This window comes from Melanaphis sacchari, unplaced genomic scaffold, assembly GCF_002803265.2.
Source record: "Melanaphis sacchari strain LSU unplaced genomic scaffold, SCAv2.0 Contig26_pilon_pilon, whole genome shotgun sequence".
Classification (NCBI taxonomy): Eukaryota; Metazoa; Arthropoda; class Insecta; order Hemiptera; family Aphididae; genus Melanaphis; species Melanaphis sacchari.
This window is the reverse complement of record NW_020271143.1, coordinates 2,202,605-2,269,867: the sequence shown is the minus strand read 5'-3', so window position 1 is coordinate 2,269,867 and position 67,263 is coordinate 2,202,605. Positions and strand designations below refer to the sequence as shown.

The 67,263-nt window shown below is 27.2% G+C and overlaps 3 protein-coding genes and 1 pseudogene across 4 annotated transcripts; 2 read left to right on the top strand and 2 right to left on the bottom strand.

Annotated features, from left to right (window-relative positions):
- Positions 1-3,075: 3,075 nt before the first annotated feature.
- LOC112595346 lies at positions 3,076-4,072 on the top strand (annotated as a pseudogene).
- Positions 4,073-11,661: 7,589 nt separating this feature from the next.
- LOC112595313 (zinc finger BED domain-containing protein 1-like) lies at positions 11,662-16,338 on the bottom strand. Its single transcript, XM_025340458.1, has 7 exons — positions 16,125-16,338; positions 15,225-15,342; positions 14,750-14,884; positions 12,860-13,686; positions 12,679-12,774; positions 11,983-12,233; positions 11,662-11,727 (listed from the first exon to the last, which is right to left on the bottom strand). Exons 1-7 carry the CDS (start codon positions 16,336-16,338, stop codon positions 11,662-11,664), a joined length of 1,707 nt encoding a protein of 568 aa, XP_025196243.1.
- A 2,616-nt stretch (positions 16,339-18,954) lies between these two features.
- Positions 18,955-20,516, top strand: LOC112595312. Its single transcript, XM_025340457.1, has 2 exons — positions 18,955-19,026; positions 19,191-20,516. The coding sequence occupies exons 1-2, from the start codon at positions 18,955-18,957 to the stop codon at positions 20,514-20,516; spliced, it is 1,398 nt and encodes a 465-aa protein (XP_025196242.1).
- Positions 20,517-28,395: 7,879 nt separating this feature from the next.
- LOC112595344 (annulin) lies at positions 28,396-55,138 on the bottom strand. Of its 2 annotated transcripts, none has more exons than XM_025340500.1 (14): positions 54,826-55,138; positions 43,568-43,798; positions 35,600-35,736; positions 35,370-35,499; positions 34,891-35,120; positions 34,593-34,767; positions 33,548-33,686; positions 33,180-33,449; positions 32,518-32,597; positions 31,712-31,856; positions 30,588-30,730; positions 29,668-29,837; positions 29,415-29,551; positions 28,396-28,664 (listed from the first exon to the last, which is right to left on the bottom strand). In XM_025340500.1, the coding sequence occupies exons 1-14, from the start codon at positions 54,941-54,943 to the stop codon at positions 28,529-28,531; spliced, it is 2,241 nt and encodes a 746-aa protein (XP_025196285.1). In that variant the 5' UTR covers positions 54,944-55,138; the 3' UTR covers positions 28,396-28,528. The 2 variants fall into 2 exon arrangements, with proteins under 2 accessions (XP_025196285.1, XP_025196287.1); XM_025340502.1 differs by lacking the exon at positions 54,826-55,138 and adding an exon at positions 49,398-49,655.
- Positions 55,139-67,263: the final 12,125 nt, after the last annotated feature.

The following is a 67,263-nucleotide window of genomic DNA, read 5'->3' as shown; positions in this document are numbered from 1 at the left end:
AAAAAAAATAGCCAATTCTAGTTGTTGATAATATAATGAATAGCCAATTAAATGTTATAATCATTTGACAACAGTCTATTTTGAATACAATTTAAAAATATAAATAATCTCTGGGCGTATTTTATATTGAATTATTACTAAGAGAATTTTTAACATTCTAGTATTTTTTTTTTTATAGAGAAGCCTAAACAAAAATTATATCACTATTATAACATGATAATTTAGTGTAAAAACCCAATTAACAAATAAGGTTTTAGTTAAGGTTCTTTCAAATTACATAACTTGGTATTAATACAAAATAATGTTTCTCAATCATTTTTATACTATTAAATAAACCTATTAATTTTAATTGCACATATCTAATGTTTAAGTAATTTATAAAAAAATATATTAATTTACTTTATTTGTGTAGAAATTATCATAAATAATGTACTAACAGATTTTCAACACATTGAAATTGATGGTAAATAATAACACTAAAATACTATTTTTATAATCAAATTTTGAAATGTATTATAATTTTTGACTTGGTCTATACTCTATGGAAATAACTTGGTATATTTTAAATCTCAAATTATAAAATAGAATGTATTAAATATATCATTAGTTAGAGATTCAAAGAAGTACACTATTCATATCCAATTATTCAATAAGATTTATTTATGATATCGATGAATTGCAATTATTGACTTATAAGATTTATAAAAAATTAAAATACGTTTAGACTAATAATATTTATTTATACGTTTTATACCTGTGGAATATATGATTATAACAATTGATTAGTAGTGAGTCTTAGTATTATAACAATATTATTATCACAGAACATATCTCTACATTAAACTTATTTATGAGGTTAATATTTAACTACACTTTGAGAGAATCACAAATATATGGCACATAAAAAGTATTTGATTGCCTAGTTTAGTATTCCATGACTAGAAAGTTCAATGTGTTATATTATTTAATTAATAATACCATTCAAAAGTAAAACTAAGATCTAAGTTATCATAACTTGATTCAGATTATAAACCAACTTAACCTTCATATTATGATATAATCTAATTAAAATAAAATAAAATAGCCTGTCTGGATTTATAAATCCAACAGTTGAAATAAAAGCTGAAAAATAACAGTAAAAAAAAAAAAAATAAATATTGATACTTAATAACAGAAAATTTAACTTGTAAGAGTATACCTTTAAATAATACAAGGCATAATCTACAAAATAATGTAAGACAATATTCATTTTCTTACCCCTTGTGAATAACTAAAAAATAGAAAAACGTTATGATATCAACAACCATCAAACTCAAATAACAATAATTAGAACAATGTACCAAATAAATTTCATAAAATAAATACTGTTATAATTTATGATAGCTGCCAAACAAATATATCATGTAGTGAAATTATAATTAACAATATTAATAAGTTATAATTAACATGATGATTATTTCTTGCTTAAAATAATTGTCTACAGTACCCAAGATATTGTTATCTTACAGCTCTCTCGATTGTTTTTTTATTTCATCATTCATATTTGCAGTCAAAGGTTATAACTATACAAATATAATTTTAGTTCTTTTAATGTATATGAAAATATACTCAAACTAAATGATTTTACTTTGAAACTTTAAGAGAATGTTTAACTAACATTAAATGTCTTTACTTAAGCTGCACGTGAAATTACATGATAAGGATTGTGATACACAGAAATATACTATACATTTGAGTTTAGATAAAAATGAATAATAATATGAAAGTCAATTTTTTTGAAGTCAAAATAATATTGTCTCAACTTCAAAGATTTTAATTTAGTATTTATACTAACTCAATAGATACCACAAAAATTGAAAATTAAATCAATTAAATAATTATTTCATATTCCACTTTCGAACTCACAATATCCACTGCCCAAGCGGACGCCATAATAAATAATTGAATTTTTAATATTCCGAGTCGTTTGATGTGCAAGATACAACTAAAATACCAGAAAGTTCCGGTCGGATTCCGTATGTAAGTCGTACCTACATGACTAGCCTAGTGCTCTCTGCACCTGCAGTCCAACCCGTTGAACACCGACATTTTTTTATATTATTATTAATTTATGTTGTAGTAACTGGATCAATTTGGTCGACGTCAATACAGGAGTAACAATGTGGTATACCAATAATAATTAGTAAGTTGATCATTATTATACAAAAATAATTTAGTCGCTAACGAATGTAAATCACTAATTCATCAACATTAGTGTGATGATGATTTGACAATTTTCCGCATCTATTTCGCGTGTCTGTTCGTTTCATGAAATCGTTAGAAATTTCATCTGGTTCACGAAATGGAACTACATTTTGTGTATCGCTCCATCGCGTAATTATACCTATACACAATGAACGAATTTTCAAAAACGGACACGGAAATTTAGTAGTACGGAAGTACCTACCTACCGACGGAACTTGTTTCGTAATCCGTACATCCGCGATCCACATAAACGAATCAAAATTTTAAGAATTGAAAATACTTGATTATAAGAAATAAGTACCTAAATAATATAATAATTATAGATAATATACATTATGATATATAGTTAACTACGAGTATTAAAATTTATATGGAAATTAATTATTTTTGTATCGACTGTATCGTATGTTTCGTTGTATGGATATATTTATATTTCGGAATAAGTTTTTTTACTACTTACTAAATTTCCGCGTCGACTCGGTGAAAAATTACCCATGCTGTGTAGTGTGTACTTAATACTTATAACTATCTAAATATGTTTTACATCGTTGTCAAATTAAACAATGCTATTGGATTTATCCTATCGTAAATTCCATTAAATTACACGTACCTTTAACATTTGGGCGCTTGAAATATAAAATACAGGTGTCTGGTCTATAATTTTATGCGACAATTGACCGTACATCGTACATCATTTACATCGCACATTGCCTTATACTAATATATATATATAAAGATAATGATACGTACGGTATTTATAAAATGTAAATCCATTTCACGAATCTTATCAAATTGCCATCAATCCATTTCACGCAATTGATAAGAACACGATACAGATGATAAATATTATATACATAAATCTTATAACCTTTTACATAGGTCTATGATTATATAATAATATTATTTCAGCGCGATGCCCTTTTTACAATACCATGCCATACTACCTGCAAAATCATTGGATAGCAGAGCTATGAACAGGACTATAGACTTTTCGTCTTCGAATCGAATAGATTATCTTAAGTTGAAACACAGGGAGTATTTTCAGGTACTAACTAAAATATTATAGATTTTTTACAAAATAGTCTAAATGTATTAATCTTAATTTTTTCCTATAGGTGGTTATTTTTTAATTTAAAAATATGTTTTAGGGCAATTGTATTGAAGAATGGGAATCCGATTTCGACACTGTTTTAGCCAATTTGGTTGAAACATAGGACACAACTTTCATACGTAAACAGGATATTACATCTGCATCTGCAAATCTTTTAAGGTACCTACTTGACTCATTCTAAATTAAAGTAAAACTAAATTTATTTTTATTTTAATAAAGTAAAAATTTATCATATTTAAAAATGTAATAAAGTGGTATGGGATATGATATTTACTTAATTTGTATTTAAATTTTTTCAAAATAATACATTGGGTGTACGTAGACTTAAAAAATCAAAAAATGTGGTTTAATTTTTAAAATCATTATTATTATCTATGTTAATAAATGATTGTCTTAATATTTTAATTATAAAATTATAAGTCTTTTATAGTATATAAACATCTAGGTATATATTATATATTAAAATAATTATATTATTTTACATTAATAGTCTCTTGTAATTGTAATTTTTTTTTTTTCTAGTGGTTATTTGATGATCGAAATAAATTTCTTTGATGGAATCTATTTATTAGCAACAACAAACATCGTAATGTTTTATGAAGAATGAAAATTTCAATTGACACACTAATCAGAAACAACTGATTCATTTTTATAATCTTCTCTAATTTAAAATTTATTAATTATAAACCAGTTTTTTTAATCATACTTTTTTTAAACCTAAATACATGCAGTTTTAAAGTTTAATTATTATGAACAAAAATTTAATATTATAATTTCTTAATAAATAAATACTTTTATATATTATTATTATTAGTAATATTTATTTTATAATGCTTTCTATGTAAATATTTAATTTATTTAAGACATGTACTCTATTTTATATAAATAGTAACTTCAACGGCTACTTGTGCATTAGGATGTGCCATTACTTAATGGAAGGCTACTGATGGATAATTCAATGTTTTTGATGAAAGGGTATTGCCTGACTGCTGGGTTATATCTCATGTTGAACAAAGTATTCATCATATTAAGATCAATATATTATTGTTACTTATCAACATACCAATATTAGAAAACATCAAGTATTCCTAATATATTTAAAAGACCAACCAAATTTTTCGATTTGAACTGTTAATATATTAAAAGCTGAATTATCCAGCTTCGCTCGTGTGTGGTTTGTGCTTTCTCAAAATTTCACTTAATTTTATCATGTGCTAAATAGTAATAATAGCGTCTCCATAAACACTAAATTGTTTGTGTTTGAGTACTTGTATGTGAGTTTATGAAGTTCTTGCTATGGGAAAATGCATAGATAACCTTATTAGTGTTGATAGCATATGACACCTGTACTATTGATAGAATTAAGGTAAAAAGAATATAGGTATTAACCTGATGTTGTTAAACAGAAAAGAACTATAAGACATAGAAATGACTTAAACGGCAGACATAATAATTTATACAAGTACCAATATTACAGTCAATGAATATATCTATAATGGCACATATCCAAAATAACGTGTACATTATCAACCAGCATCTTTGCAACATATACAACTTGAAACAAAGCCTAATGTATTATAAATTTAATAAAAATAAGAATATTAGATGCTTATATAAACTGTGCTAGTGTAGCTATAACCACTGACACAAATCCAAGAAATTTTTAAATTTTTGAGATTGTGTGACTTTGACAGTCTGATACTATCACACTAGCTACACGGCTAAATATCTATGTTATTGAATCATTGACGTAAGCATCGGTTGTGGATACCAAATGTTTCACCTTACATTTTAATCAAACAGTCAATTCAAACTCTTGGCCGTTCTACAGTGTTTGAATCAAAAAACGTTTTCAACACAGCACAAGCGGTTCCAAATCGAGTAAGGGGGCTACGTCTTAATATGACGCTAACAGCTATTTCCGTTTTTTGTTTCATATTTCGAAGTACATAGTCCCAAGTCAAATCGATTCGTCGGCGAACGAATTCGCAGTCATAGTGATTCGAGGACACAGTTTTTGGAGTAACGCCAATAACGGAGACACGCTGTAATGAGATTCAAACATTTATGCCGTTTGAAACCCAAACGTCTAAACGGCTATACAGACATACAGTGGACGATAAGTTGGTAAGTAGTACAACACGAAACAGACAACAGTGCAAAGGACCGACTCAAAAAATTGAACGGAAACGGAGTACGGTCGAATAGTGAATACTCGACGTCGTTTATCAGTGTACCGTTCTCTTATCGCGTTCACGAAATAATAATCATGATAACAGATAAGAATGTTTGTGGACCGTGACAAATGGTAATCGTTAAGCGAACGTGTACCGGTATCGGCGGTATCGTCGCCAAAAGAAATAATTTTTTTAAGACATTCAATTGTATAAACGTAATAATTGTATTTTTAAACGTAGTTATGTTGATCCTAGAAAAAATAATAATTATTTAACAAAAAAAAACCCAACTTCGGTAAAATACATATAAAAAAAAAATAAATAAAAATTTGAAATAGATAAAACTACCTACATATAATAAACTAAACAGAAAAAATTAATTCATAATTATTATTCTAAGTATTAATAAATTAACATTAAATTTTGTTGTAGTCGGGTGCCGTCGTTAGTTGAACAACAATGATGTGTTATACTTTAAATAACCCAACTAACATTACGTTGTATTCTATTAAAATAATGGGTATAGGTATTCGTTGATTTGAGAAATTGTTATAAGTTATTAAAAAATATGGTTTTGTATAATTGGTCGGCCATTTTATTTTATTTTCTTTCTGCATTATGGTGACGACGTTCTATTAATAAGTATGGTGATTGAGATTTTTCTTTGATAGCCCATATTTAAGTTTAGTAAGGCCGTTTCTTACTTTATTTATTAGTTATCATTTGTTACTATATCTGTATATATAAAGAGACTTGTCCTGGGTGATTCATCATCGCCTAGCCGGAACTGCTGAAGCTATGGATATGAAATTTTCAGTAAATGTACTTATTACTATGTATAGGCGCACTAAGAAAGAATTTTTCGAAATTCGCATTTTAAAGGATAAAAAGAGCATAAAATAGTTAATTTTTAATTATCGGTGGGTGAAGTTCGCGGTACGGCAGCCGTCGCCGACACCGCGCACTACCGCGCCACCGACATGCTTAATACCGAACCGAAAATAAACCGAACGACGAGCAGATAATATATAGATAAGTCTCGGATACTCAAAACTTTATGGATAACACATTATATTATTAATTTCGATTTTAAAATAACACGGTGTCATGTGTCATTTATGATTCTATTATAACTCTTGCCATAATCGACGACGCTCACAGGCTTTTCCAACAGGAGTAGTAGTGGGGGTAGGCAGTGCCGAAAATACTGTTTATAAAGAGGTATTGAGATGAACAAAATATGTCAATATAAATATTGATGGGTTTTTAATTTTATTAACACCATAATGTATATAATAATGTTACAATAATAATAAGAAGTAAAAATAGTAATAATAAGAATAATACTAATAATAGTAATAACATTGATTATAGAATTTCTATAATCAATGATAATAATAATTATAATAATACGTAAAACATTTTTTTCAATTATAGAAAGTTATAATTTTTTGGGTATATTTTATTTCAACATTTTGTCAATTAGAATTGTATTTTACAATTTGTCTTCAAAATATTAAAATAAAGTAATTTTTTGCCGACTTCTGATTTTTACAATATATGAGCAACCTAGGATCAACATATCTAAAAGCAGCCCGTAATAAATATAAAAACTGATAAAATAAAAGTTATAGTAGGTTACACAAAAAACTGTACACGGGAGAAGCCGGTTATTCAGCTTGTATATTATTATATATACGTTTTAATCGTAGTATTATTATTATTGTTCAACTAATAAGGCACCCGACTACAACACAATTTAATGTTAATTTATTAATACTTAGAATAGTCATGAATTAATTTTCTGTTTCGTTTATTATATGTAAGTAGTTTTATCTATTCCAAATGTTTTCATTTATTTTTTTTATATGTATTTTACCGAAGTTGGGTTTTTTTTGTTAAATAATTTTTTTTATTTTTGTTATTATTTTTGTAGACCCCTTAAACGAGCCAATTCATTTAATGAATTTTCATCGTGAGGATGTTTCAATAACTTACAAGGGTTTAAGTTACTTATAGCCAAACCATCTAAGGATCTTACTCGACTTATTGCCATGTAAGCCTGTCCTTTGGCAGTTTATCACCGAGATCTATGACGGCACGATCTAAGGTTGTTCCTTGTAATTTATGAATTGTTACAGCCCAGCATAATAGTAGCGGCAACATCTTTCTCTCTATTTTGCCAAAGCCCCTAAGTCCATCGTATTCCGTATATATAATATTTATTTATATAAACTCGTATACGGTATATAAATGAACTGGGTTTCCCTAATGGTTTTTATTTGTCGCTGTATCATAGCACCGGTGACCACGATCGTTATCTGTTAATAACGGGCGGAGCAAGACGTACGGGTAACCGGCGACGACGATCGTTATCTATTAATAACGGGTACGGCCGCGGCAGTCATATAAAAAAGAATTCCACCTCTCATGAGTCATGACTATAAAACCGAGCTAAGAACACTCTCGTAAGCTCACAGATTATTTTACTTTTTGTTTCATCAAAATCGATTCATTAGTTTGGGCGCTAGGTGGGAACATACATACATTACACCTAAACACATTACCCTACTTCTTCCGCAGTCGGGTAAAAAAACAAAATTAACAAATTAACTTAAGATATATGTTTAGCCACGAGGCTCCTACAATTCAGTGGTCGGCCTCGATGACTACACCACCGAAAGAATAAATATGATTAATCGTGGAGAATTGCCTAATGAGAGGTGACCACACAAAATATAAACATCCGAGCCGTACTTAACGTATTTAAGACAAAATATAATATTACAACACGTGAATTAAATTATCACCGACGACGAAGTGTTTACACAACAATAATTGATATTAGGATAAATGATGTTACAATTACAATCACTATCGTCGTGATGATAATATAATAATAATAATAATAATAATAATAATACTCGAACAAACACGATATAAAAAAAATCGTGGTACAATTTGCATAATAATATGATATATGTATAAAAAGATAACAGTATTTACGTGACTCCCGTTCCAATACAGATATTGCCGTTGGCAGGTGATCAATTGACGGCGACAGTCAGGCCACTGGTCGGCTGTTTCTTCTTCCTGTGCGCGACGGCACAACAACGGGCAACCAAAACAATGATAATAAATTGATAGCAAATGGCACTTACAATTTACACATGCCGGCCGATCGTTACACAACGGAAATCGCGATATAATATTATATTAATTCAGCGATGATCGGGACGACAATGCATCAGTACAAAACGAAGACCGCAAGACACAATGTATATATATTATATATATTTAGGTTTAACGGAGTGCGGAGACCGCGACAACGATATATATATATATGGCTCGGAACGCGAGACGGTTAAACGTTTTAAGTTACAAGCAAAAATGCAACACACAAAAAAAACCGAACTAGTAGGAGAAGGACGAGTCTAAAGCTAGCGCACACTTAGACAATTTACAAAATTCACAAGACGATCCGAGTCTGAGGCGGCAACGTGACGACAGCTTGTTACCTCAAAAGCGTCGCACGGAGGAGTGTCTTTTCTTCATGTCGGTGGCTCCGACATCACCAAAAATATGCTATCCGAAATTAGTGGCCATTGACAGTATATCACGTGAGGTAGGGCAATATCTTGTACATAATCTTTACGGATTTTATATTTCCGTAAAGATATTTGATTATGAGTGCCGTTGACCTACTAATCCGACATTACTATCGGGCAATCGATCTCAAAATAATATACGTATCATAAGGGCTATCGACTTCAGAGGAGAGGAGTCGCGATTAGGGCCATAAAATCTATTTTGAATTTATCGCACCCGATAACTTGCGCGAACAATGTAAATATAGTTGACAAGCTGAATAACCCGGCTTCGCCCGTGTACAGTTTTTTTTGTGTAACATACTATAACTTTTATTTTATCAGTTTTTATATTTATTACGGGCTGCTTTTAGATATGTTGTCATGTTGATCCTAGGCAGAGGCGGAACTAAGATTTTTTACACCCGGGGAAAATATTAAAATTACGCCCAATCATAGACCAGGACTAAAATATCTTTCCCTACGATTGTTTTCTAATAACTGGAATTCAAATTACAAACGTACTACATTCTTATTGACTTTTAAACACATATTAATGTTAACTAACACAGTTAAAAATATCGAGCTAGTTCTTACTCATAGAATCATGTTATTGCTTGTGTTACAATAATTAAACTAAATAAAAGTTATTCTGATTTTTACATTGCTATTTGCTAACTATTAAATTTATTAATAATAAACTTGTTTAATTCAATGAAAGAACCTTTTAATTTAAAAAATTGTTCATTCAAATAATTCTTACAAAAAAAAAAAAAAAAAATTAATGCTGTTAAAAAAAGATGTATGATTAATATATAAAAAATGAATTTATTATTGTCCATAGAATAGATTTTATAAGAAAAAAATATGTTGAAAATAATCAAATTTTAATTATTGACTGTTTTGTATAAAAATGCTTTTGTTGTTTTAGTTCTATACGCCTCAATTATAATAGACCTTTTGGTGAAATATAAAATCTCTTATTTTGATAAAGGTACACAATTAAGACCAATAAAAAATTAAATTAAATTAAACAATTTATAAAAGTAAAAATAAAAACAAAACATTGAAAACCAAATATTTTTTTTTAAAACATAAACAAATGTATAAACATCTTGGTAAATATTATAATGCATAATATTATACAATATTAACTTAATTTTTAATATACCTACAGATATACGTAATGTATCGTACGTTGTAGGCATAAGTAATTTTAATGTAAACACAGCATAAAATATCAATACATGCACCTAGTTTAACTCAGAATCTTAATAATTATAGAACCTATATACCAGTACATGTATACTTATACGAATTTATTCATAATCTTACCGTTAAATAGATGTCTAAATCTCTAGAGTCTAGATCGATGATCAAAATGACGAATCTGGATTATTAATATAATATTACAATATTAAAAAATATGCACAAAAACGACAACACAGTAAAATTACATAGGTACAAAATATAAATGAAAAATGACAGAATAATGCATTTATCACTGGAAATTAATTTTGTGTTATTTTTGTCAATGTCGTCGTTGTTCGTCGACGATAGTCGATAACGATCATACTTATTGTTTAAAATATATGTTTATATTTAATTTTTATTATTTGTCCGTCTCTATATGTAATATGTGCCGTCGATGTACGCCGATTGCGCAGCTATACGTGCTTCAATAAATAATAATTAATAATAGAATGATGATTATTTTACGCTGTGTATGATTTTATTTAATATTTTTTAGTGATGGGCACAACCGACTAGTTTTGACTATCGATAGTTTGAATAACTACCAAGTGATTTATCTATCGAATAGATATTATTATTCGTCGATTGTTATTAAAACCATCGAATGAATTACTCGATGGTTTTCATTCGTTAGTGGAAACCGACTAATTTTGACTACCGGTATTTTTAAACTATCGATAGTTTGAAAAACTACCGAGTGTTTTTTTTGATCGAATAGATATTTTAAATATTATTAAGCATTGTATATTTTGTATAGAATCGTATTATGACTTATGAGAAGAAAATTGAGGGTTAGTATATTTTAGGTAACTTTGTGATTGGTAAAATATGAGGATTTAATAATATTAACTGTTAATACACTTTCGCTATGTGTGATTTGTAATAGAAGGACAGTGGATAATATACTTAAACACTATAAAAGTATAAATTTTATCCAAACCAACTGGCTAGAGCTTTAACTAAAGAAAGGAAACAAAATATTTATTTTTTAAAATTTTTATTAATATGTAATCAAAATTTCATAGGATTCAAATATGCTACAACAATTAAAAATATCCGTCCAAGGACTAGGAGTCAGGATTAGGTATATTGCCACATTGGTACAAGTTGAAATGTATTATGCAGCAAGCAGGTTGTCATTGTCCATCCTATGTTTCATACTTACCTTATCTCAGCTATAAATATATATATGTATTAAATATCTAAAAATTGCAAATTTATGAGCCAAGATAATTACTTAAAACCTTGTTCCAGACATATTTTTAAAATAAATATTAAAACCAAGGACCTAATCTCTTATATGACCTTCCAGAGGTAAAATGTGTTGAATCTTCAAACCAGTTGAATATTGTTTCTGCAAAATAAATAAATAAATAAATGTCTATTTCAAACTATAACAAAATTAAATAAAATATATTTCTTCATTTTTAAATTATAAATCATATTCCTTTTTACCTTTTCAAATACTTTGTCACTAATTTCATATCACAATTTGTTGTATTAAAGATTAAACTTACATATTTTTGTTTAAAAATATTAATGAATCTAAATTTTTAGGCAATAACCTATTGCGCCGAGCGCTTAGTATTTGCCCTGCTTTTGAAAAAACCGAGGTTGCTGGAACAATGGAATACTTAAGCGCAATGTCACTCAGTGGAGCTAATACAACCTTGTGTTCATTCCAAAACTTAGCCACATTGCTCTTAAAATCTTGATGAGGCATACTTATGTACTGCCTCATTAAGGATGTAGCACTACTTGTTTTCGTTGTTTGTGATTGAACATTTGTCACTCTAGATTGCAAAAAACTCCACACATTATCGACTTCTTCATTTCCATCAACTTCTTGTGTAGCTTGTTCTGTAAATAAGTAGGTATAATATGATTACTTAGTATAAGTATTAAAAAATTTTAAAATTTAAAATTGCATTTTTTCTAAAAAAAGATTTAATCAAATTACATTTTAGACTTATAATATTTTTATTGAAATGTATTAAAGATGGAACACATTTGGTATATATTTTCATTTTATAAGCTATTTATTTTTCCATAAAGTTATACTAAAATAATATAAAATAATAATACTATCTAATTAGTAATTTTACCTTAAAGATTTTATAACAAATAATTTTAATTTAATATTTACCAGTGTTTGATACATTTTTAATCAAAGCAGCCGTTTCAGTAATCAAAACTGCCTCTGTATCGTTAGCATTCTGCTCCAATCCAAAGGCAACTTTCTGAAATCTTGGGTCTAACAATGTGGCTCTAGAAAAATGCGGTGTCAATCCTTGTTTTTCTATACTCTCAAAACGCTTAGCAGTTTTGTCTATCAGTCTCTGTTTTATAAAACTTCCCAGTAGCGTTGATGGATTTTTTGAACCTAATGACATTTGCAAACCTATAAATAATAAATAATAAATAATATTTAATATAAAATATAAATATTAAATTATACACAGAAAAATCAATTAATTAGTAATTACCTCGTATTAATGGAATAACTGTTGAGATAGTGGGATATTGTTCAGCAGAGAGCTCAACAGTTACTTTATCAAATGGCCTTAATAATGGTACAACATCATCAATTATACTCCATTCATCGGAACTTAGATGACATGGAGCATCTTTTAATGTTATCATAACAATAGTTAGAGGTTCTTTTAGTTTTATAAGTCTTTCCAACATGAAAAATGTGTTATTCCACCAAGTACGTATATCTTGGTTTAATTTTAGCACTGTTTCAAAACCAAGCTGCTGTTGTTTATTCATCAACATTCTGTTAGCAACTTCGCTTCTCTTAAAAAATCCAACAATGGCTCGACACTTCTTTAGTAGATTTTTTAAATCATTTTCATTTGCATTAGTACTTGGTCTAGTCTCTTCATTGTCAGACAACAGTAGAGACTGTTGAACAATTAAATTGAGTTTATGTGCAGTACAAGGCACATGACTTAAATTCATAAGCCTAACTGCAGCTTTAATATTCGGTCCGCCATCGGTTACCACAGCAAAAACTTTATTTAAAACATTCCATTTGTTCAATTCCTCTGTCATAAGGTCACAAATATTAACAGCAGTATGGCTGCATTCCAATTTTTTGGTGCATAGAACCAAAGCTTTTAACTGTGTTTGGATGAGAAAATGAACAGTCATAGTTATATACGAGTCGGTGTTTATTGACGTCCAAATATCAGTAGTGATCGCTACGTCTCTAGCATTATTAAGCATAGTTTCAACTTTATGTTGAACAGCCAAATACATTTTTGGAATTATTGTTCTTCCAAGTGTTTGTCTACTAGGAATTTCATATCTGAAATAAGTAAACAATAATTAAAAATAATAGGAAAATTGAAGTTTTTTTTATTATTTAATTATTATTTGGAGTCCAAGAGCTGGATCATATTGCGAAATCCTGAGTTTTCAACAATAGACAGTGGTTGTAGGTCTTCGGCTATCATTTTCACAATAGCTTCAATGCTTCATGGAATGCTGTCACTTGGCTTTCTGATGGTGTACCAAATCTTAAAAGAAATATAAATTGTGATATAGGCATCTATTGAGATAAAATGCTAGACTTAAGAATTCAAAAATTATGAACTCTGTACTACTATACTCGGACTCATCATATAAGAGTAACCTCAAGCGATAGGCTTGAGCACACTGCCAGGGGCATGGCTAAAACAAAGCAGGCATACAGGCAGTCGACAAAGTAGGTTGACAGACTGCTGCTCGACAAAAACTGGTCGCTGCCTGAAGTTACTTTTATATGAGAGTATGAGACAGAGTATAAAGATAAACCTTGAAAATGCTTAGTACATAAATACATGCTATCAATGAAATTAAAAATTTAAACATTATATGAAAAACTACTACAACAATTAAATGTAATAACTTGCAATAATATTAATTACAAACTTAAAATGTTAACCATTGAAAAAGGTTTATGAAAAAACTAAGATAGTAGTACTGTAGGCAACTAAAAGGAAAACATAATCTGCCTCTTTTTATATTTTATTTAACAAAAAAAACTATGTTGCATACGTCTACACATATCGCAGTGTGGCGGAGAACTGACTACGGCCGACGGGCGACGACAGTAAAACATATAATAATAATTATTGACAAATATATATAAATAGCAAAATATTACCCGTCGTCGGGTCGCCTCACACACACACGCCGTACACAATATAAAATTATATAATATAAAAGTGGATGTGGGGTCGCTCGGTCGTCAATGCGATAAGCCCGCGACGATTACCGACTAGCGTCCCACAGCCATGTATAGAAAATAATTAAATAATTAAATAATATAAATCATACAGTACATAGTAATAGTAATAATAAAGTTACTTCCTTTTATTTTGAAATACTTAGTGCTTATGATGCCGATAAGCCATACTCTAAGATTTTTGGTTTTTATAATAGTTTGGTACTTAATAGCAAACAAAAGAGAGTTTTCTCTTAACAAATAATTGCACTCCAAACCAGTTGGATAATAATCAAACCTGTAAACTAAAAAATTTAATTTAAGAATTGTAAATAATTGCCAAATAGTAAATACATAATATCCAATTGCTATAATTTGTACTACTCAGTACTCACTACTGACTGCTGGATAAGCCACATACATATAAAATATATCGTAATATATAATAGGTACAAGTATATAAATTATAAATATAAATAAATGCCAACATATACAATTAAATTAAATTGTAAAACATATACTGAAATCTAGTTTGTTTTAATAGTATAAAATTAACATATATACAAATTAATAGTGTTATTAACATGACATTCTGAAAATTTATTATTAGAAATTAATATTATAGTTTATAATCTTACCTGTCAGACAAAAATAATTGTTTGTGTTTTTTGCCACTTTCAACATAATTATTGGTCACAGTTACTGAACTACTATAAGGCGGAACACTTGCAGATTGTGAATGTTCCCCTGATATTCCTATTTAAAAAATAAAAATAAAAATTACAATATTATTTTAGTTAACTTGTTGCGTCCCTTATGTCAACGTCGATTCATATATCAACGTAGAAATAGAAATACTAATGTTTGCAAGTTAAAAGATTAAGTCTTTATTTAATACAATGAACTCGTACAAGAATACAATAATTATATAAGCACAAGATGGAATGAGTGGTGTTACGACCTGCCTCTGAAATACTGATAGACGAGACCGTGAGTGGTGTTACAACCTGCCTCTGAGCGTCTCGAATATCCCTAACCGTCTGCTGAGCTCTGGCCCCGGTCTCCCTTATATATGGTTAACCGTCAAGAGTGGTAACTGGGGAGGTGGCGACTTCCGATGACCTAAAGGAGCTCTCTAAATTAAATGTATTATTCAGTTGGGTGCCTTTCCTGCGATTTCATCGATTCTAAGAAATCCAAGACGTGTGATCAAGTCTTAATTGTTATATTAAATAGTTCAATGTTAACACTATCGTTTACTCATCTATTCTGAGAAGTCCAGGACGTGTGATCAAGTCTTAATTATTATATTAAATAACACGATGTGCAAGTGTTCGCCCTATCCGTTGGTGCTACACGGTTTGAATATATTATCCCATCGGTATACGCGTCACCTCTCCGTATAATATATGTGTTAAAATAACACGGTACGTAACAAACTAATGAGATTTTGAAGTAAATACTAAATTATTAATTACTAATTCCACTAGAATCTTTTACTTTCAGGATGTTTTAAAATCTAAATAGGTATCACTTACCAGGTCGATTTGAATCATCTTCGATCTGTTGTTGCAAATTACAGCGGTTTAACACAGTAAAATGTTTTCTTTTTAAATGGTCCAACAGATTAGTAGTTCCATTTGATCGTTTATAGGATTTTTTACAGTGCTTACAAATGGCCTCATCTGAGGTATTTGGGTCTCTAATAAAATGCTTCCAAGCGATTGAACTATTCGACTTTGGGATCGACATTTCAAAGATAACTTGACAAAAATAAAAAACTAAAAAACAAACCACGATAGTCGAATGACTCGAATCTCAAATGACAAATTGATGAGTATATCGAAATTAATCAAATCAAAATTATCATAATTATTGATAATATTTGGTAATTGATAAGCGCTGTTTTCAATCAATAGTTCAACATATTTTTTATTTTTTTTAGTTCGATTAGTTTTCAATATTTCGATAGTTAGATAGTTTTTCGATAGTCGATTGTTATTGGTCGTGCATTTTTAAACCAATAATATTCGATAGTTTTATAAAACAATCGAATAATTAGATAGTTAAAACTATCGAGTAGTTCGATAGTATTTACTCGGTTGTGCCTATCACTAAATTATTTTTCATTCTTTTAAATATGGCTATTATTATATCATAAACAAATTATGAGAAATAAAAATAGTTTTATAACTTCTAACAATAAACATTAAATAAAGGCCCACAAAAAATTACGCCCACCAAACATTTTACGTCTGGGGATCAATCCCCGGATTCCCCCCCACCCTTAGTTCCTCCACTGATCCTAGGTTGCTCATATATTGTAAAAATCAGAAGTCGGCAAAAAATTATTTTATTTTTATATTTCGAAAATAAATTATATGATACAATTCTAATCGATGAAATGTTGAAATAAAGTATAGGAACCCAAAAAATTATAACTCTGTAGTTGAAAAATATAAACATTAACATAAAAACAAAAACTGAGTTGCATAATATACGAAAACGAGTTATTTTTCAAAAATGATAAGTAAAACACCTTGTGTATGCGTAAACGCTAAAGGCGTTTCACGACTTCACAGCATGCCCCGAATACTACAATAAAAAGTAAAACACTTCACTAATAAGTGTACCTACGTGTTTATTTACTATAGTATAAATTTGAAAGTAAGTATACGTGAAACAGTTCGCCAGTCGTGAATTCGTCATACAAATGAAATAAAAACGCTACACGTGTATGGTGCAAGCGTACGACAGCATGCCTACCTCCACTACTACTGTAGGAAAAACCTGTGCGCGTTGTCGATTATGGAAAAATATAACAGAATCATTATTGACACATGCTACTGTGTTATTTTAAAATCGAAATTAATAATATAATGTGTTATCCATAAAGTTTTGAGTATCCGAGACTTATCTATATATCGGTTCGTCGTTCGGTTTATTTTTGGTTCGGTATTAAACAGGTCGGTGGCGCGGCGGTGGTGACACGGAAGGAGAAATTTGGGCGGCCACGTCTAACCACCGCGCGTCGACAGCTGCCGTACCGCAAACCTCACTCACCGATAATTAAAAATTAACTATTTTATGCTCTTTTTACCCTTTAAAATGCGAATTTCGAAAAATCCTTTCTTAATGCGCCTATACATAGTAATAAGTACATTTACTGAAAATTTCATATCCATAGATTCAGCAGTTCCGGCTAAGCGATGATGAAGTCTTTTTATATAAATAATCATTTATTTTATTTAAATAATAAATTTTTTTACCGATATTACAAGTAAAATTCCTTAGAAAAGAAATGACTGTTATTGTTATTATCGTACAATAGAAATCCATGATAATGAAATCATTGTATACACATAAAGCTAATATGACTTATTCCCTTGTCCTTGTAAATGTTAAACTGGCATTGCAGACGCCAACACTGAACATAGGATACTATAAAACGAGAACCCTTTAACAATACGTTCCTGGTATTGGAGACTCCGAATCGGGAGAACTCTTACATGTTTTTCAGTGTTTAAGAGGTATGATATGTTCAATAAACCCTGTAATTAACTAGCAGTTAATGTCAATCTGTATAATTTATGACAAATATAATATAAGTCAATGAAATGAATAACAAATACCAAAACTATGATAAACAAAAAAGGAATTATATTTTCATTAACCAAAAGTTAAGCCATCATTAAAAATATTCATTCAATAATTACAAAATGACCTCTACCATAACAAAATATAAACAAACATTATAAAAAGTAGAGTTATTTTAGATATTAATGCAAAGCTGAATAATTGCTTCAATAATAATATTTAATGATTAAAATTGTAATGAAATGAAGTAGATTATTAAAAAATATAAGCATTCAATTATATGTAAACTGGATTGTTGATACTAGAAACAAAAAAAATAACAAATCAACTTAGGATGTAAATATAGTTGATAATCATATATTTAATTTAAATAATTTATAGTTATTATCGTACAATAGAAATCCATGATAATGAAATCAATGTATATAGCTAATATGACTTATACCCTTGTCCTTGTGAACGTTAAACCACCAGCTCCGCCGCCACCACCGGATATATACCCTATTCAAAATAACCTTGTCCACTCGACCGACGAAAACTCGTCTGGTTCGCGCATGTCTATTGCCACGGTGGGCGCTGATGTTTGGCGTGCTGCCGCCGCCAAGGTGTATACGAAGTGAATAATAATATCGCACGTGTTCCCTGTTCACGATTTTACGGTACCACAAGTGGTGCAGACGTTCATTCCGCCCGTAACACATCCAAACACAGCGCACGCTCCGTAATTTATAATTTTTTTTTACCTATTATTTTGTGAAATATTCATTAAACATGGCAAGCAGTTCTATTGATGAAGATGCTCAATATGTCCCATCACCAGTTAAAAAACATAAAATGGGAAAAGTGAGTATTATATACAAATAATTTATATATAAATAAGTTATAACTTTTTTTTTTTAAATATCAAAAGTATTTAAATAAAATAGTATTTGATCTCAATTATAAAATATACATCTACCAAGACAGTATTTTTATTAAAACGTATTTTTAAATATTTTTTTTTTTAGCCTATAAATGAGGAAGTAAGAATCCGGATTGTAAATATGTATAAAACTATAGTAATGAACGATACTTGCACCTCCGTGAGACAAATTCGAAAACAAATATCGGAAACATTGGGTGTTGGCGAACGTTCAATCCAGACAATAATTAGAACGTACAAGGAGACAAATACAGTAGCTGCTCCAAAACAGACACGTAACAAAAAATCTTTTCGTGATCTTTTTGATGAATTTGATAAAAGCGCAGTACGCAGGCACGTGCATAGCATTTGGTTTCGTCGTGAAATTCCAACGGTCGATAAAATCCACCAAGCCGTATCAGCCGACAAAAGTTTGCCAGCAATATCGCGTACCAATTTATTTCATCTTTTGAAAGATTTAGATTTCCGGTACAGTAAACGCAGTAAGAACAGTGCTATGACTGAAAAAAATGAAATTGTTGTGTGGCGTAGAATGTATTTGGAATACCTTAAAAAATATCGAGAAGAAGGTCGACATATTTATTTCCTCGACGAAACATGGGTGAATGCTGGCGATTGTACATCGAAAACGTGGGTTGACATAACAGTACAATCTCACCGGGACGCATTCCAAAAAGGTCTATCGACAGGTGCTGTTAATCCCTCGGGTAAGGGCAAACGTCTCATTGTACTCCATATCGGCTCAGAAGATGGGTTTCTACCCGGAGGTTTATTGTGTTTCGAATCCAAAAAAAACACAAATGATTACCATGATGAAATGAACGGGGACATATTTCGTGAGTGGATGGAGGGCATTCTACCTCTACTACAACCGAATTCCGTAATCGTTATGGACAATGCATTCTACCATTCAGTCAAAATCGACAAAGCCCCAACATCCAATACCCGAAAGGCGGATATTATCAAGTGGTTGGAAGATAAAGGAGAAGTGATAAATCACTCAATGATCATCCCTCAACTTCTACTCTTTGTCAAATGTTTGAAGCCACTACATAATAAGTATGTTATTGACGAAATTGCAAAAGTCAATAATCATACAATATTACGACTCCCGCCATATCACTGTGAGCTAAACCCCATTGAGCTGGCTTGGTCATCAGTGAAAAACTATGTCCGTATGAATAATACCACTTACAAGCTTCCAGATGTAAAACAATTATTATTAGAGGGCATAAAACAAGTTGATGCAGAAATGTGGAAAAGTTTTATAAGCCACACCAAAAAGGAAGAAACAAAATTTTATGAAGTCGACAATATCATAGATGAGGTCTTGTCCGCGAAGAAATCAGATAATTTGTTGATGACTATCACCAGAAATACATCATCTGAAATGGATTCAGATAGTGAATAAATTTTTGTAAATATGACCTTAATTTTTGTAAATAACTGTACAATTGTATAAGTAATTTTTGTAAATGTGACTTTAATTTTTGTAAATAACTGTATAAATGTATAAGTAATTTTTGTAAATATGACTTTAATTTTTGTAAATAACTGTATAAATGTATAAGTAATTTTTGTAAATATGACCTTAATTTTTGTAAATAACTGTTTAAAAATAATAACTTTTTAATATTTTAAATATTAATTTTTTTAAATATGAAATTTGTATTTATTTTTTAGCTTTAATTCCCTACTAAAATTACATGTATTGATACCTATTTAGCTTTAATAGTATTTGTATACAATGTAGGCATTGTGTATAACAATAAGGTAAAAGTATAAGAAATAGTAAAGAAAAAACTATTGGTTATAACATTATAGGTAATAATTATTATGATCATATGTATACACGGCTGTGGCTATCGATAGCGACGCGTAAATACCAATACTGTGAAAAACAAAAAAAGAATTATATTTTATTAACCAAACGTTAAGCCATCATTAAAAATATTAATTCAATAATTAAAAAATATCCTTTATTGTAATAAAATATAAACATACAATAACAAATTACAGTTATTCGAGATATTATTGCAAAGCTAAATCTTTCTTTTATAAAAAGATGAATGATGAAATTAGGCAGGAAATCAAGTCGATTATTATAAAATATAAGCATACAATTATATATAGACTGGATTGTTGATACTAGAAACAAAAAAATTAACAAATTAACTTAAGATGTAAATATAGTTGATAATCATTTATTTTATTTAAATAATCAATTATTTTACCGATATTACAAGTAAAATTCTTTAGAAAGGTGATGACTGTTATTGTTATTATCGTACAATAGAAATCCATGATAATGAAATCATTGTATATAGTTAATATGACTTATACCCTTGTCCTTGTAAACGTTAAACTGCCAATGCGGACGCCACCACTGAATATAGGATACTATAAAACGAGAACCCTTGAACCATACGTTCCTGGTATTGTAGACTCCAAATAGATTGATTTCTTGAAAACTTAGCTAATATGACTTATACCCTAGTCCTTTGAGCCTAAAACCGCCAACGCCACCGTTACCACTGAATATAGTATAATATAAAACGAGAACCTTTTAACTATAAGTTCCTGGTATTGGAGACTCCGAATCGGGAGAACTCTTACACGTTTTTCAGTGTTTAAGAGGTATAATATGATCAATAAATTCCGTAATTGTCTTTCCGTTACTGTCAATCAGTATAATTTATGCCAAAAATAATAATTAAAGTCTGGGGAATGAATATCAAATACCAAAAATGTGATTAACAAAAAAAAAATTATATTTTCATTAACCAAACGTTAAGCTCTCATTAAAAACATTAATCCAATGATTACAAAATGAATTTTACTGTAAAAAAAATATAATCAAACATTAAAAAAATTAGATTATAATTATTGAGATATTAATGCAAAGCTAAATTTTCTTCTATAAAGAGATGAATGATTAGTATAGAATGAAATGAAATCGATTATTAAAAAATATAAGCATACAGTTATATTTGATCTGGATTGTTTCAATAGAAAAAAAAAATTAACAAATAAACTCAAGATGTAAATATAGTTTATATAATATATTTTACATTATCCTCTCATCCAAAATCATGATATTGCCCAACTATTATCATTTATTTTGTATTAATTATTTTTAATCGATTTCTTAACTATATTACAAGTAACATTATTTAAAAAAATAATTACCGTTATTGTTATTATCTTACAATAAAATCCATAATAATGAAATCAATGTTTATAGCTAATATGACTTATATTCTAGTCCTTGTGAACATAAAACCACCAACGCCGCCGCCACTACTGGATATAGTATATTATAAAACGAATACCCTTTAACCATACGTTCCTGGTATTGGTGATTTAGAATCGGGTAAACTCTTGAAATTTTAGCTATTATGTTTTATACCCTAGTCCTTTTGAACGTCAAACTGCCAGCGCCGCCGCCACCACTGGTTATAGTATATTATAAAACGACAACCCTTTAACCATACGTTCCTGGTGTTGGATACTCCGAATTGATGAACTCTTAAACGTTTTTCAGTGTTTAAGAGGTATGATATGTTCAATAAATTTTGTTATTGTTAATCAGTATAATTTATGCCAAAAATAATTGAAGAAAGGGAATGTATATCAAACACCAAAATTGTGATAAACAAAATAAAAAATTATATTTTCATTATCCAAACGTTGAGCCCTTATTAAAAAATATTAATCTAATGATTACAAAATGAATTTTATCGTAAAAAAATATAATCAACCTGTTCGAATTCGGTATCTTTTAATTGCCCGCCGGTTCAGATAAACGTACATCTTCCCTACCGCCGCCACAAGACTCCGCTATCGTCTCATAATTATCTCATGTGCGATATAATCGTCGCAAGACAGATATGGATCCGGCTGGTTTTGCCCGTCGACCTTTTTAATATAATATACGTGGTCAGTGTCTTTTTGCAACCACCGGACGGTACATATCTAGGTGTGTTGCCCGTCGCCTTCACGCGTGTTGCGACGTAAAACTTTTTTTTTGGAAGGCAACCTAGTTGGTTGTTCCTCCACATTGTTTTTTTTTATATATAACTTTGTGCGTGTCGCCGTGTGCCGCCGCTATAAACCTTGGTGGTTATTTTGGTCGTACCATATACGTGCGGATTCCATCGGTTTTGGACCAGTATCATCCGTCAGTGGACTGACAATCATCTTTTCATATCCGGAGGGAAGTGTAGAAGTTACCAGGTCGTCCTTTTGGTTGTTTATATTTCTTATATTTTATTATTATTGTGTATCACGCTACGTGAACCTGATTATATACTCTCTCCAATTTTTATTTTATATGTATATATATGTTACGATATTTTCAGTAACTTGTTTTGGGCGCCCTTTTTTTTTATTTAATCAATTCTCATATTAATCATTGTGGTGAAATATATGGTTTTTTTTTTATTACACTGTATTTCTATAATTGTATATATTATACTGCTTAGAGTAACCCTTTTTATCCTCAGCACACCGCGAGTCGTGGCAGCAAACGGCTCGGAATTGCACGTGCTGTCCCGGCGACAACACAACCATTAAAAAAAATTAGATTTAATTGAGATATTTATGCAAAGCTAAATTTTTCTTCTATAAAGAGATGAATGATTAATATAGAATAAAATGAAATCGATTATTAAAAAATATAAGCATACAAGTGTAGGTAAACTAGTTTGTTAATACAAGAAAAAAAACAATAATAACAAATAAACTAAAGATATAAGTATAGTTTATATAATATTTACATAATCCTTTCATCCAAAATCATAATATTGCCTAATTTTTATTATTTATTTTATATAAATTATTTATAATCGATTTCTTAACTCTATTACAAGTAACATTCTTTAAAAAAGTAATTTTTGTTATTGTTATTATCTTACAATGAAATCCATAATAATGAAATCAATGTATATAGCTAATATGACTTACACTCTAGTCCTTGTAATTCTAAAACCGCCAACGCCGCCGCCACCACTGGATATAGTATATTACTCGTATAAAACGAAAACCCTTTAACCATATGAATTTTACCGTAAAAAAATATAATCAATCATTAAAAAAAAATAGATTTAATTGAAATAATAATGCAAAGCTAAAATATTCTTCTTTAAAGAGATGAATGAATAAATTAGAATGAAACGAAATCGATTATTAAAAAATATAAACATATAACTGTACGAGTATGTAAACAAGATTTGTTTATACCATAAAAAAAAAAAAAAAATAATAATAATAATAAAACTAAATTAACACATTAACTAAAGATGTAATTATAGTTTATATAATATTTACAGAGTCCTCTCCTCTATAATTATTATATAGCCCAATATTTATCATTTGTTTTATTTGGATATAGGATACTATATATCGAGAACCCTTTTAACCATTTATTTCTGGTACTCAGATTCAGTTTCGGAAGGTTTTTGGAAACGTTTTTTAGAGTTTCAGAAGACTTTCAGTTCTTGTCTTCGTTTTACATTCATAGATTATAGAAAATTTTTCGGTCTACTGAATCCCTTTTATGTCGTTAACTTTGTAATTTATGTAAATTTATATTTTATCAATCTCAAAGGTAAGATTTTTATCTAGGCATTGACATATGCTTTTATTAATTTTACTAGTGGCTGGTGATGCTCGATTTTGATTTTTTAGAAGCTACCTTTGAAGGGTTCTAGTGAAACTTTATTTCAGTGAATACATTAGGTTGAATACAAGACTTTAGAAAAACCGTAGTTATAAAAGTATAGTAGTCAATAGTTAGGTCTCGTGACTTAACCTGTGATAATGATATTTTCACCATTGATTTGATGGCTTTACACTTTGGCAGTGTCATTTTAAATGCCTTAATAAACGGTGATGAGAATGTTGAAGATCGAATTCGAATGTCTAGTGGTCAGTTATCACAGGTGTAATACACCTTTTTTCGTTGTTTGCCTGATGCTTTTGTATATATAAAATAAATAAATTTATTTTGAAAACGGTATTTGAGGGTCTACCTATCTGTCATCACTCAGTGTATGTCGATACCTGTCTGAGCAATGCGCTTGCGGCGGATTGTTATATCTCCTGATGTTGATATTGTCTGATGTTCTGTAAGTAAAATAGTTTAAATCAATTCGAGTTTTTGATTTTCAAGTGAACAGTTTTTACCATCTTTCCGTGTGTGACGGGGTCTCACGAGTTCGTCTCGTCTTTACCCTAGTGACACTCTGCCCCTTTACATAATCTTGGAGTTACCTCGTCCAGTTGGGAGGCTGAAGTGAGCTTCTTAGAGCCAGACACCTCGACAATCTTCCCGGGGCGCCACCTTAACTTAGATGCTTTAATGAACTGCCTTGACTAGGGCTCGGCGGTTTCCCGCTCGAATCAAACCCATTTTGCTAAGGCGTTACTCTCGCAATCACCAGTAGTCCTTAAGTGCGATGGCTGTATTACAATCAATGTTGGCGTAAAGGAGAAATTGTAAATTTATTGAGTATATAAATATAACTTGATTAACGCACTATAAGAAATGTATGCCAAACTTTAGAAAGTTGCGGCAATCAGTTAAAAATAATATATTTACACACATAAATTTACATTAGTATCAATGTTGTTATTATTTTGTATTTTATTAGCAGGTATCTGCTAACAAAAAGTGTAATACATACTATACTTACTAAGCAATGTAAAATTTATTTTTTACCAAATTTATGCAAATAATTAAATGGTATGCCCTCACTTGATCATTATAATTTCTTTTTATAAATAAAATACATAATAGTTAGGTTACATAAAGCATTAGATACTGTATTCATACATAGTTTTAAAATATAGTAGGTACAGTGAAATCTCTGAATAGTGGACACTCTTGGTCACCAACATTTTGTCCGTTATTTGGAGGTGTTCGTTATTCAGAGGGGATACATTTTTGAAATCTATTTGTATAATAATGTACTATGTATGTATATATACATACATATAATGTTATTAGTTATTACTTATTATTTATTGTAAATTATTATATTTCTATATTTTTACAAATTATTATTTAAAGTATATTTTTACAATCAAAATCAAAATTATGTAGTCATCGCGTCGAAAACCCGTCACTGACATACTTTTATCATAACACATAACCGCTTCACCGATAACCGAATTTGTTGTAATCATATCGTCCCATAACGAGTTTGTTATCGTAATAATTACATTATTACAAGAGTGCATACGTATGTGAATACGTATTATTTTCAAATAACTATTAGGGATTTACCATTATTTTAAAAATTCCCTAGTAAAATAATGTCCGTTATTCGGAGAGTCCGCTATTGGGAGGTGTCCGCTATTAAAAGGTGTCCGTTAGTGGAGGTTTCATTGTGTATTAAATTTATATATTGTGTTTTAAAATTAGGAATTTATTTTTAATATGAACCTATATAATTTATTAAATCCATACAAAAATTAAAATCTATCAATTAAAAATCATATGGTCTTTAAGTACTCGTATATTTTAAAGTTCTGTTAATCAGAATTTGAATAACTGTGTTAGGTATGGAAAAAAAGGGTTGAGCAAGTATAATAGGTAGATCTCCATTATGTTCATTACACTTGTAGAAATTTAAAACAATTTTAATTTTGTAAAAAAAGTCATATAATACTGTACATTTTTAATAAAATGGTTACTTCAAGAAAATAAAGACACCATTTTGTAAATACAATAGAAATTTTGATTTATTTTGTACTGATAAATTTATTTATAATAAATGTATACATAGTTATTAATTGGTAATTAGATTTGACGAAAAAAAAAAACATGTACTGTTATATATTATACAAATACTTGTGTATATGATTGATTATATAATTTAATAATTAATTTTGTGCTAATTTTGAACAATTTACAATAAAATAGGTAAGTGAATGCAGTGGCGGCTCGTGCTACAAGGTACACGGGCACGTGTCCCGTCTTTAAAATTGAGTAGGTAGTGTGTTTCTTCCATTATTATATAGTTTTTATATTATTAAAAATATTATGGAAAAAAAAAATGTTGTCAAATACGGGCGTACATATTATATACGTACAAAATTATAAGGGCAGCGCGACGGACACAAATTCGTTGTGCTCCGATGGCTCGATTAACGTTACTAGATTTTCCCCACTTTTCGACACGAATTAATACAGCGTTGCTGGGCACAATCGGATTGTGCCCGGATTCTATTTTTATTATGATTTACGACATTTTTCGGTCTTATCGTCTTCGCATTAAAGTATTTATGAAGAAAAAAGACAGACGAATTGATTTGGAATTCAAAAATATTACTGATTAACTATATATAATTATATTTATTATTTATTTTTCAACGATAATTTTCTTTTTATAATTATTTATTGTGCTAGACCAGCGGTTCCCAACCTTTTTGAGACTATTACCCAAAAGTCAGGTTAGATATTCACAAATACCCCCGACCCAAAAAAAAAAGTTGAGTAAAAAAAAAACAAAATATATATTATGATGATAATTATAATTTATTTAATTTTTGCAAACAAAGAAAATAAGAGTTCTCAAAACTATTAACACTATTAACAAAAATATTATATTATTACAATTTCATTTACAGTCATAATACACATGAGTAAATGAATAATAAGTACTTAAAATACAAATAAATAGTTTAACTTTTACCCTCCAAAAAATCGTGTTTTTACCCACTAGGGGGTAATTACCCCCAGGTTGGGAACCGCTGTGCTAGACGTATATTAAGATATTTTTATATACAAAAAATGAATTTTATTTAATTTAAAAAATTAATAGGAATTAGTGGTAAGTTCAAAGTTGTGATAATGGAAAATGAGGGAAATATTTGTGCCCTACCTTCAATGAACCCCACGAGCTGCCACTGAGTACCCAAATGTTATATTGTAGAGACATATCACATAATATGAAAACTATATTCTTAAACTAAACAAAAAACATCATATATTACTATATTAGACATCACAGCTTCATGACTACACACACATACATACACATATATAATTCTAAAGCTATGTAGCTATTCCATATAGATGTTTTGTTTGGATTGAAATACATCAGATAGTCATTTTATAGTAAAATAAATAAAATTTTGACCAGATTTCTAATATTAATATTAAAATTCAGTCTAGCCCTGTATTTTTCCCTTAACTTATTAATAGCGCTATAATTAAGTAAATGGCATATTAGCTGTATGTCGAAAAAAATAAAAATAAATATATCAATTAATATTATTTAACTTAAAGCGATAAAAAAAATTATTAAAAAAAAAAAAAAAAAAAAGGTTCACACACACGCATTAAAAATAATTGTAGGCATGTGACTCTTTAGCGATAGATATGACAGTAGAATAAGCCATCTATGTATATCCATCTTATACCATAAATTGCAAATAACCATCGACATCTTGCAATTGTTTGGATGTAAATTTCGCAGAAATTACTTGCTTTCCGGTGAATTGTGGAGTGAATTTGAACGGCACACTGATCGTTTTTTTTGCACTAATTTTACTGTTGGAAACATAATAAAATAATCATATCATCAGATAAATATCAAAGATAAGAATTTAAAAAAAATGCATTTAGAAGTGGTTTTAGTCATTAATTTTCAATCAGTATTGTATGAGAAACTTATTTGATATTTATATGTGTGAAACAGTGATGAAAAATCTTAAAACATTAAAACTACAATTTTTATTATACCTCCCACACATGTAATATTGCTACACTCGTTACAATTATGTACCTGAACCACTCGCAAAAAAAAGTCAACTCGATGCATAATTTTCACTTACCTAGCTCTTGAAAACTAATAATAAAATCAAAAAAATATAAACTAAATAGGTATTTGTCTTGAATCAAAATGTTTAGGTTAAATGTTATTTATAATGAATAATGACAAATGTATATTTCAATTACAAAGACTAGGAAAAGCACGTTTGTCTATTACCTTATAAATTCGAATATTGTCATTGACATAAAAAAAAACCTCCCATGTACAAAAACACGATTTTTCAGAAGGCGAAAAAAATGTTTAAAAAAAACCAAATTGCTTATGATCTACATAGTTCATTTTTTTTAAATTATAAGTTACACTAATTTGTTTAAAAAAAAAATCTAATTAAAAAATTCAATATTTTTTATCGAAATATCGTATAAATAATTGTAATTATTTTGCTACTAGTAACATTCAGTGAGCATTAAACAAATTAATTGACCAAGTTAGTTTGTAAAAAAATTGTATTATAAGAATGTACTTACCCAACTTTGATCTCCAGAGTTTTAGGCAATGATGAACCAGCAATAAAGAATTTTCCATCTTTTAAAGACAAAGGTAACGGATTTCTGAACTTCACAATAGCCCGTACTTCGTGTGATATGGCAGGTTTATCGAGCATCTATTGGAAATGTATAAAAAGTAAAATTTAGTATTATTATAATGATTTATTTTATATAACATAAACATAATTAAATTTATTATCGTATTAAATTGGTGTTAAATAATAAAACTCACTTCGAACACAATATCTGGTTTTCTAACCCGGAAGTCGTCCTGACCGAAATACTCGTAGTCTGTGTCTACCACACTTGCCAGACATGATATGTTGAAAACATTTTGGCTCTTTACGTCATTACCATAATCAAAATATGTCAATGCAGTTTGGACAAATTCAATGTTCGATCCTATCAAATAGTGCATTTTTATAGATAAAATTTAAATTAATGTTTAACATTGTATTTTAAAATTTATAGCAGAAATCGAGTACAATTATTGGAGAGTGGGTTAACAACTTAATATATTTTAATACAGTAAAAAATTTACTCAGTTCCCTTTCTACAATTTTATAATTAATCAGATTTTATTAGCTTACCTAATAGATATTCAAAACCTCAAAAATGCCCAAATTAATTAATATTCAAATATTTTTATAATTTTTAGTTTAAATAGGTACTTGATGTTTCTAAACTTTGAAAAAATTGTATGCTTATTTGGTTTGTTGACATTATTTATGAGAAAAGATAGGTTAACAAATTGACAAAAAATAGAATTAAATTTAAAATAATTAAAATAAATATAACAATGATAAATCGTTTCATTAGTTCAAACTATAAAAAAGTATTTTGTCGAATGTGAGAATGTAACTTTTTTTATGTACTTATGAATTATTTGAGGGGACATATCCTTAGAAAGCAATTTTTTCTACTACCACTATTATTACCTATGTTGTAACCATATATTTCATATTCATATTCTGAATATTACCATATTACCATATACCTAAATAATAATAATAACTATTATTACAAATTTAAACAGCTAATCTATCAGTCGTGTAAATTCATAATAATGCACACGCTTCACTGTTTACGTACATAGGATTAAATCTGCAGTAGTAACCTCACATATTTTTATATACAAGCGGAGACTCTTACCTGGATCGTGAAGCACTACTTTTTCTTGTTCGACTTTGGTGACGAGAGATCCATTTTTACCAGTGTAGTCAACCGTGTCGACTCGCAATATCACTTTTACTGTATAATCTTTATGGCCTTTGTTTGTAATTCTCACCGCGACCCTAAATTGGTTAAAGTAAATGATCTTGAAACTTTATTATAAATATATAATTTAACTAGTCAGGCGCAGAGAGAAGTAGCGAAGAGGGTATTAGCCACCCTCTATGATAACATTTATGTATAAAAATTGAACTCTTTGTTAATAAAATAATAACGATCAATGATCAAAATTTTAATTTAATAATAAATTTTCCCATTATGAACAGAAAAAACTAATAACCACATAGATAATAATTATTATCTATGAATAAACATTATTAAATAAAGATAATACTTAGATGGTATCGGTTATTGTTACGAATATTACCGCAAACTATCAATACACTATATATTTAAATGAATCAATATCCAATAGTCACAGAAAGTTACATTTTATCACTGATCATTAATCATCGGATAGTTAGATGCGTTATCACTTTTAAAGTTTTAAATAATTTTCATGTTTTACTTATTTAAAATGTAGCCTCTCATTAAAAACTAAAATTAATTTGAGTTTCCCCAAACTTTTGATAAATACGTCTATAATAATTATTAATTCGAAAATAGGTTCGATCCTCCTTTGAAATTGTTTAAGAACGACCCTGTGCTAATGATGGGCAACAACAGCGATGTATAATAATATTATCGATGTTCTAGTATTACACATAGGTATAGAACTACAAACATCCTAAGTATCATATATCATTAATCATTATTATTTTACTATAAACAGTACCTACTTTTAGTTTTACAGATATCTATTTCACTATATTTCTAATTATTGAATATCAATTATTTGCTGTAAATTGTTTTTAATTGATGATAATATTAATTTTTAAGTATAAATGTCATTGGAACATTAAAAAGAATAATTATTTAAATATTCCTACTATTTTATCTAAGTAGTGTTAATGTTTAAAATCTAAATAATTTAAACTAAAAACATTGAAAATTTGGTAAACGTATTAGCTTAATATGTTAAAGTAAAATAATTTAATTCAAACCTGAAGTTTTCTCCCACGATAATATCATCAACTAACTCGAAATCAAATTTAATTTCATTAAAATCTTCATTCAAATAATAACGGCTAAATATACTATTATTTTGCTTTAATGCTTTATGCATAGTGATTCTTTCTTCATTTGACTCTGAAAAAAACATTTAAAAAGACAAAGGATTAAAAACATTTTATAGGAAAATTGTGTTTTTACACATTTATCAATGCATTCATTTTTTCAATGAAACTATTACAAAAACACTTATGTTAAATGAATTTTTTTAAACATGTTTATGCATTAATTTTCTTAATTTTTTATTTTGAAATAAACTATTATTGAATAAAATTATTTAAAAATATGTGAATATATATAATAAATTATAAAGATATGATTAAAAATAAAATATTATATATTTTTGTTTATAAAACAATATAGGTAAATATAATTTAATTAACTAACAATTATCAATCTTGTAATAATTATTTAAAGTTTATACTTTAATGTAACGAATTATAATTTAATATTTATGTAATTTTGTAATTTTACTAACTAGCCATTCAGTTCATAAAGAGATTGATTTCACTATATGGATGTAGAAAATTCATAAGTCAATCTATAATATCATACAATTTTTTGTTTTTTTGAACGTTGGTTATTTTACCATTCATTATTTTCATTTCGTAATTAATATATCGATAACTCTAATCTATTATTTAATATTTAATATCTTATAAATATTTAATAAAATATCGATATATTTAAGATGTATATTAAATTTAAACCCTACCTTTACAAATATATCAAAACTTACTTTCAGGATATTTGTAGTTGTTTGTAATGTTTTCCTGTTCCCATGTTCCAACCGCTTTCGTACAGATTAGTTTGCCGATTCTAATAGTTAAACATAAATACATATCAATAAAAAAAACGAATATAATATAACGTACTATGGTCTATGATCAATGCCGGATCGATGACACCACAGAAGACCGGAAGAAAATGTAATTAGTAATTAAAGCTTTATATTGAAAACAATGCGTATGGTATTTTATGCTCCCATAAAACTTTTATATATTTCTTCAATATATAATTGCATACAACAATATTGGTTAAAAAGATCTAAAAGTAGTAAGTACCAAATATAAACGCGTAAGTACACCGTTATTAAATAAACTATGAAAATATACTTAATAGATAATAGAAAATGGTATATTTGATATTCTCATTAATAATTAAAAAAAAAAAAAAATGATTGCAGTAACGCGAATAAAAAGGATTAGGATTTAGGTTATAAGGACCCTTTAAAATAAAGAATTAAATATAAACTAAAGACAAAGGTCTTTAAAACATTCCGTAGCTTTGAGCAATACACCTCTCGCATTGCCATCAAATCCAACACTGATTTCGATATACGATACATGTACTGCATAATTACGTAGCTATTGTGTTCGAATAGTATAGAATAAGACTTACGCTTCCGTGTCCTTCCTCAACAGCTTCATCGGCTGAGATATACCATAGTATCTCCAATATACCTTGTCGGCGTTAACCTCGGAATACACGAAAGCTGTGTCGTACGGTGCTCTTATGTCACCATTTCTTACGGCTGTAACGCTGGCTGGACCACATTTGAACTGACCTTCGCTCAGCTCCTGCGGTGTGGCATCGATCACTTGCCAGCTCCGGTCCAAGACGTTCAGATCGGGCCTAGCCATCCAAACCTCGTTCCACACGTGATAGTTCCTGTCATTGGCCACGGTACAAGGTATGGTATACATAAAACGTGTGTAATAAACTTATCTATTGATTTCTGTAATATTATCTACACAACTAGTACTTACCAAATTGAGTCAGTTTGTAGTTCCTCTATTATTTTGCCTTCATCGTCGACTAAATAATCGATCGTCAAACTATTTTGTGTATCGTGAGCTGCACAATATGCGGTCACCGGACGGCAAGGTATTCCGATAGCTCTGCACACTAAAAGTATACACTAAAATTATTATATTATATGAAATGCATAGGTTATAGGTTGGTACACAAAAATAATAAAATTTCAAATTTTCTGTATAAGTAATACTTAATTTATATCTTCTACGATTTATTTTTATTTTTACTGTTGTAGTTTTGCAGATATTAACGGTCGTTCTTATCGATCCGACCGATCATATCTCGTGTCTAGTTATTATATTACGATACAATTATTTAAGGGGCCTCGCTACTGCTGTCTATTTTAGCTGAAAAACCCTTAAGTTTTGACAAAATTAAAATTAGTTTACGATGTCTGATTTTGATTCTGAAAAAATAAAATTGAACTCTGTGGAAAATCGTCTATAGATCGTATGGAATACTTTGTAAAAATTAAGTCTTATATTATTATATAATGTAGTTAAAAAATTAAAAAATTGAATTTTTTCAAATTATAATTAAAATTTACGTCCGTTCGCTAATGGAACAGGATGGATAACATTTTATAATGTACGAAAATCAAAATCAGTTAACTTTTTTTTCCGAATGTCTAAAATTTATTGTTTTTCTTTGAATTGTTTTTAAATCATTCTTGCAGTAGTGACCTACAATCTTCTTAGTAAAACTCTTTTTTTTGAAAATAATTTAACCAAATGAAATAAGTGTACTAAACAATAAGTAAACATTCAAAATAAAAAATAAAATGTTTGGCCCAAAATATTAATTTAATTAAACTAAATAGTCTATATTTATATGGTATAAAAAATTTACAGTATAACAACTCAAAATGCATTGTTTGGTTCAGACAAAATAATGTATACAACGGTGCGATGAGATAATTTGAAGTAGGTGGTACGCGCCGGTACACTTATCTTCCATTAAAATTCTTTTAAATAGATCATAATAACTTATAACAACCTGTAGTTAGTACTCCAGCGTACACCCAACACTGTCCGTATTTGACGGGTTTTTTAGTTTTAATGAATTGATTTAATATATCTTCGCTTCCTAGCCAATTAGTGGGTGCGGTTCCGCCGGAAAAATCTTCAGTCCAATTGCCTTGAACAACTCCTAACTCATCAGGGGCGTTTACCTATGTACAAAATATCATGAACATATAAACAATAGTTGTAACTTACCAAATAATAATAAGGTTCTCATAGTTTTTTTACTTTACAAAGTTTGAAAGTTTCCAAAACGAATAGTTAATACTCACTGCGGCTGATAGGTTTCTTGATACTTTTATCGGGTCACTGCAGTGTATGAGTGCTAATCTTCTGATTTTCAATAACAACAAGAAACTGCTTTCCAACATGTTCTTTTGAAATTGACCGTATTTCCACATCACTTCTTTTTGCCTGCTGTGACTTCCACGCCACATGAGTCCTTCCTCGCTCAACACGTACTCATCACGCAGCGCATCGTCTTTTATATACACTTCATCCGCTTCAAAAAAAAAACATAATATCGATTATACATATGTGATATTTAAATTAAAAATTCCCACACATATTTACATAAATTAAATACACGAAAAAAGATTAACCAGTTAATAAATTAAATTAATTTAAATTAATAAAATTTAGCTAAGTCCACATCAAAAACATGAATTTGTAACTTGTAAGTCGCAGTTGCCAGTTACAAATATAAATCAGTTTAAAGTACGCAATACAGCAATAATTTATAAGTACTTACTTGGACACCATGGATTGAACAGTATGTAAATCGGATTTCCCTGAGCTGAGAACATAGCTGCTTCTTGTCCTGATCGGGTGTCTACGTCAAATATCCATTGTCCCACAATACAATTATTCGGAGGAGTAATCTATAAACCGTTGTTAATATTTAAACAATAAAATTAGCTTTATCAATTCCATATAAATTTATAAAATATAAATTAATTTTATTGTCTTAAAATTTTTTACCCTAACGCTGAGCACATTTGTGTCTATGTCGTCAGTAGACATCACGTACGCTGACCAATGGCCATTACCGTTACTTGGATTTCCCTTTAAAGGCACAGCAGCCATAGTATTATTTCCAAAATTTGCATCTCCCGCTTCTGAAATATATATAACATAATTGTATAAACATATTCAATAATTAAAATTAAAATAATTTTGTTCACTGTAATACCTACTGTTAATTACTTACCAGATCAACGCAGAATTTATAAGCTTTCTATTAAAACAACTTTAGCCATTTTTAATAAAATAAAATAAATTTAAAAAAATAATTTTATAATTTCGTTCAATTTTAATATAATTGTGTTCATATAAATGTCTATATATTTTCCAACTAGATAATATTGTTTGATAAAATATTTCAAAGATTAATTTTTTAAAAGGTAACTAAGAATTCATCAAAGATAAAAATTTACTTAAATGTAATCCTGAACAAGTTGATGATATATTTTTTTAAATGTTTAAAAATGATGTTTACTTATTATTATTTTTCAACAATTTCAACTCAGTTAAGTAAAAAATTATAAAGAAACTTCAGTAAATTAATTTTTTTTATGATACAATATAAACAGCCAATAGATAATTTAAAATATTAAAAATTATAAATGTCATTGAATATGAGTAATATAGATTGGACATTAATTATACATAAAACTAAAATTGGGAAATAACAATATAGTCAGTATAGATGAAGATAATTATGAATGAAGTATTAATTATTAAGAGGATGCCATATCCGCTGTGTTATCTCCGTTTTAAAAGTACGTATTAAGCAAATATATGCTTAGCAGATCGCGTTTAGCTCCGTAAGTTTAAAAATTATAGTGAATCGACCTGTTATGAAACTTGAAGGTAAGAATATTAGCAGAACTGGTATGTTGGATTTTTACGATTGGTTAATTTTTTAACAAGTTATGTGTATATAATATAGCGCAAATTAAAAATACTCATAATAGTCATAATAGTCATAACTCATTTAAAAACTGAATAATCGTAAAAACCCAACATACGAACACAGATAATGTTCTTATAATCAAGATTCATAATAGATCGATTTATTTATAAACTAACATAGTTAAACGTAATCTGCTGAACGTAAATTTGCTATGTAAATGTTACGTACTTGCAAGACGGAGACAACTTATGTGGGTATGACGTCCTCTTAAGCACATGTCATGATAACTAAGAAGTATATTGAAAGACTTATATCCAAGTCGCCAACTAGTGTATAATATTTTATAATTTATTCTTTTGAGAATTGCTCTTATAATTTATTATTAGTGTTTATTTTATAATCATGCATTACAATTATTCTTAAAATATGCCTGTTTGTCAAATTCCACATACATTATTAAAATAAGTAATTAATATTGAACAATTCTTGCTAATGAAAAAAAAATAAAAACGTAGAAAGTAAATTGAATTTTTAATTTCTTATTATAGTATAATAATAATACTATGCAATATACATTATTAATAATAATTTTATTATATTTATTATTTGATTATTTATAAATAAATTCAACTTAAATTTGCTAGAAATTAACTCTTTATTTAATTACCAATAAAATAAATTAATACGATAATGGAGCTTCATTTTGTTATTTTTCTTCGGAACTATCAAAAAAATTTCACTTTTTCATTATTTTTATAGCAGTAATGCCCCAATACATCAAATGTATGAAGTACGTATATAAAAAATTTCATATTACTGCTATAATAGTAATATCATTAAAATTAATTTAAAATTAATACCTATCACGGTTTACATTTTTAATCAAAGTCCTTTTTATTAAATTTTTAACAAAGTATAGACATGTTATGTAAATGTGAATATGTTTATTAGATATTATTAAAAGATAAACTGTACTTTTATTTTTGTCTTTGTGAAAACTTTCAAAGCATTTTCCTGCACATACAGAAACTATACAACTTTTACACTGAAACGATGTTTATTTTCTTTGATTTTCTTTATAAGTTATAACTTATAACACACCACACAATTTCTTAAATACTTTTTTCTCTTGTAGTTAGATAGAGGTGAAATATTTTTTTGAAATTATTAATTAGTTATTTCATTCTTAATAGATGTTTTTGGTTTTTGTTGTTTTTGAGTGATTAATAATTGTTCAGTAGTTACATGTTTTATTTACTAAAAAAAATGGCGTTATTGAAAATTTACAATCTGTACATTATATACAATAAGTTAATTTGATGAAATACAAATAAAATACAATCGACAATGAATGACTTGAAGGAAGACTCGCAGTAGTCAATTTTTACAATGATTTAAGGATTACGTACAGTATAGTATGTCTTAAAAGTTAGAAGATCTCTACACCAATTACATTTGGGACAGTTATATTTAATGGAATTTGAATTTAACTTTTTACGAGTTTATCTCTAAAATATTTGAATCTCAAGTTGGGACATTTAAAGTGTTTTTATATAAATCAAATATGTATCCCATACTGTGATGTCCAATTAATGAAACAAAACCTTTTTTATACCATTTTGCAGATTTTCTAAGACAGGAATAGTAGCTAATGGTTGGTCATTGCTATAGCAATACTGTTATTTTTAGCACTTTAGCAGTAATGTTGGACTAATATCCATTAAGGTGTTAAGTTTATAAAAATTAACTTTATATTTCTAGGACGGTTTCTAGGAAATACTGACTGAAAACGATTTCATATTAGACTCATACACACTTATATTTGTTTACATTGCACACACTTATAAGTCACTTAAATATCATGTTATATTGCCTATATTAATTTCCTTAAAACACGAACTGCAGCCCCTTTAAACAGAGATTTAGTGTATAGGTTGTTTTCAAAATATCACATGATTTTATATTCATTCAATGTGTATACAAATGATAAATGTACGAGTATACAATTATAATTTTTATTGATAATTACGAAAAGGTTTATTTAATAATTTTACGTATTAATTCATACAACAATTATTTAGCTATAATATAATGAAATATAAACATTAGACGCAACTATCAAATCATTGATTGTTGTAGAAAATTAAGTCTAATGGGTTCAGTTATTATTTTAGAAATTAAATAACCGATGAGTAAAATGTTCTACATTGAATAACTAATAATATTATAATATGTGTACCAAAACTGTAATATTTAAAAGTTTAATTTAAACTACTAGTGTTAAATACACAATATATTTTACACTGAAAATTTGTTATTATTTGTCAATTTTCGAGTACAGAACAATTATAAAAGATTCAAAACATAAAAATATTTGTTCGCAAAATATTTTACTTGAAATTTTTTTAATTTTTCAGACAATAAATTTACTTTTAATTGTAAGTTTGTTATTTTTACGACAAAATGTTGTAGTTCTACATCACAAGTTAATTATAGATCTATTATATAAATTTTAAACAAATATGTCATAATTCACATACAGAACCTAAAAAAATAATTACTCATATGTATTCAGGGGTGTTAATGGTGTTATAATGTCAAAACGAGCCTAAAAATGACACAAGATTGCAAATTTTATAAAATTTAAGTTTTGATTATTATTTTATTTCTCAAACTTGAGTATTTATTTATTGTTTTCACTGAAAATTATCAAATATTTAATTTTTAGAGAAAAAAGTATTAATGAATTTTATTCAGTATGAAGTGGACTGCAATAACGTTGTATATGTTTCAAATATTTATATTTTTGTCAATTAATGAATAATTTTATGAGAAGTCTATTATTTATCTACTTTCAAGAAATATAATTAATATAAAAATGTATTGTATTAATTAGTAAATACAATCTTTTTAATAATATACGTATCATAAATTAAATTAATTAATAAATAATGATACATATAGAAACAATCTTACTATAATATAATTATGCTTTAAACAAAATCTTGAGCCAATTCCGTGTCTATTTATTTAAAGTTGTGACATTTTATTTATTTGACTTTTTTTTTAGCAAGTACAGTAAGAATAATTTAGCATTTTTCGTATATTGTTGTTTTATATTTTTTAAAAATTATTCTAAACTTAATTCAGGTTTATTATTTTAACAACACCAATGGCTAAGACAGACAATAATTTTATTCAATGTAAAAATTACAATTTCTATAATAAAGGCGTGCAAATGTTTTACAAAATCAGAATACTAAACATAAGTTTATGCTGCTACATATGAGTTTTCGTATAATTATATTGCAACTAGAAATTTGTTATTATATTTTAAATATAAATGTGAATTAAATAGAATATTCAGTTAAGCAACTAAGTTATCCTAAATACACTTCACTATAAAAAAAAAAGTTATGTATAATATACATATATAGTACACAGGTATGGTATATACATACTATATACATACAATATATTTATACATATACCTTATAGATGTTTGGATATTAATTCATAATTATATACTTGATGTATAGTATAAATTATAAAACTACTAGTAATGCAATTAATGAAGAAGATTTTTGAACAAGATACGTGAAGAAAATAATCAAAGATATATGATTCGTCGTTATTACGTACTGTAAAATTAATGCAACAAAACGTGTAGTTTGTTGAGTAACTTAAAATCTAACTTTGTATCATTTTTATAGTTATATTTTTAATTAAAACACTGAAATAATATGATTCTTTAAAATAATTCATTTCATTTAAGATTAAACTTAAACTTAGATGTATAAATGCAAAAAATCTAATGGTAATTGTTAGGTGAATAATACAAGTTTAACCCCTGTATGTTTATAATAATAGTCAATAAGCAGTATTGTAAATTTATAAATTATTACTTTTTTTTTTTAAACTTACAATAAGAAATAGTTTTCCTAGTTCATTATTTAAATTATGTAACAATAAACTCAACTTTGAACTACTATTTTGTAATTTTTTTCATATTTTGTCATTCCGCATTTTATGGTATTTTTTAACATCTTCGATAAATTAAATTTTTTTTTTTACACACTTAAAAAAAATATTTTTATTTTATACAATCTAGCTCAGTTTTTTTTTTTTTTGTAACTTGTGTGCCCCTGCTTAAAAAATAAACTATTTTTATTTTATTTTATTTATATTTAACTAAATATAACAAAGAACATAATTTATAGTATTTTTTTCTATAAGACTTTATACTTTTTTTTTAAACATACATGTATACACATATATCATATTAATCATATTACACATATTACATTACATATACGTGTCACTGTTATGGCAAACACTGAATCAATTTATTATAATTCATATTATAGGTATTTATTCCATCATAACACAATGTAGTCTGTAAATCAAAATATGGTTTAAATTAAGTACGTAGCAGACAAAAAAATGTATACAACAATATTCAAATGCAAATATATTAAATAATATTGTTAATAATAAATGTGTACAGCAGAAATCTAACAGTTAGTCATGTACGAGGTAAGTTTATACAATAAACATTCTTAAGTAAATTAAAAAATAATGTATAAATTGGCAGAGGCGAAATTATTGATGTAGTATTATGAAATATATACTTATAACTAGCTATTATTCACTAGCTACAGGAATCATGTGGGATTATTTAAAAGTAAAAGTAAAATATAAATAAATGTTATTTTTTATATAAAAGAATATTAAAAATATTAAATTGTATCACAGTAAAATGATAACGTGAGTCAATGGATAACATACTATTGTATAATAATAACAACTATTTGTTAGTTATCTATTTAATTCAATTATTTTAAATAGGCATAAGTATTTATTTTAAAGTGGACACACGCCGTGTAGTAATTTAACGTAAATGTTACCTACCGGTAATGATAATTATTGGGCTCTGCCAAGAACGCAAGAATGATTAGAAAATTATGAAATTGTCTGTCTTGTATGAATTGATAATATTTTCTAGTTTTTACTTTTTTTTTGACAACGCCTAAAATTAATGTGATACATGATACTATTATTTCAAAAAATACGAATATTGACTAGACATTATGATTTATGATCAAGGTGATATGATAATGAAGCAGAATATTTTATTTACAGAACTAAATTAATCATCATTTAAATTTATATTTATATAACATAAGCAAACTTCTATGAGATTTTAAGTAGCCAATTTAATTATTAGTATGAAAGTAAACTTTAAAATTGTAATAAATAATAAATTATTCATTTTAGTCATAGATCAAAATCTTTAGGTATCTTAGACATTCTGTGAAAAATATAATTTATACATTTTTCTTTCGGTAATATTTATGATTATTATATAAATAGATTATTCCAGACAACAAAATATTTTAAAATAAAAATAAAAAATGTAAATATGTATCAAATTCTTAGGAAAAATTACGTCTTTAGGGTTATAATTTTATAAGTTATAAGTTATAACTAATAAAGATTTTCGTGTTTTCACAAAACTTGAAATTAACTTGTAATGCTGTAGTACCTAAATATGCCTTTTATAAAAAAAAAAACTATTTTATATGTGGATAAATATTTAAGATTTAATGTTCCCAAATCCTAATGACCTATATTCATTATACAAACCAACATCTTTAATATTACCAGGCGTTATATCAAATAAATTCCCCTCAAATTTTGAACATTAGTACATAGCCATCAAATATTAATTTTGTTTCATTGAAATTATACAAAATAAATTAATATATACTTAATATTGTTGATATGTAATATTATATGTTTTTAAGATAGTCTGTTCATAACATAATACAGCGACTTCTGTACCTTAAATAGCTGGATTTTATTAAATATGTGGGAAATTACGAAATATTATTTCCGCCCATATTGAGTTTATATTATAATGATTTTGCAGAAGTTCAAAAATACGATAATTATTTTTTTATATTACATTCTTTAATGACAAATATGACATGTTATTTTAAGAACTAGGTTGGATTAACAATTTTTTTCAAAGAATATTATTTTATAACAGACGAGTGAGGCCCGTTGATTAGGTGGCCAAGAAAAAATTTAGAAATAATTCAACTAGGACAAGGATGAAACAAAGCAAAAAAACTATTTCAAATAATCATTTGCTTATATTTTTCAATGACAACGCGTGTACAGTGTACACGTGCATTGAGTCCACCTACTATATTTTTAATGCATAATGTGCAACATGTACTGCACATATATGCGTAGGCATGTTAATTTTTACTGTAACACGGTTCCTAAGTCACGTGGGGTTCAGTTGTTAATACAATATTAAATTAATATTTATGCAATCATAACATCAATACAGGCATATTGTGTTAGGTCAAAAACACCTACTCGACGAGCTGGACGCATTTCCTATGTACAATCGATAATAAATAATAATGCATTATGAATGATTTTAATGACTATCATCGTGTTTTTATTTAGTACATATTGCCATCTAGGTAGAATGCAGATATTTTGTGTGGCGACTATAACCATTGTTCATTTGTTTTTATTAAATTTATATTTTTTTTACTACGAAATCTTAATGCACCTATTTCATGACTGTCATATTAACCATTATTGACAGAACAATCTACTGAGATATTTTTATATGCATTTAATAGTTTTGAAAATTATACAGAAAACTATTCGAGCCTGATTCAGATTTGATTAATATAATCCTTATTCAATATGCATAATGCATGTATCGTGGTATTGGACGGCGATAATGTTCAATTGTATTATTTGTCAATTTTCTATTGTTTTTAGTTCTCCATTTATAAGACCCATTGTCTAATGAAAATACCAATTAAACCATACAACATTATTTTGATATAATTAAAGTTTTTCAGCATGATGGTTATATTAATTCTCGCATTTCACAACCATGTGCACTAACTTAACTAAATAAAAATGCTTATGTCTAATTTAATAAATAATAATATCAAACGTGATTATATTACATTAGGTATAATAAAATTGAAGGTTATTACCAGTCAATTTGAACATAAATGACACACTGTCATTAGCCATATCAAACTCTCTGTCGAATTTCAAGTAAAAACAAATAGGAAGTCCTCTGCGTACCACTAAAGTTGGATTTCTTTCGTGCATACAATAATACTTATTGGTCCTGTGTTTTTGTCCATTCTTCACGAAGCAGTAATTAATCCATTCCAGATTAAGTGGACCCATATTATTCGTATTTGTCGATCGGCGAATCACTGCAAAATAAAACCAACAATTGAATTTTACATTTATACGACAAAAAAGTAATATTATGGTTTATAAATTTTAACTATGGGTAAAAATTCTCAGACCACATTTTAATTGAAAAATATAATAATATCTATTTATAAATAATGCGTGTTAAGGGTATTTTTATATTAATAAACCTATTTTAAATACATATTTTAAAACCAAACGTATTGTAACAAAAAATTATCTTTTAAAAAGAAATTAAAACAATGCACCAGTGCACTATATAATATTATTCAATATAGTTGTCTTAGTTTTTCACATAATATGAATTTGAGAATGTTTTAATAAAAAACTTTTTTCTCGTGCTCGAGTTTTTCGTGGGCTGTTCAATGTTTATAATATAGAATCCTTGTACGACACGTGCATAAACGAACGTCACATGCACCGCAACCACCGGATATTATGATGCTCATACAGCGAGTAGGATGAAATTGCATAAGAAGTATGTAAACAACAACCACGACGATAACGATGATGATGACGATTACGACAACATTACCTATATTTAATCGTCACCGCCGCTGTACAAAATAATGACAACGATATATACTCCGGAGGGCATACGATTAATGGGCTGGCGTGGGTGTATCTACACAATTTCACGCACGTGTATAATATAAGAAGCACATTTTTAACGCACTCATCTCGAAGTTGTCCCATAACAAGACGAAGAATTAAGTGTCCGTATGATAGAAAATACTAAAATTTCTAAAACGAGTCCTGTCCTCCTATCCCTGTTGCCGCTATTCCCACCACAACATCACATATATTAATATATCGTATTGTCTAAGATACAATTTAATGAATGCGGCATCTTATTGATAAAATTAAGTTACATGAATTGTAAGATTTACACTATTCATTGGTTATAATTCGTATACATTTCTTATGTATAATGTCATAAAAAAAAAATTTTAAAAATTGACGTTATCTATCTAGTATATTACATCTATACAATCTACTAACTTTTACTTTTAATCAAAGATATTCATATTTTTTTTAAATATAAATTATATAGGATGTAAAACAACATTAATATGTGGGAAGATATTATATCTACCAAGTACTAGTACTAGTTAGGTACCTATAACATAAACATACTGACATAAACTGGTGATACAAAGATTTGTTCTCTCAATCTGTATGGTAGAAAAATATTGATTTAAGGCCATTATTGTACTCGTAACATTGCAGTATAACCAAATACTAATGTTATAACACAACATATTATTATTTTTTTTTTAGCAATATTCTGTAGTTTTTTATAGAACCTAATCTAAGATAAAGAAATGTAATGGTTTCATTATTTATGGACAAAATAATCAACTGTGACTTAGTTTAAACAAATATAACACTTAGTTAAATTGTACGCATTTAACTACTCTTTAACTTGTCTAATATCTAACAATAGTAAAATGTTGTTATAAGAATAATATTAAGATCTATCGATTGACATGATTGCCACAACTAGGTAATAATATGCGGAATTTTGTAGGTTTAACAGTTAACATCTTCCAAACGTAGATTTAGCTTTTAAATTATTAACAGTTTTTTTATAAATATAATGTTTTAAGTTTAAAATAAACCGTTTATTGTTACACTGTTTGTATCAATATTTCGTTGGGAATATAATATGTATATATATTAAACGACCGAAAATTGTTAAAGTATTTTAAATAATATTTTGGCGATTGCTAGGTACACACAAGGATAACAATAATTTAAAACAAAACAGTGTCTATGTTTGACAACTTAGACTGTCCTACAGTTTGTGCTCTGTGATAAGAAAGTTTTTATTATGTTTTCGTTTATGTTAGTTATTACTTATTACTATATCATGCTGACCGACAAGTTATGTTATATAACGTATGTGCTATTTAGTATTTAGTAATGCTTGACTAGGTGTGGGTGAGGGATAAAAATATCAAAGCACACGGCTGTAGGTCGTTAAAATATTGGTACTAGAAAACTATTTGAAATATATATTTTAGGGATTAATGTATTATACACACATGTGACGTGTATTTTAACTAATAAAATAGGATAAAATCTCAACGTTCCATTAAGAAATCGCATAATATTATGATAATTATTATTGCTGTAGCGCATTATAATTTAGATACGCTAAAAATACACTGAACGATCGTTGTCGGCGTATGGACAACGCTCACGTAGTCACGTGTACCTAATACCACAGTAAGTGGGTGGTTCTTTATACTGTTCACGGTAGATTTATTTTTATGTATAAAATTAGCGTAATATATTATTGTAGAAGTACTTGAAATCTAAAAATACGAGTTCTCGCGAAGCGCGTTGTGCCTAACGTTTTGTAACACTCGATAAAAAGACAATAATAATAAGAATATAATTATGACATGTTGGCTGAACGGATTTTTCAGCACGAATGCCTATAAATACCAACTAATATTATCTGTACTTTGCAGTCCTAATTTATTATACGTATATAACAATAGTTAGCTACGTACCAAACACATAAAAAGTAAAAATGTATCACTTGCTATATTAGACGTATTTGTTACAATGTAAGACATATAAAATAATAAATAAAATATTTACATTATATATAATATATATTAAATTATATATAAAATATACGTTAATTCCAAAAAATATTAGCTAATGATATTAATATTTTAATCTTAGTATGGCGTATTATTATTTATTATTGTTATATAGATATAAATTCGAGTATTAATTAATAATTTTATCCACAAAATGAAAAATTATATTTATTATAATAAAATTTCGATTAATAAAAACAAGTACATTGGTAATAATTTAATAATATAATATAATTTTTATTTATTATGATATGACTAAGAAATATGGCATTTCGGATTGTATTACTTACCGATTTCGATGTTTGCATTACATGTTCATATGAATTATTTTATCGATTATATCAGATATAATATAGTAAAATTTGATTTCAAATTCAAATTCGTTCACAAAGACTATTGCAAATGACAAATATTATTCGTGGATTTTTATTTACCTTATTTTCTGGTACATATTATAATGAAAATAATCAGTTTTATTTAGATATGTAAATATAGCACGCTGTTAATACAGAAATACGCTCTTCTATTACCTCATTGATCACGGTTGTAAATGTAGGTAGGTACTAGATAGCTCCAAATTACTATAACAATCTTAAGACAACCTAAATATATATTATTTATATATATAAATAAAGTTATTAGAATAATAAAATTGTAGTATAAGCAATAGTACCTATTGTACAAAACGTTACATTTTGAATTTTGATTATATAAAACACTTCTAAAACATTATACAGCTATTGTAACTTGTAAGCAGATTGTAGTCAAAAAAATGAAACAAAATACCCGTATACTATAATTTTTAGTTGTCACCCACACGAAATTTAACAAAATAATACCATGCTCTAACGTTTTAGGCATAGATAAGTACAATGATAATACACCGTGTTATTATTGTGAATATTGTTATATAATAAGTACAAGCAAAATTAATGAGTACCTATAAAAAGTACAGCGACACTGAGAATGGAATACAATTTTAGTGTATAATTAAAATAACTGTGTAGGAATCAGGAGATGAGATTATCTTAATAATAATATTCAACTTGTTTTCAAAAAATACAACCATAATCTTAAATAACGATACGACGCAAATTATTTTTAAAAAAAACTGGGGATGTTGTTCTACTGTTGAGTGGATTTTAAGTGTATCTCGTCATTGAATAGGTCACTTACCACTGTTTAATGAATGTTGTACATTTGAATTCAATTATAGATCATAGCGTTTAAAAACGGTTCTAAGCAAAAACGGCATGTCAACTTCTATTTCTTAGGATATTTTATAATTTATTTATGATATTATTAGTAGGTAATAAGGGGTAAAATGAAGATTGAAAGTATTTCCAAAAACATAGCACGTATTACACTTTTGTCTATTATACAATACCTGTAATGATATTAACCCAGGGGCTTTTCATAAAATATAGTATGGGTATCAGTGTGTTATATCCTTTTTCGAAATTTGTTTTTGATTAATATAGTATACTGATTATTTTAAATCATAATAATTAATACATATTTAAAATTTATATTTCAATTGTATAAGTTATTATTATTACACAAACTACAGTCGTTGATAAAAATGGATTATAATGGTCCACGGTGGTTATATAAAGCAAAACTCATGACAAATGCAACCACAGACTTTTTTGAAACACGATAATTAATATTTTTGACGCTATTTGTTTTCCTAGATTTATCAAGTTAATTTGTAATTGTTATAATTTTTTTGTATTTATTTCTTCATTTTTTAACTTAAACTATACTCTTTCAATTATTTTATTTATTTTACTGATTAACCCGTTCTTTTAAATCAAATATAATTCAGATCTATAAATTAAAAATAGTTTATTTATCGTTAAAATATTTGATTTTGTGAATATTTAAATGGTAAATATCCATAAAAATTGATATTTTTAAATTCTAACCAAAGCATGAGAAATATTATATTTACATTTTCAAATCTTATACTTATTAAAATTGTAAATATTAATTTACATATGTTCGTGATTTTAACGGAATTCGTTAAAATTAAAACTTTAAACAATTTTAAGCTATGTATTTTCAATAATTTTTAATTTCTAAAAGCAACAATTATAAAGTTATACTTATAATAAACCTTGTATTACATTTTAAAATTTTTTGACTTCCGAAAATATTTTCAGTATAAACTATAAATCTAAGTGTTGACATCCCATAATGTTTAAAATAAAAAAAAAGTTTGTAGCCGTCAGGATTAAAATCACATACCAATATTACAAAATTTCAAATAGTATTGAAATTACATGCATGGAATTTATTCACGTGTGCGTGCCAAAATTAAAAAAAAAAAACGAAAGAGAAATGTTTTAAATAAATCATTGGCTAGATTTAATAACTTCTAATATTTTATTTACAATCAATGAAAATAATAACATGAAATATTCAAATCGAGTCTGTGTGATATGATTTTTTCTATGTTCATTCGATAACAAAACAATAAACAAGTACCTTCTAATAATATGCGTTTGTTATAATAAATTGCTATATGAAAACCCATCTCTAAAAAAAGCTAAAACTATTAAATCGCATATAATTTCATTTGTGTCGTTATGATACGAAATCGAACTGTATACTTCATTTTTTTTATGGCTTATGTTACCGATTTAATTTTTCGTTTTTTCTACAAGGTTATGTACTGAGATTTAACTGGTCACCTCGCCATGTATTATATCATATAGGGTTTAGCTCCGAACAATGTCCAAGATTGTATGAATGGCCTACAGCCGTCATGGATTTTATCCCTTTATTCCCCTTAACAAACAAAATATAATATATTATAACTTATAAGTGTTCTCCTTTGAATTCTGTACGTTATTTTTCGGTTGATTTCACCGTCCCGTTATACATTGACAATAAAAACGAAGTTCTCGTCTTATTGTCACGTACCCGGAATGCCTACATCTTAAAAATTAATACAATTCGACATTTTTATACCTACCCAATAAATAGCTTGTGCCGATTCCAATCGGTAAATTTTCTCTTTAATCTTTTGTATCAATACGGTGTTTTTCTTCCAACCAGAGAACACGGAATGGCTATTACCTATAAGTAATAGGCAACAGGTATATTAAATTATTGTGCCCATCGCGAGTCATGACTACTCGTAAAATGGTGAAAACATCTCGCTTTTTTCACCCTATAAAAAAATGTACGAAATACATTCTCGAAATTCAGTAGCGTAATTTTCTTTTATTCACTTTATCTTCTAAGAATAATAATAAAAACAGCACTGTAATGATTGCCATTTCTTTGGACAAATCAAATGTTTCAATAATAAAAGACCATTATTGTGTTATTTTTTACTATAGATTATTATTTTGTATATATATTATTATTATAGCATTATGTTGTACACATTTAATATTTTATCTTTCTATAGTTCAAAACGTTTGTATAGTATTATACATTTTATTGCAAAATTAAATTATGGTTTTAACGATAACGAATAGAGAAAACGTTGTAACTATGACAATGCAATGCATTGCTATTATTTCTATTTAAGTTAGGTATTATAATTACGTTATAGTTTACAACGTTGTAAATAGCTATATTAATATTTTGATATATTCTCATCAAATACCTACGATTTTAATCATACTCATAAAATATTGACGTATTATTATATTATAACAACTAATTAATTTTTAACTATAAATAATTAAATAATTGTTTTTAAGCTGTTTGTATAATATAAATATATATATTTCGTCATAATACAGTGTACAAGTTAAAAATAAATAATAATTAATTATCAGAACTGGAGCCGATTTGTGCAATAATAATAATGTATTAATTCACCCGAAATTGCATCAGGTTTATCGTTAGATTGACCTATTGGGTTTTTAAATAATGTAATACAGTCATAGATTATCGTTCATCTTGGAAGAACTTATTATAATATTATAGTATTTTACTAGTGTTTGTGTTTTAAATAGTTTTAGTTAATTGGTTCTGTGACTTTGTTTTTATTTAAAATTTATTTTTTCAACAAGATAATAAGTGAAACGTCACATTCTGTGAATTGAATAATATGAAATGTTGCAAAAAAATTGTGCCCTGTATTAAAAATAATAATTGAGTTTTCGATGTTGCTAGTGCTTAGTAGTAATTATACGCTAGTTCATACTTATACGTATAAACCGTGTGCGTATATGGAGGCAAGTATACACAATTTTGTACAACTGTCAAAATATGTAGAAGAAATAATTCATGTCGTCCGTATTTATCATTATACTATAATGAATATTGATTATCGATATTACAAAACAATTGTTTAAAAATATATATAAAATAATGTGGTACGATTTTTATACTTATCTAATATTATTTAAAAATATAAATATGAATTAATCGATAAAAAGAATACGTTATGTTAGTAAAATAAATAAAATGTTCTTAAAAGTCCTCGCATACGGGTTACGTTATCATGATTTAAGTATACGATTAATTGACTCGAACACGTTAAACCTATGGAGAGAATGTCAAAATAGCGATTAAAATTTACATTTAAATAAAGTTACCCCTATATTATTTTTCATTTATAATAAAATTGTAAGATATACATCAGTCTGTAATCGACGCATCTTATTCATGAAATAATGATATAATGTTTACAAACTATAGAAATCAACAATGGGTTAAAGTATGTATTATTTTTTAAATAAATAATGGCTCCAATAGTCAGGTAGACAATATGTCTTCACAACTATAAAATTGAAAGTTCGACGAATGAACTAAGTCATTTGATGAAAACTGATAACTAGTTTTTCGCCGAGTAGATACATAATGCTTTTAAAATTATTTTCTAATATTACATATATTTTAGTATTTGTATTCATATTTTAATACTTTTTGTTTAATTAATATCGCATAAAATTCGTGGTAAAATATAATTTCCATAGATACTTACTATTTGTTCATAACTAGTATAACTAATGTAGGGTGACCATACGTCCCGTTTCAAATGGGATTATTCTTTTTTGATCATGTCCCGTTGTGTCGACAAACTCCGAACGGGACGTTTTTTATCGCGTTTTTAAAAGATAGTAACGTTTTAATTCTGTTATTTCCATAAAATTAAATAGTGTTTGTAAAAAAAAAAAAATATATCAATGTGTTAAAAAATATAACACAATTTTAAAAAGAGTAACATATTATAATTATTATTTTATCATTTTAATAAATTGTAACTTAAATATAACTGGAAAAAGTAAAAATTATTATATTGATAAAAAATTGTTTGTTTTTTATTTTTATACAAATGGTCACCTTAAACTAGTGTAAGATAAACGTGGATTTCTATTAATTTCGATTATTCGTTTTTTTCTTTTTTCATTCATTACAAAATAATTTGTGATAGCAAAACACGTTTTACTTTATTTAATAATATACATAACTATAATCTTTCTTTAAAAACTAGTTACACTATTTAAACTATCGAAAATATCATATTAGTTTAAAGAAAGAATTTTGATTGTGTTTTAAAAATAAATCAAAAATCTTTAGTCATCCCATTCGCATACCCAAATGTAACTTTACCAAAATAATATACATATAATATATAACCATACTAACGCTACACCAAACCCATACTTTTTTCGTTACATGTTTGAGTACCAAGTTTAATAATAATTAATAATTGTATATGCTTTGTAATATTTTATGTATAATGTAACTATTAGTATTTACGTGACTTGAAGTCAGGTGATTAAAAATTTAAAAAAATAATGTTTTCTTTTACAGCTTTAATGAATTTGTAATTGTAATTGCTGTGATAGGTATAAAACTTGTTATTTAGATGTTAAACTTTAATATTTGTCCACGTTTTTTTCCCTATGGTAATTAACATCTTATAGTATAATTTTATTTGGTCGTAAATTGTGCACATTAAGTTTATATTTAAATACAATTGATAACCAAATTAGCCATGCTGCAAAAAAATTATGGATAAAACCTACTTAATAATATAAATTAAAAATTAACTAACAAGTAATAATATTAGTTTATAAAGTATATTGATTTCCATTATCAGTGTTTAACGGTCAATACTGGTAAGGTTTTAATGTAAAAAGACAATCAACTTATACTGCTTATAATATTCCGATATTATTATACATATGAATCATATGATACAACCTTGCACATTTTTAAAGTCATCATTTGTGAAATCCAAAATCGATAATAATAATATTGTAAAATAATTAAAATGTGAATTGGTTGTGATAATAGAAAATATTTACACTGGTTACTGTTGCACTGGTAGTTATTTTAAAATGTCTTAGCAGCTTATGTCAAATTATAAATATTTTGATTTACTTAAAGTTGATGTGAGTAGCATTATAAATTCACTGACATTGAAAAAAATTTAATAATATTTTTAGTTTTAAACAGAAAAATAATTTGTTAGTTTTATTGCTATAAAGATCTTTAGTAACACAAAATGTTGATCTCAAAAATGTAAAAAAAAAAAAAAAATGTAATAATTAAATTGATTAATATAAGTTAATTGAAAATTTGAAAATATATTAAGTTAAATTTTTATTATAAAGCATACGAAAGAATAATAACTTTTTAATCAACTATGCAGTATACTTTTAGTCGTATTAGATGAGTAAAAACTAGAAGCTGTACAACTTAATTCAACTTGGTAAAAATTATTGTAATATTTTATATTATAATAATTTTTGTTAGAAAAAAATTTTCAAAATGTATTATAAGACATTAGAAAGTAATAAGAGATATTAAATATATTAAATTATCTGTTAATTATATTAATATAGTGATAATAGTCGTTGACAAAATGTTCAAAATAATTACAGCTTAGACATTTTGTAAAGAAAAGTGGTTTACGACTTGTTTTATCCATGCAAGCAATAGAAATCCTTATAATAAGACAAGGTTGACAAGATACTCCTTCGACGATGACAATTAATACCGTTTTTAAATCAAAACCGGTTGTTATTTTCATCCCACGATGACCCAGTGATGTTCGTAAATCGTATGTTTCGATATTGGTTTTTTTTTTTTTAATCAAAAATGATTAATTTTTAGTTTTATGTATATAATTGAAAATTATATTAAAATATCGATATCGAAAGAATCGCTGTAAGGCTTTTAATAAAATATAATTCTGATAGGTACAAAGTACCAACATATAATAGTATAATATATTATTTATTATAATTATTAATTGTATGTTAAATTATTTAAAATTCTTGATATCTACTAAATATTAAGTACTATAATATGGTCATTAATAGAAAATATATTTTTTATTTGTTCAATAAAATATTAAAATCAAATAAAGTATTATAATTAGTCATTAGGTATTGTATTATTATTTAGTAAGTTAAATTCTAATAAAATATTATTGAAACGAAGCATAAAATATAACTCTATGTTATTTAAGTTATGTTAGTTACATTTATATAAACTCTACTAATTTTCTTGTAATATTACTATTTGTGTAATATACCTAATATAACAGTATCCATTACTATAATATAGGTACCTAGTATTACAATGTAAACGTAAAAGTACCTTTCATATTTTAATATTATAGTACTAAAATAAATAAAAATTAAGTTTATACAAATAATTATTTTACTTAAGTATACAATAGGTAGCATTTAGTCTAACTAGGTATGGTCATTGCATTAATATTAATTAAAGCCCATTGATTGTAATTGTTCAAAATCCAAATAAACTAAATTAATAGCAAATTCTTCACGAGGTGTTGATAACATAACCAAATAAAAACCATGTAGTCAAATACCATTATAAATTGTTAAGAAAAATGTTTTTAAATATATTTATATCTACTATTCTAGACTCTAATATTAGTAGTATTATACTAAATAGATAATATTTGTCAATAACGTCATGATTTTATTTACATTTATATAAATGACAAATTTGCTTGTATATTTAAAAATTACACGTATAAAACTTTAACTTAATTCAATTTTGTTTTGAAATTGTATTTTTAAAATTAAAACGCGTCGGGTTACATACGGTTTTAAAAAATGTTAAGTAAAGATAATGATTTTTATTTCAAATGAACTCATCATGTTTATACGTGAAAAATGATGACTGTACGTTTATGTATGGTTCATTATGAAATATAATAATATTAAGTACATTGTAGACTATGCATAGCATTACGTTAATCTGAATTCATTAATCAAATCAATAATTATGAATGACCGCAGCAGTTCGTGTGCGCGTAACGTACGAATATTGTTCGTACGTTGTTGATATGCCGTACACGCATTACAACAACGATTTAATAAAAATAAAAAAATATTGTATAGTTACTAGAATAAAAATAATGAATAAAATAAGATGATGTGTTTGAGATCACTTACTGTTGTTACCGGTCGGTACCACTACGTAGTTTTCGTTTGGTTTAGACGGATCGTTACCCATCTTGCCGCTCGAGTGTTCCCGTTCGAATAACCGGCATAGTCCGAAACAATCTGTCATAGTACTCGGTCATCGGGCGTTTCAAAATGGCAGCGGAATTTTTTTTTTTCTTTCTTTCGTCTCGACCTTATCTGAATGATTTTTAAGTATTGTATTATGTATACAAATCGACCCCCGTTGTGTGCGGTGCGATAAACGGACTAACATAAACGCATAACATATATATATATATATATGTATATATTTATAAGAATATAATATATACGTTTATACAATTATATAATATATAATATATGCGTGTATGTGTATATATAAATACTTGAATATATGTACACACACACATACACATGTATAATATAATATATACTATGTATATTAAGTGTTTGAATGTATTATGATAATTCTTTATCGGAAATCCGAGAAAACTAACGTTCACTATCGGCGGTTCATAGACGAATGATTGTCCACAGCTGCCATCTACGCGAGGTTACCTACTCGGTGCACATTTATATTTGTATATATTTTTCTATATTTTTCTATATAAATATAAATCACACACACACACACACACATACACGAATATACACATATGTGCTCTAAAACTGTAGGTGTGTATTATGTACTATTACGCACGCATGCGCATGTGTGTGCATTCAAATAGTATATTTTGTACTCGTACACACACACACACACACATACATACGGTCGCCAATAATAATTCCGTATGGTTACTGCCGCCGCCGCCACACGGCTACGGAAAACATTTGTCGTGCGTTCGTGCTTTCGTGGTTCGTCTCGTGCGACGACGACGACGACGACGACGACGTACAAGACTTTTCATTAATCGCGCGGGCCGGTCGAGTTGTTCAGCTGGAGCGTGATGTGAATAATGTATTTTTGTTACAACAGCTGCTAATCACACAGATAAATGGTAATAGAGTGCGTGCGAGATCGGTCCGGTTATTTTTTTCTCTTGGTAACTCGCAGAGTCGTAGGCTTGTGACATTTAATGGGCTAGAATTTGTAGCATTTGCATTTGCATTTTTTTTTTCATAATGTAGGCAGGTACCTACTACTCCAGGACAGAGTTTATCAAAAACAAAATTCGATTCATACGTTATACAGAGTTCGAGTACTACCTATACATTTTGTTTTTTTGTTTTTTATATACGTTATATGTTTTCTTACGACAGATTGGCGAATAAATGCATTTTTGATACTTTCGTGTCTGTTTTTCTGATCTTATACGTGGTTTTTGTCAATAATACGTGTATTCGAAATTTTTAGAACTTTCACGTATGTATATGTATTTGTCAATTTGAAGTCTAATTATTGTGGATAAATTTCGTGTTTTCGTACCTTATGAAATGTCACAAGTCTTATCGGTAAATATTTCTGAAAAATGTAAGAACATTACACGAAGCAAATTTAGCAAATTATACATATTATGTTATAGAGTATTTATATTAATTTATATATATTTTAACAGATGAAAATGTGTTCGTTAATAAATTATTTTTCGATATTGAAAATTATATTCAGCTGAACTTTTGCATTTTCAAGTCATTTTTTAATAGCATGTTCTTGATTAAAATTCATATTATTGTAGCATTGTTGATAACTTTTACTGTAGGTTTTCAGTGCATCGTTTTCCTAGCCCTACCCTTGTTAATGGTTATAATATTGTACAACAAATGTAATAAAATGTGCTGGGGAAAAAATATGAACTTCTAATATGGCAAGGTTTATTAATTATTTTAACTCAAAACTATAGAAATTACGTTGTACATCATATGGTATTATATATAGGTACAATGTATAGATTATAATATAAAGACATAATATTGTGCCTGTAAAAATCCAAAATCATAGTAAAAATTATAAATCTTTAATACTCAAATGTATAGATGTAAAAAACATTTACTAACTATAACATACAAACAGAATCGTGCGAAAATTTTACACTAATGATGCCAGTGACTTCAACCTGCTATTTATAGAATATTTAAATGAACAGGTGCGTAAAGAATCTATATTGGTTATACAGTATATTAATTTAAAACAATAACAAAAAATTAAATTTTAAAAATAATTCAATAATGATATCAGGTATTTTTATTTTTCAAAACTGTTGAACAATATATTAGTTTTGGTACTATCTAAGCTATATAACTTATAATAATATATTTTTTTACACATAACTTATTAATTTTATTCTTATTAAAAAAAAAATTATACATATATACATAACAATTATAATACACCTTATATTTTAGTATATTATGTGATAAGACAAAGAGTTTTAAGTTATTTCCAATACGATTTTTTAAATTATCTTATTAAATCGTTTTATGAATTACACAGGTACTATGTTTCGAATGTGACACATAATATCACTGCTGGATCATGGATGTTCTAATTTTAAACAAATATAAATAAGTTAAGTAAATAATACTTTACTTTACTATAATAATATAGTAAATTAAACGATTTGATAAGTTATTTATGATTCATGAACATTGAGTGATCAATTGTTTCAAGGTTTTAGTTTTACAAAACAGAAAGTATAAATAAATATTGTGATTATTTAATTATTAGTTAAATCTATTGCATATGACTATATGAGTATAGAGCCATAACAACAGGGGGGAATTGTAGTTCTGGAACAATATATTTTTATTATAACACATGTACTTATATATATATATGTTATTTTTTTTATACATTTTTATAATTGCTATACATAAAATTTTAAATTAAAGTAATATTATTAGTATTTTTAACTTAAATTTAAATTTAAATGAGAATCGTACATAATAAAAAAAAAAAAATGAAGCTTAACTAAATATGATCCTATTGCGTATCAGCACTCAGCAGTATTGTATTATTATGTAGGTTGTAATAAAAATTTTATTGGCTTAGACAAGTGCAAAATAAACAAATATACACGAATAGAAAGTTTAGTTAGTTTAATTTGGTATCAGAACCTCTTTCAGATGTAATTATCTGCTGATTTTCATTGCTACAAAATAAAATTTATTGAAGAACTCGCTTTGTTTACAGCGTAGGTATCAAATGTACCTATGCCATTGAGTAGGTTACTATAATGGATGTGTTATTGCATAGGTACCTATAAATTATAATATTATATGTATACATAGACATTTAAAAAAATTAGGTAGATATAGCCGAGTATGTCTCGTTTTAATCAGTGCGTTGAAGTCGGCAGCCATTTATTCCCACGGGAAAATATATCAAGATATTACAACTGATAAGTTATAATAATAATTGCTATTATTACAAAATCTGTTGAAATACTTAAACTTAAGATTAAATCATTATTTTAATCTGTTATAATTTTAATATTCTGTAAACATTGCAGTTCTCTGTATAAGTATAATGTATACAATTACTAAACTTCAATGATATCGTATACTCATAGTGCTTATGTCTATAATTATTTTATATATACAATATACATCTATTATTTATTAATAAACCTATTCATATATCATAACTTCGAACCCAGATATTGTTCTAAGGGAGGGAGATTTATATTATTCGATAATTAGGTAGGTACTTTTTAGCTTGGTTTCCATTTAAGTATATGGTTAGCTTCATAAGTTACAGATTATTTTATGAACAGGTTTTATATAGGCCAAAAACTATAATCTAACCTATAGATACTTACATACAAATACCAACTTACAATTTTTGTGTTTAGTACTAAAATGTTTTATTGATTTTTTTATGTACCTATTTAGGTATCTATATTATTTGCTTTTTGAAATTAATTAAAACAGTCTATAAAATTGTTAAAAAAATCATATGTTACACATTAATGCTCAACTTTAAAAATAGATAACTAGGATGACTGGTTAAATTAGTTGTACGCGTTATAGTGCAAATTTTTTTTTTTTGTTTCAAAGTTAGTCATGACTTATGAACATTTTAAATAATTAATTTCTTGTATAACATTCGTATCATTTGATATGTATAACATATACTTAATTTTTATACATGACTAAATTTTTGTAAAACGACATTTTTTTAATATTAAAATTTTAATTGATAACGGACTCTTAGTTGCGATCCTCATATATTATTGTTAATTAGTAATCAACTATAAGTTCATTACATACTAACTTACAGAACACCTAATAGTATGAACTATGCGAATAGGTTTGTGATAAATATCACTTAAAATTACTCAAAATATTTTGAAAATTTCATTGTATACCTATAAATAATTAGGTATGTTATACGTAATGTCAAAAAACTTAATCTCTACTTAAATTAGGATTTATAATTTCTTAATTAAAATAAAAATAACTAAGAATCGTTCAAAAAAATATTGTAATTATTATTAACTTAAATGCATGTAAAAATTTTTTTCGATGTTTTTAAGCTGATGTAAGAACAACTAATGTATTTATTTTATATGTTATCAGAATAAATCGTAAAAAAGTTAAAAAAATTGAAAAACTTCAAATGCTTACTAACATAGCTCAAACAGATCTAAAATATTATGAAATTTTGCAATGTTTAATGATTTTTTGTCAAATTTCAAGAATTTATAGTTATTTATTCATGAATTACAAAAAAAAAAAAAAAAAATCAAATTGATTTAATAAAAATTGTGGAAATAATTCCGTTTTCTAACGGTTTTTTTTTTCTACTTTTGATGCTCCCTTCTATCCAAATTACTAGCTGTATAAAATAAATTACCAAAAATTACGAGCAATGCTTAAGCTATATTTTATGTTTTCATAATATAACACAACAAAATAAATATAAATATATTAATTTCTTTAATCAAAACAAAATTTCTCAAGTCCTTGGTATAAAATCTTGAATTCAATAGTACATAGAATATTAGTTTTCATTAAAGGAAAAAGTACATTTAATAGTGACTAGTTGTAATTTTATAGTTTACAATGATTTCTGAGATTTATGTCTCTTTTATGGTCATACATTTTCTCTGCAGCTCAACTGATGTGGCGTCATAGCTGAATTAAGTATAGGGTCGAACGCGTGGGACTCATACGACGACGTACATGATACCTACCTTTAATTTCCGTTTCCGTGAAAATTATTTCCTGTTATACCATATTGGTAATCAGTAAAATAAAGCAGATACCTGGAAAAATATCGTAATCAAAAGAATTGTTTTATACCTCATAAATAAAACATTTAAATTTAAGCAAGTTGTTAATAAAATATAAATATATTAATGTATATTTTACTTTTATAATGGAAAATAATTAATAATTAATTCAAATATATTATACATTTGTATAAGTTTAGTATTAAAACGAATTATAAATATACGAGATTGTTTTGTGTAGTGTGTAAAAATGTTATTATTGAACTTAAAACAAAAGTTACTATAATATATTTCGCACTTTCGTGATACACGTTTATAATTTATACATATCAAATATTTATTATTTATGTAAGTGTGCTAAACATACTTTTATAATTAATCAAAAATTAAATTATAAAAACGTGTATAAAGATCTAAGATATTGTACTTTACGTACATAAGTAGACCACATTTTTAGAAATACTTTAAAATGTTCTTTTAAAATATAAAATGAATAATTATAAACATTTTTAAATAATTTATATATTATGATATATCTTTAATATTACATTATTTCGAAGGATAAATATAACCCTATAGGTAGTTTTTTCTACAAAGTGTATAAAATAGAAAAAAACATTTCCTTCAAGTAGTCGGAGGCCAAATTACTTATATATATTATATACCTGCAGCACACAAACATTCTTACAATAAAAATTTCAATAATTGCTACATCAAAACTTAAATACAAATTAAAATATGGTTTCTGTTTCATATATTTATTTATTTTTTCATTCATCACCAATTAGTGTTTTAAAAATAGGTACTCAAGTAACTAATACTTAAATTATATTAAAACTTAAAAGTAATAATTTAATAATACATAGTATGTGAGTTCATTTGTTTTTAAAAGTTAATTTAGATCCTCAATATACATTTTATATTTTTAAGTCTTATTGATTTATAATACACTTTATTAGTTTTTAATAATAATATAACATTTCATTAACAAGCATATACAATTATTCGGATGATTCGTGCCTTTAAGGATATGCGAGAAGTCGTGCATGTGCATTGAGCGCTAAGACCACTGCGGCACCCCAACAGCTTAGATTTAACGCTTAAGTATTATTATAGAAAGTTAACCATATTAATTCATTTTTTTTCTTATGTTCAACGCCACACACAGTCTTGATATCATTAACATCGCCCTGTCACCCTGGGTCGGACAATCTGCGATCTGATCAAAGGGCCTTTAGGTTAAAATAAAAATTGTTAGCTCCGCTTCTACTTCTCTGTTTTTTGTATTTAAATAAGATAATAATCTGAATAATAAAATAGAATTAAAAAAATACACAATATAATGATAACAATAGATTTACCTACTATAAACTGTACAATTTGTACCATTTAATTTGTAAATAATTGATACCGCTTTAGTTTAATAGATACCTAAATATTATATTATATATTATATTAATATATTTATCTAAAATTTTTGTTCTACCTATATAGTTTGAGTTGTATTACTTACCTATAACTTCTATAGAACTTCTATAAGTGAAAAGTACCTTAAATTATATTGATTATTTCTATCCTAACCTATCATATGTGACATTATCACGTATTTTAATAATATGTTTATACTATTTAATACTTATAAGTTATAATTATTATATTATATAAACAGATTTGGTTATTTTTTTTAGTTAAACTCAACAAATTGCGTAAAATATAAATTAATTATAACTAGGTACTGTTTTTATTAATATAATACTCGTATCCAAAATATATTCAAAAAATGCTCTATCCCTGTCTACATATCTCCCATAAAATTTTTGTATAAGCAGAAAAAATGTTTATTATGTAAAAAAAGATAAATTTTCTCCAAATCGTATGAATAGTCTCCTTATAGGTATAAATGGTGTTTTGATCAAATAATTTAATCATTTTCAAATAAAATAATTTGGTTGTTTTTTTCAATAAGCTACATTAGTTATACCTATATAAAATGTATGAATCATTTTAATTTTTTTTTTTTTTTTTTAGTTATAACTTATAAAACTACCTACTTGAAATTATAAACTATGATTTATTAATTTATCATTTTATTATTTTGGTGTAACTCCGTGCTTAAAATTATCTTATGCAATTAAAAATTAAAATATTTCAATATTATCCATAAGTAGGAAAACTTGGTTTTACCATTTTTATGATTTAGATTTGGTTGTTTTTAGTTTTTACACATGATTATACGAAATATCAGAAAAATACATGTCAGCAGTGATGACAGAATTTATTTCATATTTGTATTGCATTTCAACAGTAGACGCCTATTAATTTTTCTTTTACTTTTGGACTTTTATCAAAATATAAGCTGGATGTTAGCCACATTGGTTACAAGGGTTTTTATTTAAACTATTTTGTATTAAAGCCTTGTAGTTAATTTTTGTATTATTTATTCCTTACAATATTCCATCGTATCCATTGTAACAATGATAAAAAAAAAAATCGAATTGTTCGTTTTTAACTTTATGACTTATTTATTTGATGCTGAAGCGACATATTAAATTACAATATGTAGGTACCAACATCAACATGCACATAATATATAAGTGTGAATAAAGAATAAAATAAATAAACGGAAAATATATTTTGGAACATGCATATAAATGCATAATAAAATAAATACTTGCTTTATATTTTTTATAAAATCGACCAAAATATTTTGCTAAAGAAATTATTAAAAAATAATACCGTTATATAATGCTGCTGAAGTACAAAATATTACGTACGTACAAATAAAAATAAAAACTATTTCACTGAAAATATATCAATTTACACATATTACTCCTAGTAAAATTAAATTGTTATTTTTTATTACTTTTGTATTTTATATCCACTATTATAAGAATTTTCAATGTTTCGAAAAATTCTCAAAGCATGTGTGATTTTGTTGATCTGTAAAATTGTTCTTTGAACGGAATAAAATTATTTATACTTTAATAAGTATTTAATTTAGATTTTCACGCGTTGGCTAAATGCCATTGAAAATAATGAATTTAATTCAAATAACTCTATTACAGCTAGTACAAAATTCATATTTTTTGAAGTATGATATATTTCTGCTTAACACTTTGAAATCAAGATACAAGAATATTATTTCATTATTATTGCAATTACCCGACAATAACTAAGTATAAATTAAATTTTGTTTAAATATAGGTTATTTTGATATTATAGGTGATCAAATTGTACCATAAACCATTTGAATATGTTTTTAGCAAATAAAAATATAAAATTATTACCGATAGGTATGTGTAAACTTTTCAAATTCGTGTTCGACAAAACTTTTTGTAAAAATGTTTATGACCCATAAATATTTATTTAACTAGAGGTACTTGATAAAACTAGTTCAAGATCATTTTTAATAGGATATCAAATCCATTTTAAATTTATCATAGAAAATAGGCAATACTAGTCTGTGAATTAAATATTATTATATTATTATTATTATTAATATATTGTATTGCACTGATGTGCAATTGAACGCCTAGATAAACAGATTAGACTAGAGGTCTCTACTTCAGATGTTGTAATTTACACGTGAAATTAAAATCCACATATATGGAATTACGTGAATCCTTGAACTTTGTTATTAAATCAAACATTTATTATTACACGTGGACTTTTATTAATTTTCTAATTTCTACATATAGCATTTCTTTATTTTAAATCAGAATCTCCATAGGAAACTAATATTTTAGAATGTGGTTTTTTCGACAGTCATCTATCATGAATTGTATTTACATTTTACATACATTTAAAAACATCTTAAAAATAGTCAAATTGAATAATAAAAACACAATTATGCAAATAATAAAAAAAAAACAATAATCTAGTAGATTTTAATTGATCGGTTCTTATATTTAATCAATTCAAAATCATCGATAATACGTTGTCACGTATTCTTGACAATTCTTTTTATGAGCGTCTGAAATTCAGATCTTAATCAAATTAATGACATTCAATATCCAATTGTAAAATAATTATTTTTCCTCAGACGTGTTAATTTGTTGTAATTAAAAAAAGATGAATCACAAAAACTTGAAACATTTCACTGTTATTATTATATTACTAGTTTTTATTATATTACTATTTTACACAATGAAATTTTCAAAATATTTAAATCGATTTTATTTGGAGCTACATTATTTTTAATTGTTTTTGCTGTTTTCTCGATGTAAATATACGTTGATAAATTTTTTTCTATGTCAAAATCTTAATATATGTCTTAAATACAAGATTGGTCATAAGTTGTTCTTATAGAAATTTGTTTATTGTTAGATGTTATTTTTATGTTTAGGTTCTTTAATCTAGAATTACGACTGTCCTATAATTATTAGTAGTTATTCTCGATTTTGACGTGCAACATGACACACCCATTGACACTATTCATAGAAGGTCTTTACCAAAAATGGATTAACCACCATTGATTATTCAGTGCACAATGCATTATTTAAACTGGGTGGTACGAAAAAGTGCATCATCAAGTTGTATAATTGCATCAGGAGTGACACGTATCACCATAATATATCCATACACCTCTTCATATAATTCAGGGACAAGTCATGTATCTGCACAGTTGATGGCGGAATACTGCAGAGATAGTAATTTGCTAACGGAAATGCAGAAGGTCAAAATATTTGATTAAAGTTTATTCGTAATGAATTATTCGCAAACATATGTGGAACGTACGTGAAATACTCAAATACCTAAAGTATTTTAATTTAATGCGAGACTCTTATCATAATAATAATAATATTAAAGTATTTTTATATTTTCTTTCTAAAAATAATATTATTTTATTTATTTGTAGCACATAAAGTACAAAAAATTGTTTTTTAAACCACCTATATGTTTTATTTACACTGAATTATACATTTTACTATCATTCGTAAATTTACACTTAATTCTAATGATTTTAACGTCTTGCATAACTGAGCAGAATAGCTGCATACTCTATGCTTTGAAAACTTATTTTTGTGATAAGGAATCTAGCTTTGTTAACTTTAGATTCTGAACAGAGCGCTGAATGTATTAATTTCAAAATAATGTGTGTTTTTATTATAGATAAAACCTTAAATACCAACGTATACAATATTGATGTTAGATAACGCATAAATCAGTGTTGTCCACTCTCGTAGTTATTCATCGAAATGGAAGAATGTAGTAATTATGAAATCGAGGTAAAATTATTTGTAGATGGTTTGCTTGCACAGTTTCATAATCTGTCAACTACATCCGCTGGAAATGTCTCAAAGATTGTCAAAATTGATAGGGTATATCACTTCAAGGTAAGATACAATAAATAAATAATAATAAGTAAAAATAATTGTTTATTTGGTACTACCTTTAATGCTCTGGAACACCTAAATAATCTTTGGTAACGATACTATTAACAGTGCGATACTTTATTAACAACCTATTCTTCCTTTAATGTCTTCAGTGAACATCAACTTCTTTGCTCGCCGAACATTCATATTTTATCTTCCTAATACAGATGGCTGTGCTAACTATACTATACACGGTCGAAAAACAAATCATTTTCGTAACCTTTTCCCGAACTTTCAATAACTCCAATGACACCTTTGACTATTGATAATGACTTTACGAAGTACCAGAACCTACTACCAATAATAAACTTCTTTATCAAATATTTCAATATCTCATCACTAAATATACTTTAATGTAATATTCAATACCCTTGCTGTATCTTTAAAGACAAGTATTAAACACTGACAAGTTTATTTGATAATTTAATATTGACCCCGGTTTTATAGCTAACATGAGCTCATTGTTCTGTATCAATAACAACCGACACTGGTAATGAATAATTTTAAATTGGTGAGGGCTACCATGAACGCCAGGCTGTTACTATTGGCTGCCAGCAACGCCGATTCACTGGCAACAATGCGCGATTTGACAGACCAACATGGTCGCTGGGATTTCAACAATGCTGAAAAACCCTTATTTGTTCAATAAAATACGTAACATAAATGCTGGCTACACTCACCAAAACATACTGTCTTTCCGGCCGACTGCCTGTATTCAATAAATTATAGTACATAATATTGATGGAAAATATTTTGAAATCTCCAAAAGCACGCTCTTCACCATCTACGTGATAACTGTTTTTCGGTCTTCTGTGCAATACTGACGAAAACAACGTAATCCACATATCTCTCAAACTGATGGGTAAAAAGTAACTATTAACGGCAATTAATGACCAACTGAAATGATGACAAATAACATTACGCACCAAATCTTGCGACGTCCTCCGTCTCATAACCCATGCCAATTCGGCGACCAATCCGGAGACGACAACTCGCCCTAGCAGCTGGAGCCCAATAATATACATATATTGGTTTGCAATTCTCTGTGGCTCGAATTTTTGAATGTTGATTGGCAAAACACCTTTACAACAAACAGTGGTTAGTCTAAGCTTTGGCCCGGTCTGAGCATTGTGTGACGACACGGCTTGTTACCACAAAGCGTTGCTGGTGCGTGTCGGCTGGCTGCAAAAATATGCTATCTCAAGTGACCAATATATCATGATAGAACAGCATCTTGAACTACTGTCTTCCGGCACCTAATTCCATGAATGACATTGAGCCGTTATTTAATCGTCGCCTTTATCGAACGTCTAGATCTCAAATAATATAACAGGCATGTTGAAAGAGTGTGGTGGTGGTCGCAAATCTATTTGGTGTATTGCGCCAACTTTTGCACGGCTAACTCGAGCGCACACATAACATTTTAATATTTGTTTGTAATGTCTCGACACTACCGAATAATTTGACCATGATGTTTTTAAAAATATTCATGTTTCCGCAAGTAATATTTTAAGTACATGGTGAAATGGTGAGACCGACGCGAACTGTCGTTGGCGGCCTTACCCACAACCTACGCGAGCTAAATGTCTTTCAGCCTATTATTTATGTTGATGACGACTCTGCTGGCTGAAATTTAACTATAGGCAATGACTAATGTTCAACTCAAACATAATATTGTAAGGTACAAATATTCGTTTCACATTGATAACGAAAATTCATAATAACTCAATTTTCTTAAACATTAGATATGATACTGATATCGTATAAGTGAGCAAATATTTTTCAAACACGACTTAAATCGAACGCCAAAACTCAATATTGATATAGAGCTTATATTTGTTGATAGTACCTTCTTCATATATTATCGTTATCGACAATCAAACATGCGCAATGACTTT

What these genes read in the sequence shown, in the direction of transcription:
- LOC112595344 (XM_025340500.1), bottom strand. Translation starts at nt 54,943, where the DNA reads ATGACAGATTGTTTCGGACTATGCCGGTTATTCGAACGGGAACACTCG. An exon ending in GGTACCGACCGGTAACAACA is followed by an intron (nt 43,799 to 54,825) that starts GTAAGTGATCTC and finishes TTTATTTTGCAG; the next exon opens with TGATTCGCCGATCGACAAAT. An exon ending in CAAGAAACCTATCAGCCGCA is followed by an intron (nt 34,768 to 34,890) that starts GTGAGTATTAAC and finishes TTTTGTACATAG; the next exon opens with GTAAACGCCCCTGATGAGTT.
- LOC112595312 (XM_025340457.1), top strand. Translation starts at nt 18,955, where the DNA reads ATGGCAAGCAGTTCTATTGATGAAGATGCTCAATATGTCCCATCACCA. An exon ending in AAAAACATAAAATGGGAAAA is followed by an intron (nt 19,027 to 19,190) that starts GTGAGTATTATA and finishes TTTTTTTTTTAG; the next exon opens with CCTATAAATGAGGAAGTAAG.
- LOC112595313 (XM_025340458.1), bottom strand. Translation starts at nt 16,338, where the DNA reads ATGTCGATCCCAAAGTCGAATAGTTCAATCGCTTGGAAGCATTTTATT. An exon ending in AGATGATTCAAATCGACCTG is followed by an intron (nt 15,343 to 16,124) that starts GTAAGTGATACC and finishes TTTTTTAAATAG; the next exon opens with GAATATCAGGGGAACATTCA. An exon ending in AACTGCTAAGCGTTTTGAGA is followed by an intron (nt 12,234 to 12,678) that starts GTATAGAAAAAC and finishes ACTTATTTACAG; the next exon opens with AACAAGCTACACAAGAAGTT.